Consider the following 72,089-nt stretch of genomic DNA (forward strand, 5'->3'; position numbering starts at 1 on the left):
TTATTTTCTCAAAGCTAGCTCAACGTCTAACAAGAAATAGATGATCTATACCTAACTGTTGAATTAATGGATATTTAGCATCACCAGTTTATTGTTTTAAAAATAAGTTTATAATAATAAATATATTATAGTATATATTATATAATATTACATATATTATATATACTATTAATATTATATATATTTCATACCTTAAGGAAAGAGTTTGACTTGGTTTCAGAAAACATAAGGATCAGGTTTCAGGAGATTCTTTGTTGTGGACCTGAAGGAATTGTCATACTATGTATTCAAGGAACGATCATAAAGGAGCTATGGAATCAAGTGTTGATAAGATTGGTTTTATCTTGAGCTGCTTCAGAATTTAAGTGATAAAGGAGATATGGGAAAGGGTGGGCTTTTGCAGATTTGTTCAGATATCCCCCAGGTACCATCTCTGGTGAGAATAATATACTTTGTTTATACTCCTGAAGAATGTGCAAAGCTCTCTTGCTGCAAATATTCCCCTTGGAACCAGCTAAGACATAGTCCCAGGTGTTATTTCAAGAGATGTATGCATCCTCCATATTGGGTTGTTTTGCATGTAAATGTAATGTTTTTATTAGATTTTCCTAATAATATTAGACCACATAATCAAATAGGTGAAAAAGTATCATATTTTAATGTGCTGACGATTCAAATGGGGAGCTTGTTCAAATGTGGATTTTGTTTAGCAGATCAGAATATGTCCTGAGATTCTGGTTTTCCAAAATCCCCAGTTGATGTTGATGCTGGTGCTGCCAGGGTGTGGATCCACTTAAAGTAACAAGGCAATATAATACACTTTACTTGCTAGATATGTATGTCTGTGTCCTGGATAACAAGGTGTGCTTTCTATATATCCATGCTTTCAAAACTTGAGATAAACCTACTTCAGGAAAATAAATATATGTTGTGCTTTGAAGTGTACCAAATTCTACCTTTAGCTTTGTAGCAGACTAAGTAAGGAACCTCAGATTTATAAGTTGTAAGGACTTCAATGCTTACAAGGTAACATTATTCAATGTTTACTCCATCATCATAAAATGAGGATAGGATATAAAAATGACATGATAATTCCATACATGGATGGGATGTCAAAATGATAATGTGTGGAAGGATGTCTAAGGTACTGCATGGTGACTATAGTTAGTAATCCTGGATGATATAATTGAAAGTTAAGAGAGTAGACTTAACTGCCTCACCACACACACACACACACACACACACACACACACACACACACACAAATCGTAATTACGTGATATGATGGAAGTGTTGGTTAACCTTTGACAACCCTGTTGCAAAATATCCGTAGGTTAAATCATCATGTTGTATACTTCAACCTTACACTTTGTTATAGGACAATTATATCTTAATAAAACTAGAAAAACCACAAATGAAATCGACATAATTGGTTGGTTTCATTTTATTTGCATTATTTTGCAAGTTTTTTAGTGGCAAAGAATGCAGAAATATATCACCACAGACACAGCTACACAAAGCACAGAGCAGAATAATCTGTTACAGGTTCTCTTTCAGCAGTTCTCCCAAAATTCTCACAGAATTGTAATTGATCAGTGGTGTCATTATTTGGTGACATTTCAAACACCTTTATTAGTAACATTTTTTTGACTTCCTAATTATTTTAGTATAGTTTTGGCACTCATGGGTATTTAAGAGACTGCTCCCTAGATTTCCAATCAAGTAGGAGTTATCAGTTAGAAAATAAATTAAAGCATGCTCCTGATCTTTGATTCTGAGTTTGGTAAATCAAAGATCAATTTCCAGAACAAAGCTTGGGTACTCTGAACAAGAGAAATAGTTTATGAAAGATACAAGTCTTTCATTCAAGAAAAATTCAGGCAAGGCAGTGGTAGGTGGGATACCAGGGACAATTTCCTCCATGAGAGGAATCCATCTCTTCACAGGGCCATCTACTTGGTCCACCATATTTCCTAACAATATCCCAGAGGAAGGGAACAAAGATGTTTTACCTCACAAGGTTGTGAACTCTACACTGTGAATTCATGACCGTTCAGCCTACATGCAAACATACACAAAATACTTTTGTTTTCTGATTCTAAAAGCAAAACACTCTCTTTATGAAATTATATGCACGTTAAATTTTAATGAAAATTAATCTATTATTGACTTTTTGTGATATGGATGTTTACGTACACTTGAAAGCAACATTATGCCCTGGCCTTTCTGGAGGGAAATCTTCGATCCCACATTAATATATGGTCCTGTCTTCCTATCCTAGGGGCAACTTTTGATACTTCTTTCTGCAAATTTTCCATATTAAGTAGTATTCTCAACTTAACCGTTGGCTTGCCAGGTGACCACAAAAAGGCACAGCAACTGAATCTTTGAAATAGACATCTGAACACAAAGCCAGATATAATAGTGTATTCTCAGTATGTACTTGATAAATTATTTGAATCATCAACGCAATCCAGAAAAATTTATAGAGTATCATGTGACATTCTGACTGAAACCAAAAGTACAGCAAAATTTTTTGCAGTAAGTTTTTCCATATCATTAGCCCCCAAGGCCTGGACTTCATTGCTCCTGAGCTACATACAGCCCTTCCATAGCCTTGGATCCTTAGATATATCTCCTGCTGAATACTTCTAAAATGTATCATCTCTTTCAGCAAGTCAATGTCACCATGTCCAGAATTCCAACAGATTATTGATAATGGAAAGGTACTATAAGAAATGAAATGGTGTAAATACATATGTAATGTACGAAGTGTAATTAAAACTCCTGGAGAAAGTGTTGAGTGGGTTCAAATTTTGGATGCCTGTTAGGAGTTAAACTGTAAGAGTGAAATTCAAAGCAAGAATAGTAAATCTAATGTCTTTGAGTAATAAGAAGTGTCTCTCTGAAGTAAAAATTATATTTCACTATGATTTTTTTTAAAGATGTATTTATTTTGAGAGAGGGAGGGAGAGAGAGAATGAGACCACACAAGTGGGAAGGGCAGAGGGAGAAGGAGAGATAATCCCAAGGCGACTCCACACTCAGCACAGAGCCTGACAAGGGGCTTGATTTCATGACACTGAGGTCACAACCTGAGTCAAATCCAAGAGTTGAATGCTTAACTGACTATACCACTCAGGCATCCTTATAATTTTAATTTTCTCAAATATAAGTCCAGTCCTCCCTCATAGCCTCCAGGAATGAATTTACATTTTTATAGACAAACAATATAAAATAGCAAAAGCCTGCCTTTCTATACACATCCCCTGGGAATTCAGAAAACAAGCCAGATGGAAGGAAATCCTCAGAAATCAGGTAAATTAAGTGAGTCAAAATTGGGAAATTCATGCACATCACTGCCCAGGCCATAGCAAAAACAAAACAAAACAAAACAAAACAAAACAAAATAAAACAAAACAAAACAAAACAACAACCTGGCTAAAAGAAGTTTTTCCTCTGTTAAGAGTGTCACCATCTTCTCAAGAGTAATTATTATAATTATCTGCATCCTCGACCTGCCCAGAAAAGCCTTCAAATATTCAGGTTGCATGTTAAAATCCACTGACTGGAAAAATATAACGGGTGGTGCAAGATTTCGGTCTGGAGAGAGGTTGAATTATTTTTTCACATGTCAATAAGCCATTTCCAACTGTTCAGCAGGTTGTCTAATTGCCCTTGTTGCTTATTTTATTAAATGATTTGAATAAAATTATTCATAATTTTAATGAATATATGTTTATCAGGTATATTGAATACAATTATTTTGAATACCTCAGATGTATTATTTTGAACATACTCATTTAAAAAGCTGACTTATTTTTCTTATGTTTTTTAACATTCATATCTATTATTTAATATCCAGGGTATTGTCTGAACAGATTTGAATGATAATAATGACCATCTTTTGTCCTGATTTTAATGGGGATCCTGGTAATAGACATTTGATTATGTTAACAAAAACATTTTCATAGGAGTAATAATTCATCATATAGGATATACAGGTATTCACAAAGAAGGAATGCAGAAGTTTATAAATATATATTTAGCCTTCCACAAACAATCTTAGCAAATATTTTGAACTTCAATTTCCTGATAAAAGAAACCATACTCCAGTCACTTCCAGGTACATCTGGTAACAAGTGTTCTCAATTTCTTCAATATATGTCGGAGCCCATCAGGATTTGATACCTGCCTTTTCCAAACCTGGGTCTTTGGGCTTATCATTTTTGCCTGGAAAATGGGCACACTGAGGAAGGGGAAAGGAGAGGGAGGAGGCATCAGCCCACAGTCACCCTGGATTAACTTCAGTCGAAGTGTGCAATTACTTTTTCTTATCTTGGAAAACTGGAACTTATAGCCACAGACTTGAGTGTATCTTGCTGACTTCAGCCATTCTTCACCTCCATGGCAAACTGAACATTTATTCTCTGAATGCACAGTCTCTTTATAAGTTCCATCCCATTTTTCTCTAGGAAAATGTGATTGTGTTGATAATGCTTCTGTGATAGTTTCAGAAATCTAGGAAATGTGGGGTTTTTACTAGGCTTTCTATGTCCCTTTATCCCCATATAATCTCTATTTTTATTCCCCTTTCCATTTGATAGGAGGCATATCTGATGTGCTGCAACAGGAACAGCAGGAGGAAATAGTCCCGAAGCCACATCTACACCACTACAAGAGCAGCCATTGAAAGCTTTCCACAAACTTTCCCATTTACCTGGACATTACACAAATTTCTCTGTTCTCAAGAAAATCCCTTTTTATGTTTTTTCCCCCTTAGTTTACTTTTCAAGTGTTTATTTAAATTCCAGTTAGCACACAGTGTAATACTTGTTTCAGGTGTAGAATTTGGTAATTAAACGCTTAACACACAACACCCTGTCCTCATCACAATAAGTGCCCTCCTTAATGCCCATTACCTGTTTAACCTAACCTGGCACCCATCTCCCCACTGGTAATGATCAGTTTCTTCTCTATAGTTAAAAGTCTATTTCTTAGTTTACATCTGTTTTGTTTTGTTTCTGTTTTGTTTCCTAAATCCACATAAGAGTGAAATTATTAGGTATTTGTCTTTCTCTGATTCATTTCATATAGCGTAATAGACTGTAACTCCATCCATGATGCTGTCAATGGCAAGATTCCATTCTTTTTTGTGGCTAATATTCCACTGGGTATATATATTTTCATTCATCAACTGACAACAACTTCTCTATTGTAGATAATGCTGCTATAAACATCAGGGCAAGTGATGTAGTTTTTCATTCTTTGGGTAATTAGCCATAAGTACAATATTGGATCATATCTTACTTATATTTTTTAACTTTCTGAGGACCCTCCATAGTGCACCAGTTTGCATTCCCACCAAAAATGTAAGAAGGTTCCCCTTTTTCCACATCCGTTCCAACACTGGTTGGTTCTTGTGTTGTTGATTTTAGCCATTCTGACAGGTGTGAAGTGGTATTTCATTTTAGTTTGTTTGTCTGTTTGTTTTGGTTTATTTATTTATTTTAGAGAGAGAGAGAGTGCCAGCAGTGGGGAGGGGGAGAGGGAGAGAGAGTCCCAAGCAGACACCAGGCTGAGTGTAGAGCCCAACTAGGGCTTGCTCCCATAACCCCAAGATCATGACCTGAACTGAAAACAAGAGTTGGACACTTAACCAACGGTGCCACCCAGGTGTCCCATCCATTGTGGTTTTGATTTGTATTTCCTTGATCAGTGATACTGAGCATCCTCTCATGTATCTGTTGGCCATCTCAATGTCTTCTATGGAAAAATGTCTATTCATGCCTTCTGCAATTTTTTGTTTAGATTTTATGTATGTATGTATGTATTTAGAGCATGTGAGTGGAGGGAGGGGCAGAGGGCAAGAGAGAATCTCAAGCAGACTCTGCACTGAGCACAGAGCATGACATGGGGTTTGATCCCACAACCCTTAGATCATGACCTGAACAAAAATCAAGAGTCAGACACTCAACCAATTGAGTCACCCAGGCACTGCTACCAATTTTTAATTGTATTATTTGATTTTTGGATATTGAGTTTTATAAATTCTTTATATATTTTGAATACTAACTTTTTATCAAATATTCCATTTTAATTGGATTATTTGGCTTTTGGATGTTGAGTTTTATAATTTCTTTATTTACTTTAGGTACTAACCTTTTATCAAATATGTCATTTGCAAATATCTTCTCTCATTTAATAGGCTGCCTTTTAGGTTTGTCAATTGTTTCCCTTGCTGTGCAGAAGCTTTTAATTTTGTTGAAGTACCGATAGTTTACTCTTTGCTTTGGTGTCCCTTTCCTCAGGAGACACAGGTAGAAATAAATTGCTATGGGCAATATCAAAGAGGTTGCAACCTGTGATCTCCTCTTTTTGATGGTTTCTTATCTCGTATTTAAACACTTAATCCATTTTGAATTTATTTTTGTGTATGGTGTAATAAAGTGACTCAGTTTCATTTTTTTATAAGTTGCTGTCCTGTTTCCCCAACACTATTTTCTGAGACATTTTCCCATTGGATATTCTTCCCTGCTTTGTCAAATATAAATTGACCATATAGTTGTGGGTTCATTTATGGATTTTCTGTTACCATACTGTCTTCATCACTATAGCTTTGTATTAGAATTTTAAGTCTGGAATTGTGATGTCTTTACTTTTGTTTATATTTTTCACAGTTGCTTTGGATATTCATGGACTTTACTGGTTCCATACAAATTTTAAGATTGTTTGTGCTAGCACTCTGAAAAATGCTGTTGATATTTTATAGGGATTGCATTAAATATATAAATTGCTTTGGGTAATACAGACATTTCCACAACATTTGTTCTTCCAATCCATGATTATGGAATGTTTTGTTTTGTTTTGTTTTCCCATTTATTTGTATCATCTTTGATTTCTTCTGTCAGTATTTTATAATTTTCAGAGTGCAAGTATTTCACCTCTTTGGTTAGGTTTATTCCTAGGTATCTTATGTTTTTTGGTACAATTGTAAATGGATTGATTCCTTGATTTCTTTTTCTGCTGCTACATTATCGGTGTATAGCAATGCAACAGATTTCCATACTTTTATTTTGTATTCTGTGACTTTACTCAGTTTGTGTATCAGTTCTACCAATATTTTGGTGAAGGTTTTCAGGTTTTCTATATAGAGTATCATGTCATATACAGCTATTGAAAGTTTTACTTCTTCCTTGCCTATTTGGATGCCTTTTATTTCTTTTTTTAAATTTATTTTATTTTTTACTTTTTTAATGATTTTATTTATTTATTTGACAGAGGGAGAGAAAGAACACAAGCAAGGGGAACAGCAGGCAGATGGAAAGGGAGAAGCAGACTCCCCAGTGTGGGGATCAATCCCAGGATCCTGGGATCATGACCTGAGCTGAAAGGAAATGCCTAACTGACTGAGCCAGCCAGGTGCCCCATTGTTTCGTCTAAAAAAAAATATTTATTTATTCGATATATAGAGAGAACTAGAGAGAGAATACAAGCAATGGGAGGTGCAGAGGGAGAGGGAGAAGCAGCTTCCTTGCTGAGCAGGGAGCCCAACATAGGGCTCAATCCCAGGACCCCAGGGTCATGAATTGAGCCAAAGGCAGACACTTAACTGAACCACCCAGGCACCCCCCTTTTATTTCTTTTTGTTACTCATTGCTGTAGCTACAACTTCCAATATGTTAATTCACAATGGTGAAAGTGGAAATCCCTGTCTTGTTCCTGACCAAAGAGGAATAGCTCTCTGTTATTCTCCATTGAGTACCATATTAGCTGTGGGTTTTTTATAGATGGCCTTTATGATGTTGAGGTATATTTCATATAACCTTACTTTGTAGAGAACATTTATCATGGATGGATATTGTACTGTGTCAAATGCATTTTCTGCATCTATTTAGGGGATAATATGTTTCTTATACTTCCTATTATTAATGTGGTATTTATCATTGATTGATATGTGGATATTGAACCATGCTTGCAGCCCAGGAATAAATCCCACTGGACATGGTGAATGATTTTTTTTAATGTATTGTTGGATTCTATTTGCTAGTATTTTTTTTCCAAATTTTTATTTAAATTCTAGTTACTTAACATATAGTGTAATATTTAGTTTCGGAAGTAGAATTTAGTGACTCATCACTTATATATAACACTCTGTGCTCATCATAACAAGTGCCCTCCTTAATACCCATCATCCATTTAGCCCATCCCCCATCCAGCTCCCTCCATCAACCCTCAGTTTGTTCTCTATAGTTAAGAGTATTTTATGCTTTGCTTCTCTCTCTCTCTTTTCCCTTCCCATATATTCATCTGTTTTGTGTCCTAAATTCCACATGAGTGAAATCATGTGGTATTGATCTTTCTCTGACTCACTTATTTGGCTTAGCATAATACACTCTAGCTCCATCCACCTTGTTTCAATTGGCAAGATTTAATTCTTTTTATGCTGAGTAATATTCCATTGTGTATATCTATATCTGTATCTATCTATGTCTATATCTATATCATCTATATCTATCTATATCAATATCTCACATCTTATTTATCCAAGTCAATGGACACTTGGGCTCTTTCCACAGTTTGGCTATTGTTGATAATGATGCTATAAACATTGGGATGTATGTACCCCTTTAAATCTGTATTTTTGCAACCTTTGCAAAATACCAGGTAATATGGTTTTGGGTTACAGGTAGTTCTATTTTTAATTTTTTGAGGAACCTCAATACTGTTTTCCAGAGTTTCTGCACCAGTTTGCATTCCCAACCACAGTGTGTAAGAGGATTCCCCTTTCTCCACATCCTTGCCAACATCTGCTATTTTCTGCATTGTTAATTTTAGCTCATCTGAAAGGTATGACATGGTATCTCACTTTTGTTTTGATTTGTATTTCCCTGATGATGATTGATGTTGAATATTTTTTCATCTGTTAGCCATCTGAATATCTTCTTTGAGAAATTTCTATTTATGTCTTCTGCCCATTTCTTGGTTGGATTTTTGTTTTTGGGGTCTTGAGTTTGACAAGTTGTTTATAGATTTTTGGATACTAACCCTTTATCAGATATGTCATTTGCAAATATCCCCTCCATTCTGTAGGCTACCTTTTAGTTTTGTTCATTGTTCCCATTGCTGTGCAGATTTTATCTAGATGAAATCCCAATAGTTCATTTTTTTGTTTGTTTCCCTTGCCTCCAGTGATGTATCTCCTTTGATGCTGCTATAGCCAAGGTCATGCTGCCTGTGTTCTCCTCTGGGATTTTCATGGTTTCCTTGTCTCACATTTAGGTCTTTCATCCATTTTCAACGTGTGTGTGTGTGTGTGTGTGTGTGTGTGTGTGTGTGTGTGGTGTAATAATGTGGTTCAGTTTCATTCTTCTGCATGTTGTCCACTTTTCCCCACACCATTTGTTGAAGACTGTCTTTTTTTTCCATTGGATATTCCTTCTTGCTTTGTCAAAGATTAGTTGCCCATATACTTGTGGGTCCATTTCTGGTTTTCCTATTCTGTTCCACTGGTTTATCCGTCTGCTATTTTTTGCCAGTACCATACTGTCTGGGTGACTACAACTTTGTGATATAAGCTTGATATCCTGAATCATGATGCCTCCAGCTATTTCTTTCTTTCTTTCTTTCTTTCTTTCTTTCTTTCTTTCTTTCTTTCTTTCTTTTTCTTTCTCTTCTTTCTTTCTTTCTTTCTTTTCTTTTTCTTTTTTTTTTTTCCAGGATTGGTTTGGCTATTCTGGTCTTTTGTGGTTCCATTACACATTTTAGGACTGTTTGTTCTAGCTTTGTGATAAATGCTCACAGTATTTTGATAGGAATTGCATTGTATGTGCATATTGTTTGAATTTTATAGATATTTTAACAATGCTTGTTCTTCCAATCCATTAGCATGCAATGATTTTCCATTTCTTTTTTTTAAGATTTTATTTATTTATTTGACACAGAGACAGCCAGTGAGAGAGACAGCCAGAGATAGAGAGAGAGAGACAAGCAGGGGGAGTGGGAGAGGAAGAAGCAGGCTCCCAGCAGAGGAGCCTGATGTGGGGCTTGAGCCCAGAATGCCAGGATCACGCCCTGAGCTGAAGGCAGACGCTTAACAACCCAGGTGCCCCTGATTTTCCATTTCTTTGTGCCTTCTTCAATTACTTTCATAAGTTTTCTATAGTTCTCAGAGTACAGGTCTTTTACTTCTTTGGTTAGGTTTGTTCCTACCTATCCTATTGTTTTTGTTTTTCGGTGCAATTTAAAAAGAGATCAATTCCTTCATTTCATTTTCTGCTGCTTATTTATTGGTGTATAGAACTGCATCAGATTTATGTACATTTATTTTATATCCTGCAACTTTACTGAATTTGGATATCAGTTCTAGGATTTTTTTTTGATAGATAATTTCAGGCTTTCTACATAGAGTATCATGCCATCTACAAATAGTAAAATGTTGCCTTCTTCCTGGCAAATTTGGATGCCTTTATTTATTTTTTTTTTTTGTTATCTGGTTGCTGAGGCTAAAAATTCCAGTAGTATGTTAAATAGTAATGGTGAGAGTGGACATGCTTGTCTTGATCCTGACATAGAAGACAAGCTCTCAGTCCTTCCTCATTGAGAATGATATTAGCTGTAGGTCTTTCATATATGGTTTTTATGATGTTGAGTTATATTCCATCTTCCCCTACTTCATTGAGTTTTTTTTTTATCAAGAATGGATGCTGTATTTTGTCAAATGTTTTTTCTGCATATATTGAGAAGTTCATAAGGTTCTTATCCTTTCATTTTTAATGTAATGTGTCACATTGATTGATTGATTTTCCAATATTGAACCAGCCCTGCATCCCAGGGATAAATCCCATTTAATGCAGTGAATAGTTGTTTTAATGTAATTTTGGATTTTATTTTCTAGTATCTTGTTGAGAATTTTTGCATCAATGTTCATCAAGGATATTGGCCTGTAATTCTCCATTTTAGTGAAACCTTTGTTTTTGGAATTAAGGTAATGCTGGCCTAGTAGAATGCATTTAGATGTTTTCCTTCCATTTATATATCTTTTTGGAATAGTTTGAGAAGAATACACATTGAACTCTTCTTTTTATGTCTGGTAGAATTCTTTTGGGAAGCCATCTGGCCGTGGACTTTGTTGGGAGATTTTTGATTACTGACTCAATTTCTTTTCTGATGATGGATCTGTTCAAATTTTCTATTTCTTCCTGTTTCAGATTTAGTAGTTTCTATGTTTCTAGGAATTTATCCAATTCTTCCATATTGAGCAGTTCGTTGGCATATTACTCTTTATAGTATTCTGTTATGATTGTAATTCTGTCGTGTTTGTTGTGATATCTTCTCTTTAATTCATGATTTTATTTATTTGGGTCCTTTCTCTTTTGTTTTTGATAAGTCTGGCTAGGCATTTATCAGTTTTATTCTTTCAAAGAAGCAGCTATCAGTTTCGTTGGTGTGTTCTACTGGTTTGTTGTTTTTCAATCTCATTTATTTCTGCTCTAATCTTTATCATTCCCCTTCTTCTGCTGGCTTTAGGCTTTATTTGCTGTTCCTTTTCTAACTCCTTTAGGTGTAAGGTTAGGTTGAGTATTTGAAAATTTTCTTGCTTCCTGAGGTGGGCCTGAACTGTAATATACTTTCCTCTTAGGACCACATTTGCTGCTTCCCAAAAGTTTTAGATGGTCATGTTTTCATTTTCAATTGCTTCCATGTATTTATAATTTTTTTCTTTAATTTCCTGATTACCCATTAATTCTTTAGTAGGATATCCATTAGGCTCCATGTATTTGTGATCTTTCCTTTTTTTTTTTTTTTGTGGTTGACTTCAAGTTTCACAGCATTGTGGTCTGAAAATATGCATAATATGATCTCAATATTTTTGTATTTGTTGAGGGCTGATTTGTGACTCACTATCTGACCTCTTCTGAGTTGTGACCCAGTATGTGATCTATTCTGGAGAATGTTCCACAGGCACTTGAAGACAATGTGTATCCTCCTGCTCTAGGATGAAATGTTCTCAATATATCTGTTAAGTTCAACTGGTTCAGTGTGTCATCCAAAGTCCTTGTTTTCTTGTTGATTTTCTGCTTAGGTGATCTGTCCATTGCTGTGAGTGGGGTGTTAAAGTCCTGCACTATTATTGTATTATCAATGAATATCTTTGTTTTTATTAATTGATTTATATTTTGGGCTTTCCTCAGTTTGGGACATAAATCTTTATGATACTTAGATCTTCTTGATGGATATACCCCTTATTGTGATGTAATGCCCTTCCTCATCTCTTACTAAGCTTTAAAAATCTAGGGTGTCTGACATAAGTATGCTTACCCCAGCTTTCTTTTGGCATCCATTAGCATGATACATAATTCTCCATCCCCTCACTTTCAATCTGCAGTTATCTTTAGCTCTAAAATTAGTACCTTGTAGGCAGCATATGGATGGATTTTTTTTTAGTAAGTAGTTTTTTTAATGATTTTTTATTATATTATGTTGGGGGGGAATGAAGCATGAGAGCCTATGGACTATGAGAAACAAACTGAGGGCCTCAGTGGATGGATTTTTTTAATCCATTCTGATTTCTTATGTCTTTTGATTAGAGCATCTACTCCATTTACATTCAGAGTGATTATTGATAGAAATGAATTCAATGTCAATATGTAACCTATGAAGTTGGTGTTTCTGGTGTTGTTTTCTGTTCCTTTGTAGTTGTTGGTTTTGGTCTTTTTTTTTTTTTTTTCACCACCTAAAGAGTTCCCTTTAATATTTCTTGCAGGGCTGCTTTAGTGGACCTTAACTCCTTTAGTTTTTCTTTGTCTGGGAAACTCTTTACCTCTCCTTCTATTCTGAAGGACAGACTTGCTGGATAATGTATTCATGGCTGCATATTTGTCCCATTCATCGAGTTCATTATAGCATGCCACTCTCTTCTGGCCTGTCAAGTTTCTTTGGAGAGATGTGCTGTGAACTTTATCTGTCTTCACTTGCAGTTTAGGGACTTTTTTTCCTCTTGCTTCTTTTAGGATTCTTTCCTTGTTCATGTATTTTGTCCATGTCCTGTGAAGGCTGGCTTTTTTTTTTTTTTTAATTTACTGAGAGTTCTCTGTGGCTCTTGGATCTTGATGTCTGTTCCTTTTCCGGATTAGGAAAGTTTTTGGCTATATTTTCTGAAATAAACCTTCTGCTCTTTTTCCTTTCTCTTCTTGTTCTGGGAATCCAATGGTATGAATGTTATTATGCTTTAAGGAGTAACTGAGTTCCCTAAGTCTACATCTGTGTAGACTTACTTGTGTAGACATTGTGCGCCTTACTTTCCCTGTTCTTTTCAGCTTCATTATTTTCTGTATTGTTATCTTCTAGATCACTGATTCATTCCTCTGTTTGTCCATCCTCATTCTCATTGGATCCATTTGGGTTTACATCTTGGTTATAGTATTTCAATTTCAGCTTGTGTAGTTTTTGTTCATTTTCCTTTGCAATAAGGGGTTCTCTAGCATCTTCTGTGCCTTTCTGAAGCCCAGATAGTATCCTTATTATTACTGTTTAAAATTCTGTTTCAGACATCTTACTTGTATCTGTATTGATTAAATCCCATGACTTCTTCCTCTTCTTTCTTTTAAGGTGAATTCTTCCTTCTTGTCATTTTGTCTGGGTCACTGTTTTTTGTGTGTGTGATGATTAGGAAAGCCTGATGTATTCCTGCTCCTGAAAGTAACAATTATATTAAGAAGAGGTAAAAAATAAAGTAAAATAAAATAATTAAATAAGACAGCAGATCCTATTTCACTTACAGCTGAAGCTTTGTAGCACTCTATGATCAGTAGGGTTGGTGTGTGTGAAAGTTTTGTGCTGATGTTCCAGGGGCGGGGCCTGCTGTCTGATTCCCAGGTGGACTTGCCCCAGTGATGTACCTACATAGCATCGAGAGTTGGGGTTTGGTGCAAGCAGCTCTAACGTCCGCTAGGTGGCACTGCTTTGCTCACTGAAGTTAGTGTTGACGAGGAAAGTGCCTTGCCCACCTCTCTTGTCCCTGGAGCTGGGAGTTCCAGCCTGCCAATCTTCAGGAAGCCCTCACAGAAGTGCAAACTATCACCTCTCTTGTATCTTTGGCTTCTGCTAGATCCCTGCTTTCACCCTGCCTGTATCTGAGCTGTCCACCTGCCAAGTGGCACAGTACACCTGATTTATCTCAGGCTTGTGACTGGGTTTCATAACTCCAAATTTTAGAGATCTGTGTGGTGTGAACCTGTGCTCATCCTCTGGGGGAGCGTCTCTCTGCATTCTGGCCAGTGCAGGCTTGTCCCAAAAATCATTTCTGTGACCACATAGTGGTTTGAACTTTATGATAAAGTGCAACAAAAAGCCAGCACCAAGCTTTGCTGCCCTCAGCTGGTGTCTTTGTTCCCAGCTTGTGAAAAGGGTATCACAGTGGTGCTGCCAGGTCTTTCATCCCTAGAGAGGCTGTGCTGCCACTCCCAAACGTACTGCATACGGTGGAACAGTTTCTCCCTGTGTGACCCATGGGATCCTCAGATCACCTTCCGGATTCTGGGTCTCTGCCCTCCTTCCCCACCAAAGCACCACCAAGTCCTCCAGGGCATGACCCTGGTGATAGCACAGACTTCCAAAACATCAGAATTTGCACTCTTCTCCTTATGAAAACTTCATATAGTCAGCCCTCTCCTTTTCCCAATGTTTTGGGGATTTTTTTTTTCCTTACGCAATCCCCTACATGTGCTTTTGCGCGCTCTCTCTCTCTCTCTCTCTCTTTCTCTCTTGCTCTTCCCTTTATGATCAGGGTTGCCTCTCCTTCACAGAACCCACAGTTCTTTCCTTCCCCAAATCAACCTTCTGTGGCTCCTACCTTCTACAATGTGGCTATTTTTCTACCTCTAGTTGTGCAGTTTTGTTCTTTAAGTCTTCAAAAGGATTTCTTGCATCTTCAATATTATCTGATATTTATCTAGCTGTGTTTGAGGGATGAGGTAAGCTTAGGGTTCTCCTACTCCTCCACCATTTAATTCCTCGAATAGTCTGTCTTTTTATTTTTTTACCTTTATTTTTTTAAAGATTTTATTTATTTATTTATTTGTCAGAGAGAGCTAGCAAACACAAGCAGGGGGAGTGGCAGGCAGAGAGAGAAGCCTAATATAGGACTCGATCCCAGGATCCTGGGATCGTGACCTGAGCAGAAGGCAGATGCTTAACTGAGTGAGCCACTCAAGTGTTCCTGTTCTGTCTTTTTAAAAGGAGAAAAAAACAGCCTGCTTAAATGCTGAGGAAATGATCCGGCAGATAGGAACCATTGTTAGTTCAGGCGAGTAAGAAAGTGTAACACGTGAAAAACTTTCCACTGTATGGGAAAGTGCAGGAACTAAAGCATGTGTGGAGGGATTTACCTTAACCCAGGAATAAACTTTTTATTTGGAGTAAGATGTAGGAAACAGATGCAGAGGAATTGAAGGTTTTAGGTGGGGAATTTAGTAGCTTGAGTATCTGGATATTCCCATTGGAGGATTTCAGTTTTGTTTTTTCCTTCAGAAAAATAGATCTTTGTCTGAAGTCATAGATAGACAAGGAAGTGTTGGAAGCTTCCAAAAAGAGAAAAACATATCAAATAGTCACTGAGGAAAATGGAAGAATAAATAGATGAACAAAAGTTTCCACAGCACTAAAGACACACTGGAGTTAATGGTTATGAATTTTAAATGACAACATTATGTGTGTCTCTCATCTCCTTTATTTCAGAGAAGCTCAGTTATCACAGGTGGATGTTGCCTTTAATCAGGACTAGCTCTTAAAATAAATGAAAGGAAAACAAAGAAAGGTGACATGTTGAATGCATACAAGATACATGCTCAGTGGCAGAACATGGTATCCAACAAGACAAGAAAGGATGCCGATGGAGGTACAGGTTCGCTCAGCACAAAAAGCTACAGAGAGAGAGAGAGAGAGAGAGAGCACAAGGTACCCATAATACTGTTTGAGAAGAGAATGAATAAACTTCCCTAAGATGTCATAGGAGATATGGTATGTCTGATTGTTTATCAGACAAACCCATATGTATGGAAAGAAAGTCATTGATTTCATATATGTCTGCTTTTAAAAAGAATTGTTATTATTCTTAGTTTCCAAATTTGGTTTCCATCAGAGGTGTTTTTTGGTATGTTCTTTTCTTTTCTTTCCATTTCTTTTCTTCTTCTCTTCTTTTTTATCTTTGGGCCTGAGACTTCTAAATTTCAGAGAACAAAATCAGTGGAATTTGCTGAGGTTCTTTCTAAGATCTAACATCCACATTCAGCTTGTGATATCAAAATATTTTTTATAAAACCAAGGTGGACTTAACATTTGTTCCTGTAAAGTGTTGTACACAAAGATCTAAACTATTTTTAAAAATTAATCTCTAAACTGCTAAACATCAATAGCTACAAATATTTGGATGCCTTGTGTACAATTTTTCCAAAATATTTTCCCTTCCACAGGCAATGAAGCCCCCAAATATGTCCAGTGTCACTGAGTTTCAGCTTCTAGGATTCCAGAAAAAATTTGAATGGCAGACATTGGCTTTTAGCCATTTCTCTGTTCATCTACTTTCTCATGATCACAGGGAATGTTGTCATTATTGCAGTGGTGAGCCAAGACCAGCGACTACACTCACCTATGAAGATATTTCTCAACTATCTTTCCTTTCTGGAAATGTGATATACATCCACTATTGTGCCCCCTCTCTTAGCCATTTTTTTTTCTCCCATGGCCAAGCAATCTCCTTCCCTGCCTGTACAGATGGCACAGCTTCATTTCTTTGTGTTCTTTGGTGCTACTGAGTTTCTTTATTCTGGCCACGATGACCTATGACTGATATCTGGCCATCTGCAACCCACTCCACTACTCTTTCCTGATGAGTCCTGAGATCTGCACCAGATTGGTGGCAGTCTCCTTGTTGACAGGTGTTGGCACAGGATTTCTGCCCTCCCTAATGATTTCCAAGTTGTATTTCTGTGGTCCTAACCAGATCAATCATTTCTTCTGTGACCCCTCTCCCGTCATGCAGCTCTCATGTTCCAGTGTGTATATCACCAGGATGGCCATCTTTATCCTGTCAACTGCAGTGCTTTGCATTTGATTTCTTCTTACACTTGTGTCCTATGTTTTCATTGTGCCCACAGTATTGAGAATTCCTTCAGCCTCTGGCCTGATGAAGACCTTTCCCACATCTGGCTCCCATGTGGATGTTGTCACTACTCTGGGACCATGATCTCCATGTATGTTTACCACAATGACCACCTGTCACCTGAAATCAACAAGATCATTTTTGTCTTCTACACTGTGGTGACCTCTCTGTTGAACCCTGTTATCTATAGCTTGAGGAACCAAGAATTCAAAGAGGCTGTTAGAAAAGAAATGGGGAAAAAATTGTGGTATCTATGGAATAAGAGTGAAGGGGAGTTTGGTGTGTGTGTGTGTGTGTGTGTGTGTGTGTGTGTGTGTGTGTGTGTATTAAGGAAAATTAGCACAGAATATATAATGGATTAAGTTTGGGAATATGTGAGTGCAGCTTCAGAGCCTTCAAACTATAATGGCATCCTTGATGCTATGTTGAATTTCATAACCCATAATGAAAGAGTTTCTTCATGGCCCCTTTCCAACAACTGCTCAGAAGATAAATTGCCTCTACCAAATAATTTTGGGGGCATTTTTGTCCTTTGGCACTGTTTTCCACCTTCTGGTGAGATTCTAATCATGTGACTCGAGGGCATGATGATTTCACACATTATTTTTAGATTTTACAGGAGAATTTCTCCTGAGTTCATAAAGGATATGTGTAGAAAGTTATACATCTTTTAAATACTGGTAGGAAACTGGCCTTATAGATTCAATTCTTTGTGCTACTGGGACCTTTTACATGCCTGTGGAATAAATAAATGAAAAAAGAAAAGATATATAAACTATTGTTGACATAAACTATCTCCTCATGACAAGAACAAAGGATTTTTGAAGTGCCAAAGGTTGATCTATAGGAACTTAGACATTTTAATGTTTTCTGTTTAATAAAATCCTAGGAACAGAGGAAGGATGGAAGGAGTAAGACAGAGGGAGGGAGTCATAAGTGGAGGGGAGGGACAGATGGAGAGGGAAGGAGAGAAAGGGAGAATGGGAGAGAGAGAAAGACAAAAGACAGAGAGAGAGAGAAAGGGAAAGAGAAAGAGAGAAGGGGAAAAAACAAAGAAATGAAGTAAGGAAACTAGGGAAAGGGAAAAAAAGAAGGGAAAAGGAAGAAAAGGGAAGGGAACAGATAGGAAGACAGGACGGCAGGAAGAAAGGAATAAAAATTTCTTTTATTCAGCCAATGTTTAGAAGACCTCTGGTACTCCTGCCTACTATCTCATTCATTAATTCCACAATTATTTTCAAGCCCTTTACATTTGCCATCCTCTTGCTGCAGTCTGAATTGACCAGGAACACAATGTTAAAGAAATGGCCAAGGAAAATTTTGTCTTAATGGAGCCTCTAGTTTTGAGGGAGAGAGATATATGTAATGACTTATAAAAGGAATAACGGATTTATGTTTATTTGTGGTGTTAGCTGTGAAACAGTAAAGTATAAGCTGGTGTATTTACATGGAACAATAAGGTCTGAATCAACATAGAGCTCTAGGAAAGCTTTCTATGTTGATGTTGTACTTTAACCTACACTTTACAGATGAGAAGAATAAGAATGGAAGTAGTATCCCAGGCAGAGAACATGGTGTGAATGTCAGGAGAAGAAACCTGGGGAGCGTGGGGATGGAGGGAGGAGATGAGTTTGTAGAGAAAGACAAGAGTTAGTTTCTGACGGTCATTAAAAGCCCTACAAAGGATTTTGCATTTTACATTAAGACAGATGATGAATTATCAAAGGATATCAAATAGGAGCTGACATGATATATTCTGCATTTGCAAACCTCACTGCTGTTTAGAGAAAAGAGTGACAGAAAGCAAAAGTTGCTGGTGTCATAGCATTAACCCACATGGGAGAGGAGCCTGGCTTGATTTTAGGTTTGATGATGCCTCAGAGATGGTAAGGCTAAGAGTGAAAATTCTGGACTCATTTACTCACTCCCATGAGTGGGGCCAGTTTTTAGTCTGTTCACAGCTTACTAATACATTTGTGATATGTTCCACATCAATCCCTGAGCTTTAGGGGTAAGTGCACTTTAACTCTTTGGCACATGTTTTTGGTTCTTTTGGTTCTTCTGATTCTTTCAAATGATTCATTGGAATCTGAGCTAGGACAGGAAGTGGATGGCTCTTATGTACAGAGAACAAACTGTGAGTGGTAGAGGTGAGGCAGTAGGGGGATTTGTTAAATTGGTGGTGGGTATTAAGAAAAGAAGTTGTTTTGATGAGCACTGGGTGTCATATGTAAGTGATGAATTTGCTAAACTCCACTTCTGAAACTAAAAACAAACAAATATGTATTTTTAATTTCCTTTATTGTGTTGTGTTTTTTTTTTTTAATCTCTGATTGGTTCTTTTTTATTTCTGTGTTAAGAGTCTCACTGATGGGGTGCTTGGGTGGCTCAGTCAGTTAACCATCTGCCTTTGGCTCAAGTTATGATCCCAGGGTGCTGGGATAGAGTCCTGCATTGGGCTCCTTGCTCAGCAGGAGCTTGCGTTTCCCCTATGCCTGTTGCTCCTCCTGTTTGTGCTCTCTTTCTTTTTTTGTCTTTCTGACAAATAAGGAAAGAAAATCTTTCAAAAAAATAAAAAAAAAAATGAGTCTCACTAATGCCCTTCACTCTTTTCTCAGGTCCTCTGAATATCTTTATGATAATTTAAATAATCTCTCAGGCATATTACTTATTTACATTTTGCTTTGGTCTCTTGCTGTGGTTTGGTCCTGTTCTTTCATTTGGCAGATTTTCCTCTATGTCTTCATTTTGTCTAACTTTTATGTGTCTGTTCCTCTGTGTTAGGAAAGTTAGCTACACCTGGTGCTTCAGGAGTTTCTCCTTATGTGTGTTGTGTGTGCTTTGCTTTTGAGTCTTGGCCTCTTTTTCCTTTAGTCCAATGATCTACAGAGGCCCTATTTGCCTATTATAGGCAAGGGTTATTCCCCAGTAGGGATGGGACATGTTTTAACAAAGTGTGTTGTGGTCTGCTTGGGAAATGAGACCTGCACCACTGCTGCTAGAACTGAGGTCCCACAAAACATGTTGATCAGGAGACACGGTGTTAGCATGGTTTGTGCTGGTGTTTTGAGTCAGGGGCCTGCAGTGCAGGGACTAAAAGGAGCATGGCTTAGAGGGTGGCATCAGAGGTGATGCATGAGTGTGTGTGTGTGTGTGGGGGGCTTGTTGTAAGTAAGTTGTAAACAGTGTAGGCCTAGCGCTGGTTCCTGCAGGAGACCATTGTTTATGTTGGGATTGGGAGAGATCAATGGCACCTGCTACTTCCTTTGATCCTGGAGGGGTCTCCATGTGATCCCTGTCTTTCTGGGCCATTCTCTGAGATGAGAAAATCACTGCCCCTGGAATTTTTCAAACTGCTTGCTCTACAGCATATCTGCAGGGGCTGTTTATAGTGTTGTTTCTTTAAGTGTGAGAATCTGACTTCCTAATGCCCTCTGGGCTCAAAGCCTAACCCACTGATTTTTAAAATTCCAGGCTTTAAGTCCCATTGGTTGTAAACTAATGAGATTCAGTCTGTCTGGCTTTCAAAGTGAAAAATTATGGAGATTCATACCCCCCATTTGTAGGCTCCTTTGTGTGAATGTCTGTTTTCCACCTTTCTCTGTGCCATCAGCCCCCTCCCCGCTGTGAACAACCAGAGTCCGTTTTGCTCCCAGAAGTCATCACCCTTCCTACCTTCTTCAATGAAGATTCCTCTCTACCTTTATTTATGACATTTGTTCTGCCAGTCTTTGGGTTGTTTTCTGAGTTATTTTCACTGCTGTGAAGGTTATCTAATTGTATCTGTGGTACAAGGTAAGTTTAGGGTTCTCCTACTTTGCCATCTGCCCAACAAACCTGAAAGATTGAATTCTTTTATCCGAATGTCAAGAACAAAACAAATTAAGGATGGGTTCACTTTTGTCACTTTTATTCAACATAGTATTGGAAATAGCAGTTGGAGAAATTAAACAAGCAACAGAGAAGATCTATACTCACAGATAACATAATCTTATATATAGAAAACCCCAAATAATATATTAAAAAGTAATAGAATTAATTAATTCAGCAAATCATTTATGGTATAAGATTAATATCTAAAAAACAGTGTGTGACTATGTGCTAGAAATAAATAATCTGAATATGAAATTGCATGGGTAATTTTGTATGTCAACCTGGCTGGGCCACAGTGCCCAGATATGTGGTCAAATATTAATCTAGATGTTTAACAATTAAATGAGATTAACATTTAAGTCAGTGGAGTTTGAGAAAGCAAAATTTTATTCCATGATGTGGGTGGGCTTTATTCAACCATTTGGAGGCTTAAATGGAACAAAAGATTGAACTCTCTTGACCAGGAGAGAATCGCTAGCAGAAGATCTTCAAATATTAACTACAGCAGTAGCTCTCTTTAGTTTTTCAGCACACTGGACCACCTAGCAGATTTTGGACTTTGACTTGCAAGTCTCCATAATCACTTGAGAAAATTCCTTAAAATAAGTTTCAAATGGATGGGACTGGAGGAGATTATGCTAAGTGAAATAAGTCAAGCAGAGAAAGACAATTATCATATGGTTTCACTTATTTATGGAACATAAGGAATATCAGGGAGATCGGTAGGAGAAATGATGAGGGAACAGAAGGCTGGCTGAAGACAAAGTAGAAGCTGACACCCTACAACCCCCATCCCCCATCATGTATGCACCATTCCTCGGCACTCCTGGCTGCCCTAAAACTAAGGAAAGGAAAAAAAATGGTGAACTGATAGAGATCACAGCCCTGCAAGACCCATAAGTCAGTTTTCTGAAGCCCTAACATTACCATCCCCTCCATAAAATTGAGGGAAGCTGAGGCAGAAGGAAATGTAAATAAAATGGAATTTCTTTGGACCTGCAGCTCATTGATAAGATCACAACGATAATGTGGACAGCCTTGGCTTGACCATGGTGGGGCCTCCAGTGTCCTGCGAGTCTTCTTTGACATATGAAAGTGCTTTCTCAGCCTCCCCTTTTCCTCACCTCCCCCAACCCCATGGTATATAATCAGCCACCTCTCACAACCCGGGGCAGCAGTTCTTTCTGCCCACAGGTCCTGTCCCCATGCTTTAATAAACCAACAATTTTGCACCAAAGATGCTTCAAGAATTCTTTCTTGGTCATTGGCTCCAGAAGCCACCCCACTGAACCTCACCTATATTCTACAACCTCATCAGAAGGAAGGGAAGAATGAAGGGGGGGCTAAACAGAAGAGGGAATGAACCACGAAAGACTATGGAATCTGGGAAACAAACTGAGGGCTTCAGAGGGGAGCGTTGTGGGGGATTGGGATCGGCCAGTGATGGGTATTAAGGAGGGCACACACTGCATGGAGCACTGGGTGTTATACGCAAACAATGAATCATGGAACACTACATCAAAAACTAGGGATGGATTATATGGTGACTAACATAACATGATAATTTTTTATTAATAAAATAAATAAAATAAATAAAACTTAATTAGATAAAAAAAATTTTAAAAAGGGAAAAAATTCAAACAAACAGGAAAACAGATACAATAAATATATTTTCCTGAGTAAACATCATTAGTTCTTGATACTGAAGACATTACTTAAAAGACACTAAAATTTATGTTGCCTCCAAATATTCACAATGAATTAAAATTTTACTTGTTTAGATCCTACAACTGTTAATTATAAGCCCATATATTTTAGAAATACACACACACACACACACACACACACACACACACTGCAAGTCTTACCTATTTATAACCTAAAAAGAAAGAACTTAGTGGGCCTATAATTTACTTATGTATTTAACCAGTCAGCTCCTCTCAAATCATCTAACTAATGTGTTTACAGATCCAATATCATGTTCAAATCTCAAAAAAAAAAAGTCTCTTCATTTGTGTTTGAGAAAGTGTATTGAGGCAAAATGAAGAAACTTCTTTTCTTCCCATGATCTCATTAAGACTTGTGGAAGGCCTATGCTAATTACTTGAGCAAGAAGTTTCTCATAATTAAACCTTAGGGAAACTGACTTCCCTCCGCATTGTCTTCTCATAATTGCATGCCCTTGTCCTTTTGTATTCTTGGCTATGGTTTCCAGTAACAGACCTGTTGTTTGCAAAGTTGCTTAAATTACCAAAGTCAACATATCATCAATAGCCAGCACAAAATTTATTTTTGATGTGGGAAAAAAATTTTTGGTTTAACCAAAGATAAGAGTGACTTAATCAGGTATTTACTGGGTTAAGTGGAAAATTTATTCAAAGTCAGATTGTTTCCCAAAGCTTTGAACAGTGATAATAATTTCATAAATTAAATGTATACATTTTATGTTTTTATATGAATCTAGGTGAGTAACAAACAACAGTGATCTCCGGAAAACAGACAAAATTTACATTCTCAGTAAGTTTTCTTTTCTTTTCTTTTTTAAGATTTTATTTATTTATTTGACAGAGACAGCCAGCGAGAGAGGGAACACAAGCAGGGGGAGTGGGAGAGGAAGAAGCAGGCTCACAGCAGAGGAGCCTGATGTGGGGCTCAATCCCAGACCACCAGGATCATGCCCTGAGCCGAAGGCAGATGCTTAACGACTGCGCCACCCAGGCACCCCTAAGTTTTCATTAAGATATAGCTGAACATTCAATATGAAATTAAAATAGAGGGAGTTGGTGGGGAGGTCTGTAAATTTTCTAAGAAAAAAATTACTTGTAATCAAAGTCTTTATTGATCTATAACTACTATTTCCTTTCAGTATGTTCTGCTTGTTGGAGAAATGGTTGTAAAAGCAGGATATGATGCTATCATGTGTTCGGTTTTGATGACAATGTATTGGATCACTACAGTGAGTGCATTGCTTTTAAGTAAAGTCATTAATCTGGAGACACTGCAAAATGAACTTGGTACAAAGAAGACCACACATATGCATTTACACAATGTTTCCATGGAGCCCTAGGTATTGAAAAAAATATTACAAATCAGACAGCTATTGCTTCACTCCACATTAAGATTTGTTTCTCTTTTTTCCCTTATGTATTATACATCAGCATATGATAAAATTTGATGATAGAGACAGAAACTACTCTTTCTTCCATATGTAAGAATTAAATTTTTTTAAAGAAGTCAGAGGCCTGCCATACAGGGATAAGCATCAGTCATTTTCTGGTACTCCGGTATGCAATAGGTTGGTTAATTAGAGACATTAAGTACTTTGGCCCTCATACTTATTAAAGTTGTGGATAGAATCTCTAGATTATTCTATGTGTACTAACTTTGGAATGAGGAATTTCCACTTTCATGAAAACATCAATTTCCAACAGAAATTAGAAAAGAGAGTCTGAAAAGATGTTTATGTAGTGTAATTACTGTACATTTCTTTTCTTTCTATAAAATTGTGGAATCTAGCACAAAGTTCTTTTCTTTTTTTTTCAACAGCATATGGAAAATGATCTTATCTAGTGTGTTTTAAGCCTCTCTTTTATTTTAGGTGTATTTTATGTGTTCACCTTTACACTCCTATACATTGCATTACCTGATTTTTCAAGAGGGAAATTAAAGCACAGAAAACAATTTGATAAAAGACATATAGCAAATAAGTGATTGAACCTAGGATTAATTCTGCTGTTGACCTCCAAATTCAGAAATGTTAAACTATTTAATATATGACTCCTTAAGATACTATAGTGGCAAATCTGTAGCCAATACGTTTAAATATCTAAAAAGTTAATAAATTAAATTACTGTTAGTATTTATTCTTGCAAGCTGCCTTCCATATGGAGATAACTAAAATTTAAGGAATTGAGAAGAGTTTTTCTTTGGTTTTCAAATTCAAAAAATCATACCTTTTCCTAAAATTAGAGGTCACAAAGGTAAAAGTTTAAAGAAAAAATAAAACCAAAAAAATACAGTGTTTTATACTTCTTTAAAAAACTCTCATCAGTAATTTCAAATATATTTCTCTTTTGTAAGAATTAATGATATATGTTTTTCAGAATTTACACTGCCTTTCATTTTATCCAGTAAAGATCTGAGACTCATATATTCAGGCTGAAACCCCGGAAAAGATGGAGCTTATTAGTAAATTAAAGTAAGAATGAGCCACCTTGTCGTAATTTGACACCTTGCAAAATAAATGGAAAAATAGAGAATAAAATATTGTAAAGGCAGTGACTGCAGGGCATGGCAATGTGTTGACCTGGAAGTTCATGGTGCAGTTAACAACATATTTCATTGAGCTGATACAGCAATGTTCTGACACATCATAAACAATTATCCATACATGCTCACTCATAGGAGAAACTTGAACTAGAAACACTTGAAATTTGTAAAAATGTGATGACTGCTTTTATCTGAGAGTCTGCCAAATCCAAATTATTTGGGATGAAGCTTAGTCTCATAGTATTTGGATATGAACACAGGCTAAAAAAAAATGTAAGCATTGCCTTTAACTTCTAAAGATTCTAGTCTGTGATTTGTTATTTTGTTTCATTTTTGTATCTTCCCATGACTCTTCTCATACCCTCTTTGACTTCCTTGTTCCTTAGGCTGTAAATGAAAGGATTCAGCATAGGGATGATGACTGCATAGAGCACAGAGATGAGTTTGTCTCCCTCTGCTGAATAGAGGGACTTGGGTCTCATGTACCGGATCAATCCAGTTCCATAATATATGGTCACCACAATCAGGTGGGAAGTACATGTAGAAAAGGCTTTTTTCTTGCCTTTAACAGAATCTATTTTCATCACAGCCACCAAGATGCGAAGGTAGGAGAGTATAATGAGGAGGAAGGGGAATAACACCGTTCCAGCCCCTCCTATGGCCATCACAGTTTCCTGCAGGGATGTAACAGCACAGAACATGTGAAGAAGAATGGGCAATTCACAGAAAATATAGTCAACAACATATGGACCGCAGAGTGGAAGAATTATGAGGTAGAGAGGCACCACTGAGGCAAAAAAGCCAATGATCCAGGCCCCCAGAGCCAATGTCATGCACACAGGCCAGTTCATGATGAGCAGATATCTCAGTGGGTAACAAATGGCCACATAGCGATCCAGTGCCATCACTGCAAGGAGAAAGCACTCAGTTGACTCCAGGAATAAGGTGATGTAAGTCTGAGCAATACAGAAGTTGTAAGATATGACTTTCCTGCTTGCAAGAAAATTAAAAAGCATCTTGGGGACCACAACTGTGCTAAAAAATATGTTGAGAAAGGCCAGGTGACAAAGGAAGATATACATGGGTGTCTGGAGAGAGGAATCTACGGCGACTAAGATGATAACAGCTGTGTTGCCAAAGAGATTTGCTGAGTAGACCAGAGAGAAGAGAAAAAAGAGTGGAATCTCAGTCTGGGGGTGATTGGAAAATCCTACAAGGACAAGCTCAGTGATCGTGCTGGAATTCTCATGACTCATTTTGACTATTGAAAGTTTCCTGCTAAAATGAGAGGGAAGCAAAAGCCAAAAATGTGCTTATTTTAAAATAATGAGATTAAAACAATTATCTTGTCATATCAACTACAATGCTCAAATTAAATGAATCTTAATAATCTTAACACTTATTTGTGAAATTTCATTGGACAAATATTTTATTCAAAGGAATAAGAACATCAAATTACAGTCTACATCATGCAACTGCCTGTTTTTGATGAATTTCGAGTTTTCAGTTCTAAGCTGAGAATTCCTCCCACGTCTACTCATTGTATCATATGTACGCCACAGCACACCTATCAATTTTACCAATCAAATATTATCCATTTTCTAAAAAGGAACTAGAGGTTCACAAAATAAAGCAATTTGTCCAATATCCAAGGAGAAAATACGAAACTTAACAATAATTCCATTGTCCTTCCACTATAATAAAAATCTGAAATAATAATACATTTTGCATTCAGCAAAACAAAAGATTGATTTGTTTGTTTGTTTTTTCCCAGTACCTATAGAACATGAATTACAATGTCATAAAAGTACAATAATACACAAAATTTAATTATTTTTACTATTTTCAATACCTCAATATTAGTAAGAATAACATAATTAATCCTCTAAACAATTGAAGTTGCAAATTTCTAGGAATGATCTTAGAAAAATAATCAAGTTGTTTCAAAGTTAAGCTTTTGACCATTTTAAGGACAGTGTGAAATTGCTCATGGGTTTATGTCTCACTTATGGGCATATATTTTCAGTGACATATTTATACTCCTTATCAATATCTTTGAATTGAGTTTGCCAGTTTGTGCTGAAATGGAAGATATAGGCTGGTTATCTAATGTGTTGACTACCTTGCATATCATACACACATACAAATGCTAGGAGTTATTAACAAAGTACCACAGCACTAACCAAAAAAAAAAAAAAAGCAAAACAAATGTTTATAAGAATCTTCAACCTTATGAGAATATTTCAACACAAAGAACATAAAAAGTAAAAGATACAGTCTGAAGTTTGCATAGAGTCAATTAACCTCCTTGTACCTTAACATGTCTCCTTTCTCCAGTAACTGATATTTCTAGTGTGAAATACCACCCCCCCCCTTTTTGGTCCTTGTTGACTTCTACATAAAAGATTTTCCTAGTTCTTTCTCCAACTCTATTCAGCTTTCTTTGCTGTTTGCACGATCTAAATCACTAGGTGATCAGATCACAGGACTTACGCAGTAACAAGATAGGAGGTGAGAAGGTAGAAATTCAGGGAGAAAGGAAAAGAAAAACAGAAAGATGAAGAAAGAAACAAAGGGCCAGAGAAAGAGACCCCAGAGGCAGAAACAAAAAGATAGGGACAGAGAAACAGTGTCAGAGAGACAGAGATAGGAGAGAGAGGAAGAGAGATCAAGACAGCCAGAGAAAGAGAGAGTACCCACAGGCAGAAAGTGAGAAAGAAACCCAGAGAAAAGGGCAGAGAAACAGAGACGCACAGAGAGAAACAGTGAAAGGGAAAGACAGAGTGTTTACAGGAGGAATTTTAACTGTACTTGGGGAAGAGAGTGGGCTTAGGGGATAAGAGCAGTTGACATACTTGCCCTGTCTTTTTTGTTAGGAAATAGTTTCTTCCATAGTCTCCTCTGTACTGGCAACTGATAAATGAATTTTCCTGGACAGGGTCAAACTACCAAATCTCCACCTGTAAAGGAGACAGCATGAGAACCACAGCCACTTGTCAACCACTAGAATTCATCATATTTAACAATACTCAGAATTTGCCATTTCTTGGCAATGTGCTTCTCAGTCCCTGGAAGTTTTGTTGAATAGAAAGAGACAACTATGGCTAGTGATATGAAAATCTGTTCTCCTTGTTTTACATTATTAATTTCAGCATATAAGTTCTTCTCATTCTTCTTATTCATTTTCTTATTATCCCAAATTTATACTACAATTAGTGGAAGTAGAGGGTAGAATAAAGAAAAAGAGATTCTTTGCCAGGCATTAAAAATCCAGAGTAGAAACTTCAGTGAGTAAAGTTAGGCTATTTATTAACAGAGGCAAAGTTTTAAGTTGCATCCCAAGGGGAGCTAGTTAACTTCATGTAAGAAAGAAAAACAAAATAATTTATATTCCACTTACTGCTAATGGCAGCCAACCGCTTAATGCAATCTACAGTTTTCTATTTATAGTGATATTAATATCACTGTTAATTACATTACTTCTCCAAGATAAACATCTCAATTTGTCATTTCTAAAAGTAAATGTTAATGGTGTATTTTAAAAATAAATATGGATTTTCTTAACTGAAATTTTGTAAAATCCCTAGAGAATCCAACTGTTTTTCGAAGTTGTCTGCTTACACTTCACCTACTGGAAAAGATAATTTTCATTCTGATAACATAGAAGCAAATTGTATCAACATGTGTGTCTATATGTGTATAAAGTATGACTAATCTACAAAGAAAATTCATAGTTCTAAAATGATTGTCACTATATTTCATTCATAATTTTCATTTCAGGAAGAGTGATAGAGTAATTGAGCACTGTTCTGCATTTCAAGGGGTGATGTTCTGATTTACTAATCAGAATTACAGAAGAGATTCTTCCTTGATTTGGATTGTTGGGTTTTTTTCAAAAAGGTTTTATTTAAATTCCAGTTATATACAGTATAATATTAGTTTCAGGGGTAGAATTTAATGATTCATCATTTATTATACAACACCCAGCAATTATAACAAGTGCCCTCCTTAATACCCATTGCGTATTTAACCCACCCCCTACCACCTCCTCTAGAGTAACTCTCAGTTTGTTCTCTACAGTTAAGAGTCTGATTCTTTGTTTGCCTCTCTTTTTTTTTCCCTGTATGTCCATCTGCTTTATTTTTTAAATGCCACAAATGAGTGAAATCATATGGTATTTGTTTTCTCTATCTTATTTTGCTTAACATAATACTGTCTAGCTTCAACCATACCCTTAAATGGTAAGATTTAATTTTTTTTCATGGCTGAGTAATATTCCATTATGGAGATTATCCATTCATCAGTCAAGGGACTTGGACTTTTTCCATAATTTGGCTATTGTCAATAATGCTGCTATAAAAATTGATGAACATAGATCCCTTTGAATCAGCATTTTTTTTAACCTTAGGGTAAACACTGACTAGTGCAATTGCTAGCTCATAGGGTAGTTCTATTTTTGACATTTTGAGGAACTTACATACTATTTTCTATAGTGGTTGCACCACTTTGTATTCCCATCAACAGTGTAAAAGTGTTCCCTGTTCTCAAAATCCTTGCCAACACCTGTCTGTTCCAGTGTTGTTAATTTTAGCCATTCTGAGTGGTGCTTGGAGAGATACTTCATTTCAGTTTTAATTTGTATTTCCCTCATGATGAATGATGTCGAGCATCTGTTCATGTGTTTGTAAAGCCATCTGGTTGTATACTTTGGAAAAATGTCTATTCATGTCTCCTGCCCATTTTTTAACCAGATTATTTATTTTTGGAGTCTTGAGTCTTATAAGTTCTTCATATATTTTGGATTCTATCTCTCTATCAGATATGCCATTTGCAAATATCTTTTCCAATTTCAAAGTTTGCTGTTTAATTTTGTTGATTGTTCCTTTCACTGTACAGTAGCTTTTTATCGTGATGAAGTCCCAATAGTTGAATTTGCTTCCCCCCTCTTGCCTAGGAGACATATCTAGTAAGAAGTAGTTAAGGCCTATGTCAAAGGAGTTACTTCCTGTGTTCTCCTCTAAGATTTGATGTGCCTAGCTCTCTGCCAGTACCATAATGTCTTGGTCACTACTGCTTTGTGATAGAACTTGAAGTCTGGAATTGGAATGCCTCCAGCTTTTCTTTTCTTTTTCAAGATTCCTTTGGCTTTGTGGGGTCTTTTGTGGTTCCATACAAGTTTTAGGATTGTTTGTCCTAGCTCTGCAAAAAAATGCTGGTAGCATTTTGGTAAGGATTGCATTAAATGTGTAGATTGCTTTGGGTGGTATAGATATTTTAGCAATATTTGTTCTGATCCAAAAGCATGGAATATTTTTCCATTTCTTTGTGTCATCTTAAATTTCTTTCATCAGTCTTTTATAGTTTTCAGGCTACAGATCTTTTATCTCTTTGGTTAGGTTTATTCCTAGGTATCTTATTGTTTTTGGTGCAGTTGTAAACGGGATCAACTTCTTGATTTCTCTTTCTGCTGTTTCATTCTTGGTGTATGGAAATGCAACAGATTTCTGTACATTGATTTTGTATCCTGCAACTATACTGAATTTGTGTATCAGTTACAGCAATTTTGGGACGGGAAGTCTTTTGGGTCTTCTATATAGAGCATCATGTCATCCGACAAAGATATAGAAACAAACAAACAAAACAAACAACAAAAAAACCCAAAACAGGAGAACTGATCAACGAAACCAGAGATGGTTCTTTGGAAAGATCAACAAAAGTGATAAACTTTTAATCACAATTATCAAGAATAAAAGACAGAGAATACAAATGAATAAAATCACGAGACAGGAGAAGTAATAGCCAAAGCCCCAGAAATACAAACGTTTATTGGAGAATATTATGAAAAACTTTATGCCAACAAATTTGACAACCTAAAAGAAATGGATAAATTCCTAGAAGCATATGAACTATCAAAACTGAAAAAAGGAAGAAATAGAATATTTGAACAGACCAATTATCAGTAAAGGATTTTTAACAGTAATAAAAGAATAAAACTCCCAATAAACAAAAGTCAAGGGCTAGATGGCTTCACATGTGAATTCTACCAAATATTTAAAGAGCAAATATCTATTTTTTCTCAACTTATTCAAAATATATAAAAGGTAGGAAAACTTTCAAATTCATCCTTTGAAGCCAGCATCACACTGATACATAAAACCAGATAAAGACACCACTACGAAAGAGAACTACAGACCGAATTCCCTGATAAATACAGATGGAAAAGTGTTCCACAAAATACTAGCAAACATTATCAAAAATTCACTGAAAAAGTATTTACCACAATAAAGTGGGATTTATTCTGGAGATGCAGAGATGGTTCAATGTTTACAAACAAATAAACATGATATATCACCTTTGAAGAGAAAAGATTAGAAACCATAAGATCATTTCAATAGATGCAGTAAAGGCATTTGATAAAGAACAACAGGGTGCCTGGGTGGCTGAGGTGATTAACCATCTGCCTTTGGCTCAGGTCATGATCTCAGGGTCCTGGAATCAAGCCCCACATTGGGCTCTTTGCTCAGCAGAGAGTGTTCTTCTCCCTCTCACTCTCTCTCTGTGCTCTCTCTTTCTCTCAAATAAATAAATAATTAATTAAAATCTTAAAAAAAAAAAGTGTAACACCCACCCATGATAAAAACTATCAATAAAGTAGATTTATAAGAAACATACCTCAACATGTAAAAGCCATTAAAAAAAAAAACACAATTAACATCATCTTAAGTGATGGAGACCTGAGAGATTTTCCTCTAACAATAGGAAAAAGACAAGGATATATTTTCTCATCACTTTTATTCAACATGGTACTGGAAGTCCAAGTCACAGCAATCAGAAAACAAAAAGAAATAAAAGACATCCAAATTGTAAATAGCAATAATTTCACTATTTGCAAATAGCATGACACTATGTATAGAAAACCTGAAAAACTCCACCAAAAAATGTTAGAACTGATAAATTCAATAAAGTTGCAGGATACAAAATCAATACACAGTTTCTTTTTCTTTTCTGTTGCATTTCTATACACTAATAATGAATCATCAGAAAGGGAAATTAGGAAAAGAGCCCCTTTTAGAATTGTACCCCAAATAATAAAATACCTAGGAATAAACCTAGCCAAAGAGATGAAAGGTCTGTACACAGAAAACTATAAAACACTTGTGAAAGAAACTTAAGATGGCATAAAGAAATGGCAAAACATTCAAATGAATGAAAGAGGGAAGGGAAGAGGGAGGGAAGAGTTTAGATGGTGGAGGAATAGGGGGACCCTAAGCTTGCCTCATCTCTTGAGCGGAGCTAGATAAATATCAAATCATTCTGAACACCCAATAAATCAATCTGAGTATTGACAGAACAAACCTTTACATCTACAAGTAGAAGAATGGCCACCTTGTGGGAGGTAGGAGCTGCCAAAGGTTGATTTGGGGGAGAAAATAACTGCAGGTGAAGTGGGGGAGACAGAGCCCTGATCACAGAGAGATCAAGCCCCTTCTCCCTGAGGAGAGAAGGAGAGGGGGGTAGAGAAAGAGAGATATCAGAAGCATGCACAGGGGAGTGCACAGGAAAAAAAAAACTTCACCAAAAATATTGACAGGGAAAAGGTGAGAGGCTGACTATCTCAAGTCTTTATAAGCAGCGGAGCTCAATGTCTGAAGTCTTAGAAGTCTGCTCCATCACAAAGTTCATCTCTGATGGACTTGGAAGTGCTCTGGTAAGGAAGGAGAGTGGAGGGTCAGGAACAGGCATCATGTTCTGAGGATCCTCTAAGTCACACAGGAAGAAACAGTTTCCCTTCTTGGAATGCATTTGGGAGTGGTGGCCTGGACTCCACTGGCAAGAACTGGCAGTACCAATACACTGACCTGTTCACAAGCATAGGAATAACGACACCAGCTGAAGGCAGAAAAACTTGGTGCTGGCTTTTTGCTGGTTTTACCATAAACTCTGAAATCTGTGTAGTTATATGACTGTTTTCTGGTATAGACCAGCACTGGCACAGTGTGGTGAGACACCCCTTAGAGGATCAGCATGGGTCTGTTCTGTGTTGGTCCCCAACATTTGGAGTTTTGAAACCCAGTCCCACACCTGATATAAAACACAGGAGTACTGTGCTACCTGGCAGGCAGCCAGCTCAAATACAGACAGGGTGAAGGCAGGGATCTGAAGGAAATCAGGGATATACGAGGAATCATTGTTTGCTCTTCTGTGAGGGCTTTCTGAAGATTAACAGGCATGAACTCCATGATCCAGAGACAATGAAGCAATGCCATTTTCACCCACACCCATCAGAACTGACCCATTTGGGTGAGCAACACAGCACCACCAAGTGAGGCTGGAGTCTCTTATACCAAGCCCTGCAACCTGCAGGTGCATTTAAACTAAGGCAAGTCCACCTAGGAATCAGTGCAACAGCCCCTTCCCCTGAAGACCCACACAAATCACTCCCATGCATGAAGTCTACTGCTCACAGAGTGCTGCAAATCTTCAGCTCTAGGGGAAATAGGATCTAGCTTCTTTCCCCCCCCCTTTTTATAACCTAGCTTCTTTTAACAAGTAGACTAAACCACAAATAGTGAAAACTTACCACGGAGTTGACAAGCTCCAAACACCCCACACAGGGGCAAGGAGAATCTGCAGAGGACTGACTTGTGGGAAAGAGCAGCGAAAACAATGGCAGAGTGCAACGCTGTACAAGCTCATGAAGCACTAGGCCCAAAACAGAATAGGAGCTCCTTTTTTCCCCCTTTTCTTTTCTTTTTTTGGACATCTTCTTCTGTAGCCATTACTCTGAATAGCAGAAATGTAATAGGCTTTCTCAAAAGTCACACACACACACACACACACAGATTAAACAAAGTGACAAGACAGGAATTCACCCAAAAAGAAAGAAACAAAAGAAGTCATGTCCAGGGATTTAATCAATACAGACATAAGTAAGATGCCTGAAAAAGAGTTTAAAACAACAATTATAAGCATACTAGCTGGCCTTGAGAAAAGCATGGAAGACACTAGAGAATTTCTCACTGTGGAGATGAAAGAACTAAAAAGTAGTCAGGGCAAAATAAAAAAAGAAAATGCTATAACTGAGATGCAAAAACAACTGGATGCAATGACAATAAGAATGGACGAAGCAGAGGAATGAATCAGTGATACAGAAGATAAAATTATGGGAAATAATGAAGCTGAAAATAAAGGGAAAGTTATTGGATGATAAATGTAGGTTTAGAGGACTCAGTGACTCCTTAAAGCATAATAACATTCTTACTATAGAAGTCTCAGAAAAAGAAGAGAGAGAAAAAAGGGAAGAAGTTTTATTTATCTGAGCAAATTATAGCTGAAAACTTTCCTAATCTGGGCAAGGAAAAAACATTGAAATCCAAGAAGAACAGAGAATTCCCATCAAATTAAACAAAAAGGAGCCATCACCAAGACATATCATAGTCACATTCACCAAAAACACAGTCAAGGAAAGAATCCTGGAAATAACAATGGAAAAAAAAAAAAAGTCAACTTACAAGGGAAGCCAGATCTGGTAAGCTGCATATCTGAGCACAGAATGTTGGCAGGCCAGATGAAAGTGGCATGAAATATTGAATGTGCTGAATGGGAAAAATAAGCAGTCAATAATACTTTATTTAGAAAGGCTGTCATTAAGAATAGAAGGAGAGAGAGAGTTTCCCAGACAAAGAGAAAATAAGGAGTTCATGACCACTAAACTGGCCCTGCAAGGAATATTAAAGGGGACACTTTGGGAAGAGAAATAACCTAAAGCAACAAAAACCAGAAACACCAAATTTAGAGGTAACACAATGGCACTAAAGTCACATCTATCAATAATCACACTGAATGTAAATGGAATGAATGCTCCAATCAAAATATATGGGGTGTCAGAATGGATAAAACAAGACACATCTATATGCTGCATACGAGACTCATTTTAGACCTAAAGACACCTGCAGATTGAAAGTGAGGGGATGGAGAACCATTTTTAATGCTAATGGATTCCAAAGGAAAGCCGGGGTAGCCATACTTATATCAGACAAACTAGAGTTTAAAGCAAAGATTGTAACAAGAGATGAAGAAGAGCATTACATCATAATTAAGGGGTCTAAATATCAAGACAATTTAACAATGGTAAATATTTATGCCCCCAACATGGGAGCACCCAAATATATAAAACTATTTATAACAAACATAAAGAAATTCATTGATAATAATATGATAACATTAGGGGATTTAGCACCCCACTTATAGCAATGCACAGATTATTTAAGCAGAAAATCATAAGAAATAGTGCAGAGGACAATAGGGGAAAGGAGGGAAAAGTGAAGGGAAGAAATTGGAGAGGGAAGACAAACAGTATGAAACACTTGATGCCGGGAAACAAACCGATGATTCCAGAAAAAGAGATGGAGGGGAGGATGTGGTAATTGGGTGATGGGCACTAAGGAGGGTACTGGATGTGATGAGCACTGGATGTTATACACATCTAATGACTCTTTGAACATTATATCAAAAATTAATAATATACTATATGTTGGCTAATTGAATTTAAATTTAAAAAAGGGGAAGAAAAAGAGAAAGAAAATCAACAAGGGGATTATAGTTTTGAGAGACACATTGGACCAGATGGACTTAACAGATATATTCAGAATATTTTATCCTAAAACAGCAAAATATACATTCTTTTTGAATGCATATGGAAATTCTCTAGAATATGCCACATGCTGCATCATAAATCAGGCCTCAACAAGTACAAAAGATTGAGATCATCCCATGCATATTTTCAGACCACAGCGCTATGAAACTCAAAGCCAACCACAAGAAATACTTTTGGAAAGACCACAAATACATGGAGGTTAAAGAACATCTTATTAAAGTATGAATGGGATAACCAGTAATTTAAACCAAGAATTTAAAAAGTAGTAAAAACAAAACAACAACAAACAAACAAGCAAACATACAAACAAAAGCCCCACATGGGGACAAAAGAAAATGAAAATGTGACAGTCCAAAGTCTTTGGGTCCAGCTAAAGCCATCCTAACAGGGAAGTATATTACAATACAGGCCTGCCTCTAGAAGCAAGAAAAGTTTCAAGTATACAACCTAAGCTTGCAATGAAAGAGGCAAGAAAAGGAACAGCAAATAAAAACCTAAAGCCAGCAGAAGGAAAATAAAGATTATAGCAAAAATAAAGGGTACAGAAACAAATCAACAAACAAAAAACAAATCAGAACAAACCAACAAAAATAAGAGATGCTTCTTTGAAAGAATTAATAAGATTCATAAACCCCTAACAGACTTGTCAAAAAGAAAAGAGAAAGGACATAAATAAATAAAATCCAGAAATGCAAACATTTGTAATTGAATACTATGAAAAATTATTTGCCCACAAACCAGGTAATCTGGAAGAAATGAAAAAATTTCTAGAAATATATAAACTACTAAAGCTTAAACAGGAAGATATAGAAAATTTGAACAGATCCATAACCAGCAAAGAAATTGAATCAGTAGTAAAAAGTTAAAAAAAAAAAAAATCTTGGGCCAGATGGCTTCCCTGGGGAATTCTTCCTAACATTTAAAGAAGAGTTACCGCCTATTCTTCTCAACCTATTCCAAAAAATATAAAAGGAAGGAAAACTTCCAATTTTATTCTATAAGGACAGCATTACCTTGATTCCAAAACCAGATGAAGACCCCAATAAAAGAAAAGAAAGAAAGAAAGAAAGAAAGAAAGAAAGAAAGAAAGAAAGAAACTACTGAAAAAGTAGAATTACAGGCGAATATCCTGATGAACATGGATGCAAAAATTCTCATCACAATACTAGAAAATTGAATCCAAGAATACATTAAAATAGCTATTCACCACCGTCAAGTGGTATTTATTCGGAGCTTGCAGGGCTGGTTTAATATTTGCAAATCAAACCACAGGATATACCATATTAATAAAAGGAAGGATAAAAATCATATGATCGTCTCAATAGCTGCAGAAAAAGTATTTGACAAAATTCAGCATCAATTGTTGATAAAAAACCCTCAACAAGTAGGTAGAGATGGAACATATCTCAACATCATAAAAGCTGTATACGAAAGAACCACAGCTAATATTATCTTCATGGAGAAAAACAGAGCTTTTCCTCTATGTTCAGGGAAAAGACAGGGAGGTCCACTCTCACCATTACTATTTAACATAGTATTGGAACTCTTAGCCTCAGCAATCAGACAACAAAAAGAAAGTGCATTCAAATTGGCAAGGAAGAAGCTAAACTTTCACTGTTTGTAGATGACAAGATACACTATGTAGAAAATTTGAAAGATTCCATTAAGAATTGCTAAAATTAATACATGAATTCAGCAAAGTCACAAGATATAAAATCAAAGTACAGAAATCTGTTGCATTTCTATACATCAATAATGAGGCAGCAGAAAAAGAAATGAAGAAATTGATCCCATTTACAATTTCACCAGAACAGTAAGATACCTAGAAATAAACCTAACCAAAGAGGTAAATGATCTGTACTCTGAAAACTATAGACCACTTATGAAAGAAATTAATGAGGACACAAAGAAATGGAAAAAAAAATCCATGCTCATGGATTGAAAGAACAAATATTGTTAAAATGTCTATACTGCCCAAAGCAATCTTAGCATTTAATGCAATCCCTATCAAAACGCCACCAGCATTTTTCACAGAGGTAGTACAAACAATCCTAAAATGTATGGCACCACAAAAGACAACAAATAGTCAAAACAATCTTATAAAAGAAAAAAAAAGCTGGAGGCATTAGGATTCTGGACTTCAAGGTATATTACAATGTTGTAGTCATCAACAGTAAGGGAATGACACACAAACAGACACATAGGTCAATGCAACAGAATGAAAATCCATAAAAGGACTCACAACTATATGTTCAACTAATCTTTGACAAAGAAGGAAACAATATATGATGGAAAAAAGTCTCTTCAACAAATGTTGGAAACATTGGACAGCCACATGCAAAAGAATGAAACTGGACCACTGTCTTACACCACACACAAAAATAAACTGAAAATGGATGAAAGACCTAAGTGTGAGAGGGGAAACCATCAAACTCCTAGAGAAGAACACAGGCAACAACCTTTTTGGCATCAGGTGCAGCAGCTTCTTGACCACACACATCACCAGAGGCAAGGGAAACAAAAAAAGAACTATTGGGACTTTGTTAAGATTAAAAGCTTCTGCACAATGAAGGAAACGATCAGCAAACTAAAAGGCAGTTTATTGAATAGGAAAACATATTTGTGAATAACATCTAAAAAAGGGTTAGTATCCAAAAATCCATGAAGAACTTATCAATCTCAACACCCATAAAACGAATGATCCTGTTAAGAAATGGTCACAAGATATGAACAGACATTTTTTCAAAGAAGACATCTCAGTGGCTAATGGACACATGAAAATGTGCTCAACATCAATCATTATTAGGGAATCACAAATCAAAACCACGATGAGATACCACCTCACATCTGCCAGAATGGCTGTAATTAACAACATGGGAAACATCAGATGTTGGTTAGGGTGTGGAGAAAGGGGAACACTTTTACACTGTCAATGTGAATGTAAACTGGTGCAGCCACTCTGGAGAACAGTATGGAGGTTCCTCAAAAAGTTAAAAATAGAACTACCCAATGACCCAGCAATTGCATGACCAGGTATTTACACAAAGGATACAAAAATACAGATTTTAAGAAGCCCAGGGACCCCAAAATTTATACCAGTATTATCAACAACAGCCAAACTATGGAAAAAGCCCAAATGCCCACTGACTAAGGAATGGAATAAAGAAGATGTGAGATATATATATATATATATATACACACACACACACACACACACACACACACACACACAGAGCATCAAAAAGAATGAAATCTTGCCATTTGAAATAACATGGACTTAGCTAGAGTGTATTAGGTTAAGCAAAGTCAGTCAGAGAGCAATACCATATGATTTCACTCATATGCAGAATTCACCAAAACAAACAAAAAAAAAGAACTACTATTATCTTAAAAAAAAAAGAATTTACCAAAAAAACAAAAACAAACAAACAAAAACAGATAAACTTATGGGAAGGGAGAAAAAAAAAGAGAGAGAAGTAAACAAGCCATAAGAAACTCTTAACAATAGAGAACAAACAGGGTTGATGGAAGGAGGTGGGTGAAGGATGGGCTAAATGCATGATGGGTACTAAAGAGGGCACTTCTCATGATGAGCACTGGTTGTTATACGTAAGTTACAAATCACTAAATTCTACTCCTGAAACAATTATTACACTGTATGTGACTATATACTAACTAGATACTATTTTCTATAGTATATATACTATGTACTATAAACTAAGCTTTAACTAATCAGAATTTAAATTAAAATTAAAAAAGAAAAAAAATGGATGAAAGACCTAATTGAGATACCTGAAACCATAACAAAATGACCTATAGGTGAGAACAGGCAGTAATATCTCTGAAATTGCCATAGCAATATTTTTCTAGATATGTCTCCTGAGGCAAAGCAAACAAGAGCAGAAATAAACTATTGGGAATGCATCAAAATAAAATGTTTCTACACAGCAAAAGAAAAGATTAACAAAACTAAAATGCAACCTATTTAATGGAGAAGATATTTTCAGATGATATATCTGATAAAGAGTTAGTATCCAAAATCTATAAAGAAGTTATAAATTTCAATAGTCAAAAAATAATCTAATTAAAATGGGTAGAAGACGTGAACAGAGATTTCTTCAAAGAAGACATCCAAATGGCCAACAGACACATGAAAATATGTTCAATATCACTCAGCACTAGGGAAATGCAAATCAAAACTGCAATGAGATATCACCTCACACCAGTCAGAATGGATAAAATCTACAACACAAGAAACAACACATGTTGGTGAGGATGTGGAGAAAAACAAACTCTTGTGCACTGTTGCTGGGAATGCAAACAGTGCTGTTACTGTGAAAAATAGTATGGACATTCTTCAAAATGCTAAAAAGATCAAACTCTCTTATGTTTCAGCAATCACACTACTGGGTATTTACCCAAGAATACAAACACACTAATCTAATGAGATACATGCATCCTATCATTATAACAATATTTACAAAAGCCAAGAAATGGATGTAGCCCAAGTGCCCACTGGTTGATGAATGGTTAAAGAAGATGAGGTATACATATTCAATGGAATATTACTCAGCCATAGAAGAATGAAATCTTCCATTTGCAATGACATGGTTGGAGCTAGACAGTATAATGAAAAGTGAAGTATGGCCTTCAGAGAAAGTCAAATACTCTATGATTTCCCTCATATGTGGAATTTCAGAAAGAATATTAATGAGCAAAAGAAAAAAAGAGAGAAAGCGAGATGACAAATCAAGAAACAGAGCAAACTGATTACCAGAGCGGAGGTGGTGGGGGATGGGTTCAACAGGTGATGGGGATTAAGGAGGCAATTGTAATGAACACTGGGTGTGTATTTAAGTGTTGAATCACTATACGCTGTACACCTGAAACTAATATGTATATATATAACTATATGTTAACTAATTGGAATTAAATTATAAACAAAGTTAAAAAATAATAAAGAGCTAGAGGATATTATGCAAAGTGAAATAAGTCAGAGAAAGACAAATATATTATTTCACTGATATGTGGAATTTAAGAAACAAAACAGATGGACATAGGGGAAGGGAGGGAAAAATAAAATAAGATGAAATCAGAGAGGGAGACAAACCATGAGACTCAATTATAGGACACAAACTGAGGGTTATTGGAGGGAAGGTTGGTGGGGTATGGGGTAACTAGGTAATGGGCATTAAGGAGGGCACTTGATGGAATGAGTACTGGGAGTTATATGCAACTGAGAATCATTAAACTCTAACTCTGAAATTAATAATACAGTATGCATTAATTAATTGATTTTGAAAAAAATAAAAAAGTTAAATAATAATAAAGAAAAAAGAGAAAAGAAAATAGAGACCTGTACTTCAAAGAAAACTTCTTCAAAAAGAAATACTTGGTACTTTTACTTGTAAGAGGAAATAATTAAAAGGTATGGGAAAATTAAAAAAAAAATGTAGTCTAACATATTAACAACTTTGGAGAATATTCCGTGTGGACTTGAGAAGAAATTGTATTTTGCCATTGCGTTTATATAGGGAAAAACTTTCACTCATCAGCCTGGCTAGAGTTTCTGGGAGCCTCTGAAAACTTTTATGGACAAATCTTCTCTAGTATTCTGCCTGCAATTTCCAGTTAAAGATGATTTTCAGCATCTTTTTCAGGAAACTTGCTCCCATTGGTGTTTGTCTGTGGCAATGCAAATTCTCTGGTAGTGCCATGAACCTTTGACATCTCCTTTATCTCAGCAGTCGCCTGCTGTCCAATTCCCCATCTGTCAGTTCCCCATCAGAACTCCAAGTCATGAAAGACAGAAACCAATCCCTCAGGCAAACCCCTGAAAAGCTGGAACATTTTCCCACTCTTCTACTTTTCTTCCAAAGGAAAAACTTCAAATCAGATATTTTGTCCAAATTTTGCCAATCTGTGCTGACTTGGGGAAGGGATTTTGTAGATGAAATGTAACAGCTTTTCTTACAGGTGTGATTGTGCTATTCTTAACTGCTTTCTTGGGGTATTGTAACTTCTTAATTGATTTCTGGCATTCTCATAAAGATTTTTTTTTCATTGTATAATGTGAAGTTAGTGTCTCTGTGGGAGAACAGGTATGGTGGGGCTTCTTATTCCACCATTTTGACCCTCTTTTGACACTTTTGATATGATATTAATGCCCCACTCTTCCTTAGAAGAATAAGTAAGGTGTCATATTAATGATTATACAATGTTCAAATTGTCAAATAGTAAACAGTGCCTGCATTCCTATCAGAAGTTTCTTTGTGTTGTCCCAATGTCTTCATTCCCATTCCTTATGGGGAGCTTACCAGTATTGCAACAGTGCTTCCTCATTATAAATGTTTAAATATTTATCCATTGCCTGTATTAGTCATCAAAATTTTCCCAATATTATACTACTGACTGAACAGAATTTCTCCTGTAATAAACTAGACCCCCATTCCTGTCAGAAGTATGATGGTTACTTTCATTTGTCAACATGATTTGGGTAGAGTGTGCCCAGACATCTGGAAAAATATTTTTTTCTTGGTGTGCCTGTGGGGTTGCTTCGTCATGCAATTACTATTTGAACTGGTAGACTGAATAAAGCACATTGCTCTCTCTATTGTGGTTAAGCCTCATTCAATCAGTTAAATACCTGAATAGAAGAAAAATCTAAGAAGGAAACATCTCCTGCCTGAATATTGACTGAAACATTGATCTCCTCTTGTTCTTAGACTGAAATGTCCACCACTGGCTCTTCTTATTCCCAAGCCTTTGGACTCAGAGTGGAACTATGCCATCAACTCTCCTGATCTCCAGCTTGATATCTGTAGATCTTGGGATTTCTTAGCCTCCCTTATTGTATAAGTAGATGCCTTATAATAATTCCCTTTTTATCTCTGTCTTTCTTCTTCTGTCTCTTTCTGTATTTGTGTGTGTGTGTGTGTGTGTGTGTGTGTATCTATCTATCATCTATCAATTATTTGGATAGATGGACAAATCACACTTTTAGTTAGAGAATTCAGTACCCCCTTCTCAGCACTGGTAGAACTACTAGACAGAAAATCAACAAGAAAACAGAAGAACTAGGGGAAAAAACTCACCAATAGGAACTACATGGATATATGTAGAACATTATATTCTGAACTGAATTGGACAGTGTTCTCCAGAGATTCCGTCTGTCTATCTATCTATCTATCTATCTATCTATCTATCTATCATCTATCTATCATCTATCTCTCCAAATCCAGCTAGATTTAATCTCTGGAGAGATTATAAATTATATCTATCACTTTGTTTTTTGCTAAAAATCATGTTTGCATGATATATTTTTCCATCATCTTAATTTCAACCTACCAGAGTTTTTATATTTGAAGTTGATATCTTTTAGACAATATATTGCAGGATGTTTTGTTAAATGCATTCTGTCAGTATTCGACACCATTAAATTGGCTCAGGAGGTTTTGATGAAATGCCTTATTCTGTGAGCACTATTAGTTTATCAACTATAGGAATGAGTTAATGTACTCTTAAAAATCTCTTTACTGGGGGGTGGGGGAGGCACCCCTTACACTTATATTATTGTGATCTTTCCCCTTCAGTAAATTGCTGTAAAATGGAAAATAAAAAGTTAAAAGTTGAATCACTATGTTGTACACCTGAAACTAATGTAAAGTCGTGTGTCAACTATAACCAGATTTTAAAAAAATGAACATCATATGCTCCTTCTTTTCACTACATCTGTATCTTTGGGTTAAATACGGACTGAGGGTTTCAGAGGGGAGGGTGGTGGGGGATGGGTTGGCCCAGTGAAGGGTATTAAGGAGGGCACGTATGTAATGAGCACTTGGGTGTTATACGCAAACAATGAATCATGCAACACCATGTCAAAAGCTAATTAAGAACTGTATGGTGACTAACGTAACATAATAAAAATAAATAAGTAAATAAATAAATAAACATCAATAAAAACAAATATAACTTGACTGAAGAGAAAAAAATAATATGTGGAAATACAAATAATATCATTAACCTTCTCCCCCACAGAATGAAGAGTATGAAAGCCAGAAGTCTCAAATAAATTTAAAATTATTTATCAGTCATGATTTTATCAAAGCTATCACTACTTTCATAATAAGCCATATTAACTGATGATGATTTAATAAATATAGAAAAAATCATGGACAACTAATATATTCAAAAGATGTAAAAACAAAATGGAAAAGCTGTCCTGTTTGCCTAAGGCTGAAACATTGCCCAGGGACAGATTCTTGATCCAGTAGGCCAGGGAAATCTTGTCAATAAACTATATTGGACCTTTCATCCCACCCAAAATATTCCACTGGGTTCTGAATGAACTTGACATTTTTATTGGGTTTGGCATAGCCATCTTCATGTGTTCTACTTGGGTCATGCAAGCCAAACTCTACAAGACCACATTTATTTCCTGTTTGGGTGTCCTGAGCACATTGCATATGACAACAGCCCAGTATTTGGGGCTGAGGCTACACATTCATGGACCAAATCATGGGCATACTATGAATTATTTATATTCCATATTTCCACCAAGCTGCAGAGATGATGAAATGTTTTAATGAAAAACTGAAGGACAGGCTTAAGTGGTTTATGGGAGGAGAAGAGAAAGTAACCTCAACCTGCAATAGACATCTTTAAAGAGCAAACTGCGGTTATAATGCAGCTATTTCTTGAAGGAGCATTTCTTATTTGTGTTGTATGTTTGATCAAGTTATCCATGCACTTCCTGCAATATGCATTCTTCTTTTATAGTGGACACATCAGTTTCTGTGGGGGACACAAATAGGGCCTTTTGAAAATGTGATTTATAATAAATAGCATATACATTGTCCTAGTTTCTGGCACAGAACTCCTGATACCCTTAGAATTTCTTAAGTGATAGGAGTGATAAAAGTAAAAAGAGTATCTTGTTATTTATAACAAGCCCCTTTCACCATACCTGAGTTTATATCAATGAAGTACCTTTGGAAAATCCCTAAGGATGCAACATGCTTCCAGGTGAATCAATCATGTGATTACATGGTTGGAACATTCAACACCCCCCCCTTACAACTGGGAAGGGGAGAGAGGTAGGAAGTTCATTTAATAATTAATGACCAGTGATTTAATGAGTTATGACTATGTAATGAAGTCTTCATAAAAATCCCCAAAGTATGGGGTTCAGAGAGCTTCTAGGTCAGTAACATTTGGAGGTGCTAGGAGTGTGAGGCTCTTGAAGAGGATATGAAAACTCCAACGAATGCATTTGTTGCATTTGACTATTCTTGGGTTGTATCCTTTTATAATAAACCAATAACCTAGAAGGTAAACTCAGCCTCAAGGAAGAGATCATGGGAATCTCGGGTATATAGCCAGTGGTCAGAGGTACAGTTGACCACCTGGACTATAGATGTGTGTGTGTGTGTGTGTGTGTGTGTGTGTGTGTGTGTGTGTGAGAGAGAGAGAGAGAGAGAGAGAGAGAGAGAGAGAGAGAGAGATGGGACAGTCTTGTGGGACTGAGCCCTTAACCTGTGGGTACTGACAGTATCTTCAGGTAGAGAGTGTGAGAATTGAATTGAATTATAGGACACCCAATTGGTGTCCACAGAAATTTGGAGAATCTCTTGATGTGGAAATCCTACACAGTTAGTAGCCAAAAGTATTGACAACACTAATAGTGTAAAAGAAAAGACAAAAGTTTGCTTTGTTTCTGTTCTGTTGTTGTTGTTTTCCCTTATAGCCTCCCTCCCCTTCAGCCCCTTGCTAAAAATTTGATATCTATAAAGAACTTCTCAAAATCAATACCCCCCAACAAACAAATAATCCAGTCAAGAAATGGGCAGAAGACAAGAATGGACACTTCTCCAAAGGAGACATACAAAAATATTCAATGTCACTAATCATCGGGGAAATTCAAATCAAAACCACAATGAGATACCACCTTACACCAGTTAGAATGGCAAAATTGACAAGACAGGAAACAACAAATGTTGGTGAGGATGTGGAGAAAGTGGAACCCTGTTACACTGTTAGTGACAATGCAAGCTGGTACAGCCACTCTGGAAAACATATGGAGTTTCCTCAAAAAGTTAAAAATAGAGCTACCCTATGACCCAGTGATTGCACTACTAAGCATTTACTCCAAAGATACAGATGTAGTGAAAAGAAGGACACATGAATCCCAATGTTCATAGCAGCAATGTCCACAATAGCCAAATTGTAGAAGGAGCCAAGATGTCCTTCAACAGATGAATTGATAAAGAAGATGTGGTTCCTATATACAATGGAATATTACTCAGCCATCAGGAAGGATGAATACCAGCCATTTGCATCAATGTGGATGGAACTGGAGGGGATTATGCTAAGTGAAAAAAGTCAAACGGAGAAAGACAATTATCATACTCATACGTGGAACATAAGGAATAGTGTGGAGGACCACAGGGGAAGGTGGGGGCACTGAATGGGGAGAGATCAGAGAGGGAGACAAACCATGAAAGACTCTGCACTCTTGGAAATGAACTGAAGGTTATAGAAGGGAGGGGGTTGGGGGTAGCCAGGGGATGGGTATTAAGGAGGGCACTTATTGTTTTGAGAACTGGGTGTTAAATGCAACTAATGAATAGTTGAACACTACATCAAAAACTAGTGATGTACTATATATTGGCTAATTGAACACAATAATAAAAAAAAGAAAAAAGAAAATTAAAAAATGAAAATTTGAATAGATAAAGGGATTAGAATAGTTAATGGAGTTTTGCCTAGAAAGACTTTGAAAGTAATGACTATTAATTTGCGGTCTCTAGTTCAACATTTTCCTTAAAGTGACCTTCCTGCTTTCCTCTGAATAACCCCTTGTGATGGTTCTCAGTATTTAGAATAGAAAATGTTTCTGAGCCTCAAGAGGATCCATATGTGAAGATTTGTGTTCCTCACACTGGGGCTGCATGAAAGGTGGTTTCCTTACTCATGGTACAGGAAAGACTGCCTGTGTCTCAGTTGATTGGGAAATTTCCCCCAACAGATAGAATACAATCATCTTCAACGCAGTGAGCCTGGTTATGGTTGAGGGAGACATGCGGATCTAATGCCTCTTCTCTTTCTCCCACAGAGTAACCTGTGTGACTCCCACCTCACCAAACTTAACTGATATACCTCTCCCAGGCAATTGTCACTGCCCAGAACTTGACAAACTAATGGATATTTCACTCTTTGTCCAACTCCACAGATAAAAATGGCTGCTGTGTCACTATATATTATGAATCAACATTTATCTAAAAATGGAACATTCTCATATGTCATGTACCCCACATTTAGTAATCTGGATCCTGATTTGCCACAGCTGAACTCTTAGACTTCAGGAACAAAACACTACCCTAGATGTCAGCTCACTCCCACCAAAGATGGAGACAATTAGAATGTATTGGAAAAGGATGAAAAACTTCAGGGTTATTTTGGCTTTGGTAGTGGCAGTCTTTTCTTCCTCCATTCTTGCTCCTGCTGTACATAGACTCTTTATTTCCACGTAAGGGATCTTCCTATTGGCAGGGCTTGTGATCAGTTGATCCCCATGGTAGTCAAGGATTATTACACTCAACACTGTGAGTGCCCCCTTGGGATATTATTTCTTTTTATGAAGGTCAGACTTTCACCTACCTTTTTCATATGCTCATATAGATCATTAAGAAATTTCCAAATAATCAAAATAGTCTCTCTAATTAAGAGAGACCTGTCACACAAAGACATGTAAGGCAGGAACACAAAAACCAGGCAGATGCTGATTAATGAAGGAAAGGTCAGGTGGCATTATTGATTTTCTGCTCACATAAATGATCCAGAGAATTATTCCCACTATCAGGGTCCTTCAGTGAGAAAAGTTTATATAAAGTGTGTCCTTGATTGTTGCTGAAGTCATCAATTAGACCACCTTAATTTGGGAGGCACAATGAGTGAGACTCAATTCTTTGGCCCCAGGATTTTTGAATAAACACATAGTCCTCAACTTCCTGATGGCTAGCCAAGACATGTCTCTGCAACTGCCAACACTTTCTGCTGCACTTGGGTCAATGGGATGGCAAAATAGAACAGTCCATTGTGTGGCTTATAAAAGAAGCCTTCGGTTCTCTGAAGAAAAGCTTTGTCATGGGAGACCTTTTCCTGGATTGGTGATGATTGGAGCTCATGGTTAAGTTCAATCCTACAAGTAGGCTGGATCATACTGCTTCAGGTGATCTTGATTGTGACTTTCTTCTCTCTGTGGTCTCGGACTAATCACACAGTTTTTGGCACAGCTTTTCAAAGTCAAACCCATTTGCCTCAAGGTTGAGTTAGCCTGTATCTTGTTTGAGCCCAAGAAATTAAAGAGGTAAATTAAAGTTGAAAGAAAACCCTATGTGTGATTTTATAGGCCTAACTACAGGGTATTACAAATGCTTTGCCTGGTGGATCTCATAGGGATAAACTGTCCTCCCTACTCCAGACTTGGTGCATAGTCAATGCACTGCAGAATAAGGAGGAAGTTATAGTTAAGTACTCTGGCCCTCCAGCCAGCACAGTCTTATAAATATTCATGATCTTAGTATAGGTGTCTTCATTCAGAGGCCTCCTAATCAGATCCTTGGCTAAACCCTTTCTCAGGTACCTCTGAGATACCTACTCATCAGGAGCTCTAAAAGACCCCTTTCTCCAATGTAATTCATCCTCCAGCCCTTCACAGCTCCTAACACTTCACACTGCCCCCCCCCCTTGCACTGGGGCTCATAGAAAAAATAAAGCCTTTGATTAAGGGTGAGAGGAGGTTCACAACCCTCTTGTTAACCCAATTGTTAGAGCAACCCATGAAAGGATTCTAATAATTTGGTTAGTTGGCTGAAACAAGGGCCCAGGGATGGGCTACATTAAATGATGCTGAAACTCCAGGACTGCATTGGTTTGTATGGAGTTATTCTTAGAAAATATATTTTAAGCCCTTAGGGGTGACTGTGGAAGCAGCTGAAACATGAGCAATGTTTCTGTTCTTGGGCTATTGAACACAATGGCCCAGTAGGAGCAGGATTCCATGATACCCAGGGACAGGGCATAAGTTAGGAGCTATGAAAGAATGTAACCCTCAGCTCCCCATTCCTGCACCTGGTGATTGCTAGTAGAAACATCCCTTTCCTCCCTATCCCATGACTGACTCCCTGAATGCCTATGCATAGGGGAGAATGTAAACCTGCTTTAAGGCCTCAAGATATTTGCCATCCCTTTGTACTCCTCTCCCATGCTTTGAAACATATGTCCTTGTTTTTCTGATATAAATCAATCAATCAATCAATCAATAAATAAACAAACAAATAAATAAATAAAATAAAAGCTATGTGCAGGATTCAGCTGCTGCTGTCTCTCCCTTGCAGAGTCAGCCTTGCATGGCCACTCAGGTTGGTGTCTGAGAACTTTATTTCAGTGTGTGTTGACAGGTGTGGCCTTAGAGTAACAATCCAAGTGGTGAAGGAGAATGAAATATTGAGTGGACTTCATTATGTGAGAACAACTCACCTGATGAAGGAGAATCCAATGGACATACATTTCATCATGATTGTGAGTAATTAATTTGAGAGGGGGAGCCCCAGTGTACTTGAAAATCTCTGCAGTCCTTTTTTCTCTAGGTCAGAAATTACAGTGGGAAATGCTACCACTGTACTGGGATCCCGAAACATAAAGGAGCCAATGGGACATATGGCTTTAACGAGCTAATCATAGCATACTCATGAAAAGAATTAGATAGGCAGTTCCTAAATTCTTACTTGATTTGAAAAAGTCAAAGTTATGTAGATCAAGGGAACTAAAGTCTAACTTGAGACTCCAAAACAGAAAGTCATAATTCATCAATCAAATCCCAGGCTTAATCCAGTTTTCAAACCCAGGATGCTTTGAATGAAGGGGAATCCATGTCCCCTTGAGGCAAGATTGCAGTATAGTACCAAAATATTGCAATGTTAATATTCCTCCCAGCTTTCTCCAAAAGAACCTGTGCCACTTATCAGTATAAATCTATATGGGAATTCACAATGTCTGGCTAAATAAGATTTAATAAACACATGCCTCCCAGTGTCCAGAAAACTGGGCCTCCTTTGTAGTTTCTGGGCTGAAAATAGTCAGATCCTCATTGCAGCTCAATGCACTCACCCAAGGAGTAAATGCTTTGCTTAGAAGATAACAGTTACCTTTGGCTGTCATGTACTCCATATACTTCCTGTCTGAACATGCATGATGAGGACAACTTGTTCTAATTACACAATACTCCCTCTGTCACTGTCCTGATTATTAAGTTCTCTCACTTCTTTTTAGTTTGTTTTTCTTAATCTCTTGTTGTATTGATAACATTCACAATAAAAGTGGAGGCAAATTTGGCCTGGGACCTTTCGCCACTAGAGTGTCTGGTCCCCTCACCGTCTCTTTTCTCCTGCTTAAGTATCTGGAGTAATCTTTCATTTGTCACCTCAGGGTTTGCTGGCCAAACACTGAAGAAAGGGGAATAATCAGATTTTGGGGGGATGAATGGACATTGACACTAATTCAAGAAATGTAACATATCTCTGTGGTTCATCAGTCAAAGTAGGGGTTTATGGAGGTCAGATATTTAATGGAATTTTAGCCTACATCTACCTCACAATGGGTCCATTGGTTCTCTGAACCCACCCTGTGGTTATTTCCCAAGTTCTGAGAAGCACAACTCAAATTGGGTGCTGTTTGGGTGATTGGCCTTTAACAAAAGTCTGAGGTGATTCTTAACAGAGTCATTTATTCCAGTTTTTGTTTTTGTAATTACAAACATACAGGTGAAAATGAGTGTATAGTGAGAAGATAAAATTTCTAAGAATATAATTCTGAAAAATATCACATCTTAGGGTAAAAGGGAGGGTGAAGAAAAGACAGAAAGAACATTCTAAAGATGAGGAAAAGGAAAAATTTTAAAAAAATAAGAAACTAGGGGTGTCATTAGGATGTGGGGAAATACATTAGAAGACACGTTCAATTCAATCTAAATTTTATGTGTCCATTCCCTCAGTGAAACAACTGACATACTTCCATAGGTCTCACTTTCTCCAATGCAGAGTGAATGCTTTATGCTTTCTAGTTTGATGTTTCATTTGTTTCTAAAAGTTAATTCTACAAATTCTGTTTCAAGTATTAGAAAATGACTATAATCAATGAAGAATAATCTACTCAAAAAACTTATGAAAACAATCTTATAACTTTGGCTCTTAAAAAGAAAACAGAAATAATGACAGAAAGGAAAAAAAAAAAGAATGAGAAAAGCGAGAAAAGTTTTCTCTTTCACTGTTTAAACTTGCTCCCTTATAATACTTGAGGTATGGAAAATATTGATTTGTACTGTGTAGCCAGTATCCCTGTTGCCCCCTCCCCCATGATATTAACTCCTGGTATGACAATCTGTATAATTTCCTTCCTTGTTGTACCAGAGTTTGTCTATGTGACCGATAGACTGAGGAAGATGTCCTGCTATATCATGGTATGTCACTATCTAGTTTAGGTTATAAAAAACTATCTAGAGTTCCCTGGTCTCCCAGACAAACGCACACACTTGAAAAGCCTGATGACATAATGTGAAAAGTCCTATAGAGAGGTCAACATGACTAGGGACAGAGATCACTAAGCAGAGGTGACAAGTAACTCAGTCTAGCGAAGCATCATGCAAGGACCCCTATATGTAGATCCTCCACCATGAGCCAAGCCTTCAGATGGCTGCAGTCCTGGCCAATATCTTGTCTAGACCTTGTAATACATCATTGACCTAAAAGACCCAGGCAAGTTGTTCCCAGCATCCTGAATCTCAGGAACTGTGTGCAGTTGTGTTTATTGTTTTATAAGCTAAGATTTGATGAAATTTTCTACTCAGCAATAGATCATAAACAAACAAAATGGAATAGCTCATTTTTAAAGGATTTTATTTACTTATTTTTAGAACAAACTCTACACCCAATGTGGGAATTAAATTAATAACCTTGAGATCAAGAGTCACATGCTCCACCAACTGAGCCAATCAGGCACCCCTGAATTAGCTCATTAACAACCACAAGATGGTATAAACTGTAAGTTGGGAGAGTTAGTTATATACTAAAGAAAATTGGAAATGTATCACAAATAACAAAACTTAAGGTTTTATTGAATGGAAGGAATTTAGATGCATAAGACACAAAAAAGTGCATAGGTGAAAAAATAATTTGGACAATTTTATATCAGTAGAAATAAATATGTTGCTTATTTTGCTTTTAAATTGATCTTTTTGATCTTCAGCACGGTCCACTGGTTCTGCAATTTGTTACCAGTTTATTTGCAAAAAAATTATAATTTGTAGGTATCTTATGTTTTTAGAAATGGACATTGTGGTTCACCATATATACTAAGTTGGGAAAGTTCAATTTGGGCAAAAAGGACTAATGGCTCATTTAGTCCATGGTCCATGTTATGACCACACATCATGGCTGTTCTACCAATAGAATTAAAGGTTTTGCATGGTGCACTGGGTGTTATACACAACTAATGAATCATCGAGCCTTACATCGAAAACCGGGGATGTACTGTATGGTGACTAACATAATAAAAAATCATTATTTAAAAAAAAAAGAATTAAAGGTTTTGGCTTTCATATTATTTCTGTGTATCAATCGATTTACAAATTCTGCTGAGAATCCTGTTATAAAAAGATGTTTTGATTATGCATGAAGAGACAATATGAGTCTTCATATGATAACCAAGGGGTCTTGCATTCTGTGAGCTTTGTGCTTGTTGATGAACTGTCCATCTTCTTGATCTAGTTAGTGTCTTCTCACTCAAACATTTTACCTGCATGGACGTTTATGTATTTCTCATTGACGAATACCAAATATCTACTAATTTTTACCTCAGTTTCCTAAAGTTTATCCAGCACTGTGTCTATATCCTGCTTACAAACACCAATGCATCCCATTATTTGAAATATGGTCAAGAAACTAAATTTATAGAGTAAATATAGGTTGCAATCCAGCTCATGAAAGTAGTTTGCAAAATATTAGTTTTCTTTCATATATTATAGATAAAGAGAGAGAATTCAAAGTGACATATACATGTACACTGGGATTGAAAAGTTGACTTTTCCTCGTTTGAGCAGCACCTAATTGTGTTTTTTTCTCTCCCTTTCTCACCCTTCCCTGCACCCAGCACATATCCTTAAAGCTAACAAGTTTCCCTAGGGATTGGGAACTTAATTTTTTGTTGACATCTTCAAATACAGAGATGTGTTAAATGCTCTGAACTCTATATAATACACAAGGAGTTGCACTTATTTCTACACCATCTTACCCCAACCTCCTACTGCACCTCAGAGAAGGAAGCAGCCAGCAAAAGTGGTTCGAATGTGAGGCAAAGAAAATGGAGCCCAGTCATCATTGACTCCAGCGAGAGCCAGGGCACATTCCTCTCTTCAATGAAGTTTGTGGAGAGAAAGGTGAAATCAGGATATTAAGACAATCCTGAATCATTAAATATAGGTGAATTGGACTAATTAAGAAATATATCTTAGTGGATTTTTAAATTAATTCTCCTTGAAGGCTCAAGTTATTATCTTTATGAAATGTCTTTTTTTTTCTTTTTTTTTTTTTTAAAGATTTTATTTATTTATGTGACAGAGAGACAGCCAGTGAGAGAGGGAACACAGCAGGCGAGTGAGAGAGGAAGAAGCAGGCTCCCAGCAGAGGAGCCCGATGTGGGACTCGATCCAGGAACGCCGGGATCACGCCCTGAGCCGAAGGCAGACGCTTTAACGACTGCGCTACCCAGGCGCCCCTATGAAATGTCTTTAACTACATGTCAGGACAGACTCCAATATCCAAATGGTAATTTTCTTCCTAGATTTTGGACAAGTTTACCTGATTTTTCTTCCTTTTGTAAGGGTGTGATGACATTTTTTTTAATTGAAAAACACTTTTATTATATAATGACCTTGGAAAAATATTGTAGCTTGATATTATGCTTATTTTTAACTGGGCTTTTTGCACAGCATTTTCATAATCCTGAAGAAGGGATGAAAGCTATATGATATTGCCATTTCTAGAAATGTCATCTCTTGTATTTTTTGAATGAGTGCCTATGAGTGCTAAGAGTGATATGTCAGAAGACTCAATAGTGATGATGTAGTTATTTTGCTGTGATCCTCTGTGTTAATCAAAGCTATGACCCAAAACCCATCCCAGAAGGTCATTGCATAATTCAGATAAAATAATTCCAATAAAAAATTATAATGCTGTCCAAAATAAAAAATACAACTATTAGATATGCTACTATGCCATTAGAACTGTCCTTATTAGATGCCAAGATGAAATGGCTTCCCAAGAACGAATTTATCTTATTATACCAAGAATACTTATCAGGTTATAAATTTCCACATTCAAAAGACACAATTTGGAGGAAACAAGGGGAATACATGAAAACACAGTGGGTATTGGGTGTGTGCTGGTGTAGAACCTGGTCCATATTTATACAACTCTGAGAAGAGGGAAGAATGAAATTGTTAAAGAAAAAAGAATACATTTTTTACACATTTTTTGGAAGAGACTGGAGAGCCCATTATCTGACACAGAAAGTTTTTATTCCTGCCTGAGATTCAGTGCTTTAAAAATGTAAAGTGGTGAAGATTAAGATAAATGGAAGAGCTTATTCCTCATGTCTATATCTGTGACTTGGTTTTGGAGATTGGATCATATAAGTCTAAACTAATATATACCTATATTTTTCTCTAAATTTCAAAGCTACACACCATATCCCTATAAATGAACAAATGTATGCATTCAAATGAGCCTCTCACTTCTAAATGGAAACATGAACAGTGGTAAATATGTGGATTATACTAAGATCATCAGATTTATTTTAGTTCTACATCCATGTCTGCCACATATTGATATTGCAAATTGAACAGATATGTGCATATGTACATTTGTATGTGTTTATGGCTATTCTGGGATTAAAATTAGAATTTGCTTTACCCTGATATAACAATCAAATGGAAATTTGTTTTATTCTAGTACCTGTGATTATGTTTTTCAAATTTCAGTTAAAGGGAATATTTTTTTTAAAGGAAAATTTGGTCGGGAAGTTACTGAATATAATCTCCTCAATAACGTTTTAATGTTAAAGTAATAGAGTTTCTTTGATATTTGACGATGATTCTATGTCCATAAGGAACATTTTTTCTTCTGCTTATATCATTAGTTATCACTGGAAGCCAAAATGGCTCAGGAAAATTCCAGCACCATCACCGAGTTGGTCCTTGTTGGATTTTCCAATCATCCCCAGGCTGAGATCCCCCTCTTCTTCCTCTTCTCTGGGGTCTACCTGATCAATCTCTTTGGAAACACAGCTGTCATCGTCTTGGTGGTAATTGATTCCTGCCTCAAGACACCCATGTATTTTTTCCTCTGCCACTTGGCCTTTCTCAACATATTTTACACCACAGCTGTGGTCCCCAAGATGCTCTTCAACCTCCTTGCTTCTAAGAAAGTTATCTCTTATGAACTCTGCATTGCCCAGACCTACATCTCCCTGTTAATGGGAGCAGCTGAGTGCATTATATTGGCAATCATGGCTTTGGACCGTTATGTGGCCATTTGTTACCCTCTACGATACCTGCTCATCATGAACTGGTCTGTGTGTGTGCAGCTTTCTGTGGGGGCATGGACCATCAGCTTCTTTGTCTCAGTGGTGCCCCTCTACTTCACCATGCTTCCCTTATGTAGCCCTTACACTGTTGACCATATTTTTTGTGAAGTACCTGTTCTTCTTCATATGGTCTGTGCTGATACATCCCTACAGGAGACAATGATGGTGATAGGTGCATCCGGGACCGTCTTGCTCCCCTTCCTCCTTATTACTCTATCTTACCTTTGCATACTGGTGGCTGTGATGAGGATGCACTCAGCAGAGGGTAGGAAAAAGCATTCTCTGTCTGTAGCTCTCACCTGACTGTGGTGACCATTTATTATGGGACAGGTATGTTCATGTACGTGAGGCCCAAATCTCTATATTCAGCCGAGGGTGATAAACCAATCTCCTTATTCTATGCTGTCATCAATCCTGCTTTGAACCCACTAATCTAGAGCCTGAGGAATAAGGAGGTGACTGGAGCCTTGAAGAGACTTTTAGAGAGATGGAGAGTTTCCCAAAATCAAAAGATACTCCCTTAAAATGTCAGTAAAGAGAATTTGCATTTACACACTTTAATCCTAATGACATATTACCTAAAAATACATGTAACTCTATGTCAAAAGTATTGAAAATATATCAGGTTATTTTTCTCTGACAGCACTGTATCCTTTTCATGACTAGTGTTAGGAGATTATACTATTTTATTGAATATGTCTGCATATTAGTAAATTAATCCTAACACTGGGAAAGGTACACCTAATAAAGAAAGTGGCATTGAGATTTCAGGTCAGTTTTCTGACTCCATAATGTCACATGCCTCATTTAATTGTTCTCCCCTACAATATTGATGTTCTTATTCTTTTTTCTTTATTAATCAAGTGTCATAGCATCCTTCTTGATTACACTGTATTCCATCCATATGTACTTGAAACATCAATTTCAGGCTGGGAGTGAATCTATAGCATAGTAAATATAATCAAACTAAACAAATACTGAAACTTATGGGGAAAAGCCTTCAATGGTTCTCATCAGACTATTTCTCAAATATTGTGAAATATGATTCAGCTTTTCCTCTCTAAATTGATCAATGTTATCATAAAACAGTGTTTTCAAAATGTCACTGCATCCCTTCAAACTTGTGCTTTTACTCAACTAATGCTTTTCTCAGACAGTGTTTTATATCTGTATTGCAAAGCTCAACTCAGTTTTCACCTTTTCCCAGAAATATTTCCCTAAAAAACAACTTCTCTCACCTTACTGTGAATTCTCCTTTCTTTGACTGAGGACTTTAAACCACAGCTTGTTTCATTGCATGTTTTATTTTGTTAAATTCCCACATTTTTCAACAACCATGAAATGATCCATTTGGGCTACACAGGAAACATTCACTCTTCCCAGAAACCTCATAATCTAATGCAAGAGAAAGTACATGCTGACTTTTAACTGCACTAGAGGGGAAGAAAACTCTACAGCACACTGTAGAGACTTGAAGAAAGTCTTCTTTTTAAAAGTGGGTTAACCTGAGTCATGAAGAATGATAATTCATCAAAAGCACATGTCAAAAGAGAAATTTCAAGTGGAAGTGCAGAATGGAAAAAACAAAAAACAAAGCAACAACAACAAAAAAACACCAAAAATTAAATGTTAATAATTCCCTGTGGCTTGGCTGGATTTCACACTACCCTCAAGGAATATATGCATTTTATTTGGGCTGATACTAAATAGAAGAAAGTTGTCTTCTTCTTCCTCTTCTCCTTCCTCCTCTTCTTCTTCTTCTCCTTCCTCCCCTTCTTCTTCTTCTTCTTCTTCTTCTTCTTCTTCTTCTTCTTCTTCTTCTTCTTCTTCTTCTTCTTCTTCTTCTTCTTCTTCTTCTTCTTCTTCCTTTTTAACTCTCCTTAGTGTCTAGCACCTTGTGCACACTTGATTTGTTGAATTTAATCATATCACTTTATGTGTAATTTAAATATATTTAATTGATGGTGTTTCTGGTGTTCTAATTTTTAAATGACATATCACATTATTTCATATAATTTCTCTTTCTTTTTCAATATTGTATGCCTTTCATTTTCTATTAATGTGGAAAGGTGGTGATTTTTTTTTTTACAAAGTTTACAGCTAGAGCAGCTAATACCATATGTGAAAGTCATTTATGCCTCATTTTCTGGATATGCAATTTAAAACAAAACTTTAATCACACAACTATTAGAGAGTTACAAAATGGTTTTCTGTGCATAGAATTTTAATAGGTCTTTAGAGAATTAAATTCCTTCCTTCTTTTTAAGACTGAATTTTTAAAGTATTTATTTTTTTTCCTTAAGCCATATACTACATCATAAATATTTTTGGCAACATCTACAACATTACTGTCAATAGTTTTTATCTAAGGATATTGAAATGTGCCTGGGTGCCTGGGTGGCTGAGTTGGTTAAGTGTCTGCCTTCAGCTCAGGTCATGATCCCAGGGTTCTGGGATTGAACCCCATATGGGGCTCCCAGCTCAGCCAGGGGTCTGCTTCTCCCTCTTCCATTCCCCCCTGCTTGTGCTCTCTCTCGCTGTCTCTGTCTCTGTCAAATAAATACGTAAAATTAAAAAAAAGAAAGAAAGAAATGTCCCTATTTTTATGTTCATGGTGGTGAGTTTGTTGTGTGATGCAATGTAACTCTTGTCTGGTAGTTCATGTCTATAGACATTATTTCTTCATTGTGGAGAATCTGACTCCATGGGACAAATAGCTACCCAACTGAGGTTCCTGAAATAAGATTAGCTTGCCACAGCCTCCTTCCACTTCTGTGATAGTTTCTGGGCATTCATGAGTGTGATTCTTTTAATGAGTATATTTTACTCTGAGAACAAATATTGATAATAAAGTAAGGTTTAAGATAAGTGACATAAGTTAGTTCCTATGAGGCTCAGTATATTTATTGAATAAACACTAAGAATTTAGAAAGGAGGGTAATTATGTGAGGTAAAGTATGTTGTTAACTAAAATTACTGTTTTGCAATATATAAGTAAATCAAATAATCACACTATACACCTTAAGCTTACACAATGTTATATGTCAGTTATATCTCAGTAAAACTGGGAACAGCAAAAACGGATACCTAGAGTAACTTTTTGTAAGAATAACCTTAAAGCATTTGAGTTGTCCCCCAAATAAGAAATGAACACATGTACACATAATACACACCTCACATATTTGAAAAGAAGATTCTCAGCTTCAGGATAATGACATATTTTTATTTTAATTTACTTCTATTGAGATATAATAAACTATATATATATATATATTTAAAGATAGCAACATAATTAATTGGTATAGGATATGTTGTGAAATAATAACCACAATTAAGATAATTACCATTTTATTACCACATTATTAACATTTTATTTGTTTGTTTTTTGTGGAGAATGGTTAATATCTACTCTCCAAGCAAGTCTCAATTATACAATATAGTAATATTAACTATACTAACCATGTTGTACCTTAGGTCCTCAGACTTTGTTCAAGTAACAACAAATGTGTACCCTTTGACAAACATCTCCACATTTCCCACAACACACAGCTCCTGACAATACCATTCTCCTCTTAGTTTCTGAGTTTTACTTTTGTTTGCTTGTTTTTGTTTCTGTTTGTAGAATCCATGTTAATGACACCCTGCTATATTCGTCTTTTCTTCTCTGGCCTATTTTACTTAATGTAATATCTTCCCAGTTCAACAAGGTTGTCCAAATCACAAAATGTTCTCCTCCTTCATGGCTGAGTAATATTTATTGGTTTGCATATTTCAAACCATTCTTGCTTTCCAGAGATATATTTTAATCAATCATGGTGTTTGATTCTTTTGAAGTGCTGTGGAATTCCATTTGCTTGCCTTTTGCTGTGTATACTGCATCTATTTTCATCAAAGATATTAATACATAATTTCTTTTCTTATAGATTCCTTTCTGGTTTTGTTATAAAGACAATGCTGGGGGCACCTGGGTGGCTCAGCCATTAAGCGTTTGACTTTGGCTCAGGTCAGAGTCCTGGGATTGAGTCCTGCATTGGGCTCCCCACTCGATGGGAAACCTGTGTCACCCTCTCACACTCCCCTTGCTTGTATTCCCTCTCTTGCTGTCTCTCTCTATCAAATAAATAAATAAAATATTTTAAAAAGAGACAATGCTGAAATGTTGTCATTTGCAATGATGTAGATGGAACTAGAATGTGTTATGTTAACTGAAATAAGTCAGTCATAGAAACACAAAATACATATGATTTCATTCATATGTGGAATTCAGGAAACAAAACAAATGAACATAGGGAAAGGGAAGGGAAAATAAAATAAGATAAAAACAGAGGAAGGCAAACCATAAGAGACTCTTAACTATAGAGAACAAACTGAGGGTTGCTGGAGGGAAGGTGGGTGGGGCCTGTGGGTTAAATGGGTGGAGGGCATTAAGGAGGGTTGTGATGAGGACTAGATTGTATGTAAGTGATGAATCACTAAACTCTACCCCTGAAAGCAATAAAAAAAATAAATAAAAATAAAAGAAACCAACAAGAAAAGAAAGCCAGCTTTGGAAATTCAAGTTTGGGAAAGTGAAATATTTGTACATTTGTGAAAAAAAAGACGATGATATGCTCTAATAATAAGTTTTGAAGTATTTCCTTCCTTTTCAATTCTTTGGAGGAGTTGGAGAAGGATTGATGTTAATTATCTTGACTTGTTTGTTATAGTTCACTAGTGAATCCATCTGTTCCTGGGCTTTTGTTGTTGGTTGATTTTTGATTAATGATTCAATCTCTTTAACTAGTTATCTGTCTGCTCAGATTTTCGATTTTTCATGATTCAATCTTGGTAGGTTATATATTTCTAGGAGTTTCTCTTATTTTTATAGGTTATCCAATTTGCTGGCATATAACTGTCCATAACAGCCTTTTATGATATTTTTTATATCAGTACAGTTGTAACATCTTCTCTTTCATATCTGATATCATTTAATTACATATTCTCTCTTTTTTTTTTAGTCTAGCTAAAGTTTGCCAACTTTGTTTATTTTTTTCTATTGTGTTTTTAGTCTCCATTTAACGAGTTTATTTATCAATTTTGGTTATTTCTTCCCTTGTGATAACTTTGGCCTTAAATTGCTCATTTTTTAGTTCCTTGAGTCATAAGTTTAGGTGCTTTATTTGAGATCTTTCTCATTGGTGGTTGCACTGATGTCTTTTGTGTGGATGCCCGTGGAGCAGCCATGGAGCTGGGGACTGGAGCATGGGTACTCACAGAGTGGCAAGAGCTCCAGAGTCTGGGGCCTTGGCTAACTTGCAATAGCATTGGTAGTGCTGCCTGGAACAGGGAAATGTAAGGTGCAACTGTGGAGCTGAAATCTGAAGGATGGGTATGTGGGGAGGTGTCAAAGAACCATGGTTTGGAACTCAAGCATGAATCTTTGAGCTGTGACTCTGGGGTTCATGGAATACTCAGGGTTATGGGCATTCACAGCTTTTTCCCAGAGTGGCACAACAGCAGTTCCTTCTGGGGTGATGGAGCAGAGATGTATCTCCCAGCAATGACTGCTGGTTACCTCAGACGTGAGACCTGCCGATGTCCTCCTCAAAGCAAGCAACTATGGACTGATGACAAGCACAGTGTGGTTCACTGCTGTGAAAGTCATGGACAGTCTTTAGCTATTGTGCGGGCTGGGGAGGTCACAGTAGCAAAGGCTGTTAGGATCTACTGCAGAGGAAGCCACTGGGGTTGACAACGGCACCTGTTGCATGACTGATACTGGTACCCTCTTCCTTCATCTTTCTAGCCTTTTCCAGACATCTCCAGATGTGTTCCAGTTGTACTTTCTGTGTGGTTATTCTTCATTTGGTCCACTATGTTGCTGTAGAGTTTTTGGACTTTTAAGTCCTCCAAAGGCTATTTTTACTTGATTATTTTATTTGTATTTATTTTTATTAGCAATTTTTTTTTTCTATGTGGGGAATAAAGGCTGGTGTCTCTTACTCTGCTATCTTGCTCTTGAATTCTTGCTTCCTGTTGCTGTACATCAGCAAAAGAAGGGAAGGCAGGGGTCTAGGGTGGTTCAGATGGTTAAGTGTCTGCCTTCCGCTTGGGTCATGATCCTGGAGTCCTGGGATCAAGTGCCACATAAGGCTCCTGAGTCGGCAGGGAGTCTGCTCCTCCCTCTGCCTCTCCCCCATGCTTTCTCTCTCTCTCTCTCTCTCTCTCTCACTCAAATGAATAAATAAAATTTTTAAAAAAGGAAGGAAGGCAGGGCAAATTGTTTAAGAAATTAATTACCAAATATGTCACATATTGTCTTATTTGAGGGGTAAAAATATAATTTATCATCTAACATGGGACATTGTTGATGATGAAAGAATGCAATATTAATATTTTGCTGGGAAAACTGGCAGAACCCATGAAATTTGAAGTCTGACAAATCAGATTATGTTAGCCTACATATAAGTGTAATGTACTTTATAAAAAGATAATGATATGCAAATATATTTTATGACTATTTCTGATCTCAGTGCCAGGCAAAATAATTTGACAGAATTTTTCATTTCAAATAGTGTAGTCATTGAAATATTTTTTTTATTTTGCTAAATGGCAATAAATTAATATTTTAATCAAGGTTTTATCATTTTATCATTTTTTTCTACATTTTTTTCTACATCACACCAAACTACATTATTAGCTATTTGGTGCTCACAACACATTTCACCATCTCTGCCTTACTCTCTTTTATTCCTCCCAAATCTATTCTTCCTCATATCTTGACATGTTAAAATTCTCCTAGTTGTCATCATGCTCTTAAACTGCTGTAATACTGTTTTACCCCAACATTATTCTCTCAAAAAGCCATTTTATTCCCTTCAGTATCTAGTGCCCCATTGTTCTTTAGAAGAGTCTTTTTTATGCTTATATTATTTTTCCTTTTTTTTTAATGATTTTTTATTATATTATGTTAGTCACCATACAGTACATCCCCGGTTTCCAATGTAAGGCTCGATGATTCATTAGTTGTGTATAACACCCAGTGCACCATGCAATACGTGCCCTCCTTACTACCCATCACCGGTCTATCCCATTCCCCCACCCCCCTCCCCTCTGAAGTCCTCAGTTTGTTTCTCATAGTCCATAGTCTTTCATGTTTCATTCCCCCTTCTGATTACCCCCCCCTTCTTTATCCCTTTCTTCCCCTACCGATCATCCTAGTTCTTATGTTCCATAGATGAGAGAAATCATATGATAGTTGTCTTTCTCTGCTTGACTTATTTCACTTAGCATTATCTCCTCCAGTGCCGTCCATGTTGTAGCAAATGTTGAGAACTCATTCTTTCTAATAGCTGAGTAATATTCCACTGTATATATGGACCACAACTTCTTAATCCAGTCATCTGTTGAAGGGCATCTCGGCTCCTTCCACGATTTAGCTATTGTGGACATTGCTGCTATGAACATTGGGGTGCATATGGCCCTTCTCTTCACTACATCTGTATCTTTGGGGTAAACACCCAGTTGTGCAATGGCTGGATCATAGGGTAGCTCAATGTTTAACTTTTTAAGGGACCTCCACACTGTTTTCCAGAGTGGCTGTACCAACTTGCATTCCCACCAACAATGTAGGAGGGATCCCCTTTCTCCACATCCTCTCCAACAATTGTTGTTTCTTGCCTTGTCTATTTTTGCCATTCTAACTGGCGTAAGGTGGTATCTCAGTGTGGTTTTGATTTGCATTTCCTTGATGGCTAATGATTTTGAACATTTTTTCATCTGTCTCTTAGCCATTTGTATGTCTTCATTGGAAAAGTCTCTGTTCATATCTTCTGCCCATTTTTTGATTTGTTTATTTGTTTCTTCTGTATTGAGTTTGAGAAGTTCTTTGTAGATCTTGGATACCAGTCCTTTATCTGTAGTGTCATTTGCAAATATATTCTCCCATTTCGTGGGCTGCCTCTTAGTTTTTCTGACCGTTTCCTTGGCTGTGCAGAAACTTTTAATCTTGATGAAGTCCCATAAATTCATTTTATCTTTTGTTTCTCTTGCCTTTGGGGATGTATCATGAAAAAGGTTGCTTTGGCCGATGTCGTAGAGGTTGCTGCCTATGTTCTCCTCTAGAATTTTGATGGATTCCTGTCTCACATCGAGGTCTTTCATCCATTTGGAGTTTATTTTTGTGTATGGTGTGAGAGAGTGGTCAAGTTTCATTCTTTTGCATGTAGCTGTCCAATTTTCCCAGCACCATTTATTGAAGAGACTGTCTTTTTCCCACCGGATGTTTTTTCCTGCTTTATCAAATATTAGTTGCCCAAAGAGCCGAGGGTCCATTTCTGGGCTCTCTATTCTGTTCCATTGGTCTATGTGTCTGTTTTTGTGCGAGTACCATGCTGTCTTTGTGATCACAGCCCTGTAGTACAGCTCGAAATCCGGCATTGTGATGCCCCCAGCTTTGTTTTTCCTTTTCAACAGTTCCTTGGAGATTCGGGGCCTTTTCTGTTTCCATACAAATTTAAGGACTATTTGTTCCAGTTCTTTGAAAAATGTCCTCGGTATTTTGATCGGGATAGCATTGAAAGTGTAGATTGCTCTGGGTAGCATGGACATTTTAACTATGTTAATTCTTCCAATCCATGAGCATGGAATATCTTTCCATCTTTTTATGTCTTCCTCAATGTCTTTCAAGAGTGATTTATAGTTTCTAGAATATAGGTCCTTTACGTCTCTGGTTAAGTTAATTCCAAGGTAACGTATGGTTTTTGGTGCTATTGTAAATGGGATGGATTCCCTAATTTCTCTTTCTTCGGTCTCGTTATTCGTGTATAGAAATGCAACTGATTTCTGAGCATTGATTTTGTATCCCGCCACGTTACTGAATTGCTCTATAACTTCTAATAGTTTGGGAGTGGCTTCTTTTGGGTTTTCCATATAGAGTATCATGTCATCTGCAAAGAGAGACATTTTGACTTCTTCTTTGCCAATTTGAATACCTTTGATCCCTTTTTGTCGTCTGATTGCTGTTGCAAGGACTTCTAGTACTATGTTGAATAATAGTGGCGAGAGTGGGCATCCTTGTCGAGTTCCTGATCTTAAGGGAAAGGCTTCCAGCTTTTCCCCATTGAGAATAATATTTGCAGTAGGCTTTTCATAGATGGCTTTTATGAGATTGAGAAATGTACCTTCTATTCCTACACTCTGAAGGGTTTTAATCAGGAAAGGATGCTGTATTTTGTCAAATGCTTTTTCGGCATCGATTGAGAGGATCATATGGTTCCTGAGTCTTTTCTTGTTGATATGATGTATCACGCTGATTGATTTGCGAATATTGAACCACGCTTGCATCCCAGGTATGAATCCCACTTGATCGTGATGGATAATCCTTTTAATGTACTGTTGGATTCTATTAGCAAGTATCTTGTTGAGGATTTTGGCGTCCATATTCATTAGGGAAATCGGTCTGTAATTCTCCTTTTTGAGGGGGTCTTTGCCTGGTTTGGGGATCAAGGTAATATTGGCCTCATAGAATGAGTTTGGTAGCTTTCCTTCTGTTTCTATTTTTTGAAATAGCTTTAGGAGAATAGGTATTATTTCTTCTTTGAATGTTTGGTAGAATTCCCCAGGAAAACCGTCCGGGCCTGGAGTTTTGTTATTTGGAAGGTTGTTTATCACTGACTCAATTTCTTCATAATTAATTGGCCTGTTTAAGGAATCAATTTCTTCCGGTTTCAATCTTGGTAGTTTATAGGTTTCCAGGAAGGATTCCATCTCTTCCAGATTGCTTAGTTTATTGGCATATAGCTGTTGATAAAAATTTCTAATAATCCTTCCAATTTCAATGGTGTTCGTCGTGACCTCTCCTTTTTCATTCATAATTTTAATAATCTGGGTCCTTTCTCTTTTCTTTTGGATAAGTCTTGCCAGTGGTCTGTCAATTTTATTGATTCTCTCAAAGAACCAGCTTCTAGTCCTGTTGATCTGCTCTACTGTACTTCTGGTTTCTGCTTGATTGATTTCAGCTCTAATTTTGGTCAACTGCTTCCTCGTGCGTGGATTAGGCCTGTCCCTCTGTTGCTGTTCCAGCTTCTTGAGGTGAGAATATAAAAACTGCATTTTAGATTTTTCTATTCTTTTGAGTGAGGCTTGGATGGCTATGTATTTCCCCCTTAGGACTGCCTTTGCAGTATCCCATAGGTTTTGGACTGTTGTATTTTCATTCTCATTGGTCTCCATAAATTGTTTAATTTGATTTTTGATTTCCTGGTTTATCGAGTCATTCCTGAGCAGGATGGTTCTTAGTCTCCAAGTGTTTGAGTTTCTTCCAAATTTTTCCTTGTGGTTGAGTTCCAATTTCAGAGCGTTGTGGTCTGAGAATATGCAGGGGATAATTTCAATCTTTTGGTATCGGTTGAGACCTGTTTTGTGTCCCAGAACATGGTCTATTCTTGAGAATGTTCCATGGGCATTAGAATAGAATGAGTATTCTTTGGTTCTGGGGTGTAGTGTTCTATATATATCTATGAGGTCCAACTCGTCGAGTATGGCATTCAAAGCCTTTGATTCTTTGCTTAGTTTTTGCCAGGGTGTTCTGTCTATTTCTGAGAGTGGAGTGTTGAGGTCCCCTACTATTAATGTATTTTTATTTATATGTCTCTTTATTCTGGTTAAGAGTTGGCTTGTGTATCTTGCTGCTCCCCTGTTGGGGGCATATATATTTATAATTGTCATATCCACTTGTTGAATACTTCCCTTAAGAATAATATAGTGCCCTTCTGCATCTCTAACTATAGTCTGTAGTTTAAAATCCAATTTATCTGATATGAGAATTGCTACCCCAGCTTTCTTTTGAGGTCCATTTGCGTGAAAGATGGTACTCCATCCCCTTACTCTCAGTCTGAATGCATCTTTGGGTTCGAAATGAGTCTCTTGTAGACAGCAAATGGATGGGTCATTTCTTTTTATCCAATCTGCAACCCTGTGGCGTTTTATGGGATGGTTCAAACCATTTACATTAAGACTGATTACTGAGAGATATGATTTTAATGTTGCCATGTTGCCAGTAAAGTCTTTGTTTGTATTGGCTGTGACTTTCTGTTCTGTATCACTCTTGGGGCCTTTTTACTTTTATAGAACCCCCCGTAATATCTCCTGTAGGGCTGGTTTCGTGGTTACAAAATTGGTTAGTGACTGGCGATTCTGAAATGTCTTTATTTCTCCATCAATTCTGAATGACAGCCTTGCTGGATAAAGGATCCTTGGCTGCATGTTTTTCTCTGAAAGAGCTTTAAATATGCTCCCCCAACCCTTTCTCTCATTCCAGGTCTGTGTAGACAGGTCTGACGTAATTCTGATGCTTTTGCCTTGGTACGTGAGAAATTTCTTTGCCCTGGCCGCTTTCAATACTGTATCCTTGCATCTAATATTTGCGAATTGCACTATGACGTGACGTGGCGTAGGTTTGTCGTGGTTGAGCTTGGGAGGGGTCCTCTCTGCCTCTTGGACACGAATGTTTGTTTCCCTCGCTAGATTAGGGAAGTTTTCAGCTACAATTTGTTCAAATATCTCTTCTAGACCTCTGTTTTTCTCCACCCCCTCGGGGATGCCGATGATTCTAACATTGGATCGTTTCATTGAGTCAGTAATCTCCCGTAACCTACATTCATGGGCGTGGATTTTTTTAAGACCATCTTCTATTTTCATTTTTTCCTCTATTAACCCATCCTCCAATTCACTAACCCGTTCCTCTGCTTCTGCGACCCTGGCCGTCAGAGCCTCTAGTTTTGCCTGCATTTGGCTCATAGAATTTTTAATTTCTGTCAGATTCGCTCTCATTTCTGTCCTTAGGGATTCTATATTCTCAGTAACCTTTTCGTTAATAGTTTTTTCAATTCTACTCATCATTTTGACCATCGTTACTCTGAATTCCATTTCTGATAATTTGGTTATATCCATATCCATTATTTCTGTGGTAGAGGCCACAGACTCACTGTCTTTTCTTTGCTGGGGGTAGGGGGGCTTCTCCTTCTTGTCATTCTGATGAGGAGAGGTTGCGGGGTTTCCAGAGCCCAAATTATTGACTGGGTCCCAGGCCGTGCCCCTTGTTTTATAGGGATCTTAGGGATGTGGGCTTCTTCTTTAAAGATTTTATTTATTTATTTATGTGGCAGAGAGCCAACCAGCGAGAGAGGGAACAGAAGCAGGGGAGTGGGAGAGGAAGAAGCAGGCTCCCAGCGGAGGAGCCCGATGAGGGACTCCTTTCCGGAACGCCGGGATCACGCCCTAAGCCGAAGACAGGCGCTCAATGACTGCGCCACCCAGGCGCCCGGGTTGTGGGCTTCTTGATTTTTCAGCCTGCCTTCTGTGTTCTGGGGGAGGGGCCTGCCGCGCCGATACTCAGGCAACCCTGTTTGGGTAGAGTCTCCGTGTCCCCTGCGAGGGGGGATGGGGATGGGCACTCTCTGAGCCGGTATTTCCAGGCTTTTGTTCTCTGGCGGCTTTCCCTGGCGGTTTGCTGTGCCTCTTCTGAGAGTCAGAGCAGCAGTGGCCAAATTTCAGCCTCTGTCACAGAACAGAGGGATTGTGGCCCGTTCTCTACTAATGTTCTGGCCACTTTAACTCTGTTACTGTTGGTGCTGCTCAACCCTGCAGCGTCCCGGGATGTGCGCCCCACACCCGGCGTCCCAGCCCTCACTTCCAGGGCTGGCGCGTCTCTGTCCTTTGTGTTTCTAACGCCGCCAGCCGCCAGCCGCCCCGCGCGCACGCTCCAGAAGCTCCCGGTCTCAGTCTGGATCCAGTGAGCACACTGGGATTCCGGTGTTCTGCGAGATGCCTGGTGGCATGCGCACCTGCTCATGGTCTCAGTCTGCTGTTTTGCGGGTGCCGACCACGAGCCCGCCCGCTCTCCCGTGCAAGTGGCTACCGCTTCCTGGCGCCCGAACGTGGCCGCTCCCTCCCCCTTCCGTTTATCTTCCGATATCTGTGCACAGTTTCATGGCTCCCCGCTTCGTACCTCAATACTCAGCGCTGGAGATGTTCATTTGTAGAGATCCAGATGCGTCTTCCTGCGTCTCAGGCTGGTTCCATGGTTGTTTAGGCTGGTCTGGTAACTATCCAGCTCGACTCGGGGGACTGGCTGAAAACGGTGTCTCCTACCCCTCCGCCATCTTAACTCCTCCTTTATATTATTTTTTCTTTGCATGGTAAATATGTTGGTCAATTGTGACAGATAAAATACATCTTTAATACCTACTCTGATAGATACATATAGAGAAATAAATATATTTAAAATGTGGAATAGACAAATAGGGTGCATTTTACAATATAGGATCATCAGGAAAAAGCAGATAATAAAATTATATGCAATTATTACTGTTAAATTTAAGTTGCATACATATAAAATGTTGATTATAATTGTCATAAATATGGTTTTGTATTTTCAAGTTATGGATAAGTTTTCTTTATTTCTTCAATGTTATACTTCATACATCTTTGTTGCTTTCTCAAAGTATTTGAAGAGATTCATTACTTTCTGATTGTGTAAAATTTATGTGGGAATTGTGTGGGAATTCATAATAGCAATCATTGTAGTAATTATTGATCATGCTAGTCATTGAGAATAACATTAATGAATGTTAGGTATGGTTCCTGCCCTTAAATTCATAACAGTCTGTTTGAACAGATTGAATTAGAGCACAAAAAACCTGAAACCTGTGTAACAGTCTAGCCTAATGGTCACATGATGGGGTTCTAATATCACAACCATGACAATGGAATGGATTGGTGGGCAGTGGAGCAGTAGCAAATCTCTTTCAAAAAGGATTTTATTAAGTTACTCCTTGAAAATGAGGAAAACATGGAAAGAAGTCAGGAAGACACATTTGCTCCTATGGAGCCCTATACTGGGAGAATTTTCATAATTCACAACTTCCAAATATAGCATCTAAAAATTAGAATTATTTTGGTTTTCATGATGGAAATGGATGAAGATAGAGAAAGCCACAACTATTCTCTTCTGCCTCAAAAGAAGCTATTAAGTACATTTTCTCACAGTAGTTTTGCCTGTGCCTAATTTGTCAACTGTTCCTGTAAATTATGTAATTCATCTTCTCAGATATTGCTCATAGAGAATAAATTGTAAGATTATAATGTCTGTTCATAAAAATAATTTTTAGGATAATTTATATGAATCCACTTTCTTATTTGCCCTTCAATAACTTGCTAGCATGTAAATTCTGTATTTCTTTTGGGTAAGGCCTTCCATAGGCTCTAATCTATAGTTCACATTTTCATGTATAATCCTCTTTAAGAAAAAGTAATGGTTCTTAAAGATTTTGCTACTGTTCACGAGTAACACCCAATAACGTCAATTCCCCGTATTCATTTATTTATTCATTCAAGCACTCATGATATTCTTTCAACCACTTACTATATGCCACTGTAGTAAGTTAAAATTTCCAAGGTGAATGAAGTATTTATTCTGAATAAGTTCACTAAGAATTTGAGACAGGCATAACTATACATGCAATGTAGACCAAGTGCAGAGTGTGCATATATACATATTTATAATCAGCAGAGGACCCTAGAAGGTTGAAAGTTAATTATTTTTGCATTCAGAGATAACACAAAAATAGTGGACAACCATATTAGTTTTAAAATATCTATTTCAACTTACCTAAAGGAGAAAGGAGTGGAAAGGAATTCATGGGAGAAGAAATTATGTTTGCAAAACTAACAATATTGAAAGAGATTATTTTTAGATCATGGAAATAATTCCTGGGAGAAAAAGGATACAATGTACATTTAGCAATAATTGGAAATAAAAGTTGAAAAATGTGGAAATAAAATGGTGTAAGATCCAGTATACACAAACAGGACTACCACAAATACATAAGGGAAGATGAGAGAGATGAAAAAATATCCTTTCTCTGGAAAAAAAAAGAAAAGATAATAAAATGGACTCATAAATTTGAAAGCCCATTCTCACATATACATACAAACACACAAACTTATTTTGAGTGTCTGATAGATCTTGCTGCTATCCCGAGCTCTTTTTTCAATGAACAACGTATTCATCAATATTCGCCATCCCTCATGTAGGCCTCAGGTCAGGTAATGACATTCTGTTTGTTGAATAAATATTTCATACTTTTAGGCAGACATGGTAAAATTATGTTTGCACTTAAACCAATCATCCATTGAAAACAAGTAAATGTAAACAATGGAATATTATGTTCCTGGTATCATAGGACAGCTTATATATGGATTAAAAAAATACTTAAAAATTTTAGCCAAGTTTGCATGGAAAATAATTAATTATATTTGAAATACATCATTCTTTTAGTCTTAAAACTTCTCCTGGGAAAGTAAACTTTTCTGTATATATTAGAGTCCCAGAGGAATAGATTCATTAAAAAGTTTCACAAACACAGAGAGAGTAAAAACATGGCTCTCCCCACCCTATCAAACTCCCTGTGGGCATATAGGCTAAAAAGCTACTTTTAAAGCTACGTTACCATTGAGGAGGGTGGAGTTAAAATGGTGGAGGAGTAGGGGCCCCTCAGCTTGCTGTATCCCTTGAACACAGCTAGATAAATATCAAATAATTTAGAATAAATTGATCTGGGGACTGAGACAGCAAAACTGCACAACTAGCAGTAGAAAAGCAACTATGTTGTGGAAGGTAGGAACTTTGAAGAATTGATCAAGGGAAGAAAAGAATTGCTGGTGATGCAGAAGGGAGAGAGACTTGGTCACAGAAAGAGAGAGAGACAGAGACAGAGAGAGAGAAAGAGAGAAATCAAGTGCAGGGAATTGCACAGGAAGAACACTTCCCCAAATCATTGATGGGGAAAAGAAGAGGGGCTGACCACCTCAAGTTTTGTAAGCAGTAGAGTACAAAGTCTAAAGCTTTGAATGTATAGCCATTTCCAGGTTTGTGCCTGGTGGGCTTGGTGGTGTTCCAGTGGGGAAGAAGACCAGACCCAGGAGAATACAGTGTTGTCTGAGGATCCCATTGTCACACAGGGAGAAACAGTTCCCCTGCTTGGAGTGCATTTGGGAGAGGTAGCTTGGCCTCTCTGGGCACAAAAGACCTGGTGGATACCAATATGCGGCTTCATTAACTGCCATAGGAACAGAGATGCCAGCTGAGGGCAGCAAAACATGGTGCTAGGTTTTTGCTACACTATTCCACAAACTCTGAACCACTGCATAGTCACATGATGGATTTCCAGACAAACCTGTGCCAGCCACAGCACAGTGAGATCATACCCCAGAAGATCTGGGTGGGTCCACACGATTGGGATCTTTAAAATTTTGAGTTCTGAAACCCAGTCACATGCCTGAGATAAAACACAGGATTACGGTTCCACTTGTCAGGACATCAACTTGGATGCAAACAGTATTGAGGAAAGAATCTGTAGAAACCAGGGACAGAAGAGGGATTGATTGTTT

General features: G+C 37.1%; 1 protein-coding gene and 2 pseudogenes across 1 annotated transcript; 2 read left to right on the plus strand and 1 right to left on the minus strand.

The window, feature by feature from the left end:
• Positions 1-16,438: 16,438 nt before the first annotated feature.
• LOC121100813 lies at positions 16,439-18,815 on the plus strand (annotated as a pseudogene).
• A 6,781-nt stretch (positions 18,816-25,596) lies between these two features.
• LOC103680332 (olfactory receptor 2A12-like) lies at positions 25,597-26,559 on the minus strand. Its single transcript, XM_008709871.1, has one exon. The coding sequence runs from the start codon at positions 26,557-26,559 to the stop codon at positions 25,621-25,623; it is 939 nt and encodes a 312-aa protein (XP_008708093.1). The 3' UTR covers positions 25,597-25,620.
• Positions 26,560-55,229: 28,670 nt separating this feature from the next.
• On the plus strand, positions 55,230-56,182 carry LOC103680355 (annotated as a pseudogene).
• Positions 56,183-72,089: the final 15,907 nt, after the last annotated feature.

The sequence above is a fragment of the Ursus maritimus genome, unplaced genomic scaffold (assembly GCF_017311325.1).
Source record: "Ursus maritimus isolate PB19 unplaced genomic scaffold, ASM1731132v1 scaffold_5, whole genome shotgun sequence".
NCBI lineage: Eukaryota > Metazoa > Chordata > Mammalia > Carnivora > Ursidae > Ursus > Ursus maritimus.

Bases quoted from the DNA above. Each gene is read 5' to 3' on its own strand.
- LOC103680332 (XM_008709871.1), bottom strand. From the start codon at position 26,559: ATGAGTCATGAGAATTCCAGCACGATCACTGAGCTTGTCCTTGTAGGA.